Below are 72,089 nucleotides of genomic sequence, written 5' to 3'. Positions count from 1 at the left end.
ATCAAACTTTTTTGGCTTCATATGCCACTGAGCAACTTAGGAAAGATCAGGGCCCCGCCTCAAGTGCAGTATCCTGTCCTCTATGCATCCATGAATATAACATGTTTGTTTTGATCTTACGCCCTCTTGACTTTAGTTGTTTAATTGCTTTCCTCACTTCCATTTCTCTTCTCGCGCACAGAGCTGAGCTGCCAGTCAGAGTGATTTCACTTCAGTAACTGTATCCAGGAGACTCCCGTGTTTCTATGTTGAGGACCATTAAGGTAAATAATTTAAAGAAAATGCTTAAATTAAAAGTCATAGTGGGGAAAACCAGCAGCTCATCCAACTTGGCAACTCTATATTGCTCCATCAAGTAATACAAGAAAATTCCTCTGTTCATTAAAGGACCATTCTGCTGTCATTTTATTTAAAAAAAAAACCCTGTGAGAGTTCATAGTTACAAGACAAAAGCACCAATATAAAAAAACGATTCCTCAAAATAATAGATCCTCTTTTTTTTCCTAAATTACTGCATCACTCTACCATTAAATGTGGCCAAAATTAATCCAATTACATAGACGATGTAAACTCACTGCTCTCTAAATTAATAAAATCTCAGTACCCTTTTTATACCTTGCTAACAGCTAGTGTTAGCCCTTGAAAAAGAAATACATGATATCATTCTAAAACTGTATTATAGTTCCCACCTTAAATGTATGTAGAAACAAACTTTTGTGAGAGGCAGACGACTCTCACTCACTCCCCTTCCTGAGACCACGTCACCCCTGTCCTGAAAAAGTTCACTGGCTCCTGCAGTACATTCATGTCAAACTTCTTCTCATCACATCACAAACACTGACCTTCACCATCACCATACTTCTCTGCCAAAATCAACCTCCTGTCTCCTCCCTCCAGGACCAACATCCGACCACTGCCACCCCCTCCTCACATTTGAAAAACACCTTTCCTGTGTCACTGATTTCATATCCAGCTCCTTGGTCACCTGCCCGTCCCAGTCAGCCTGGTGATTATCAGGTCAGAATGTCTAGGTTAGAAAGTGGCTAAATATGGTGGGCAAGTGAACAGTGTTTGAAGTAGTTACATAAATGTTGTAACTTTGTTGAATCAAGACGTTCATCTTGATTTGAAATTTTCTTGTGAATACTTCTGGCTTGACTTACTTGAAGGTGCCCTGTGTAAATTTTCTTGTAAACAAACAAAAGTCACATTTACATTCTGTGTCACTCACCAAAACACATTTTGTGAATCCTTGAGGCCTAACAAATGTGATGAGTGCATTTCAGTGTCATGAACATCTGCAAAGCCATTTTCTATTTTAATATTAATGTCAATATTTTAAGTTCCACATTGTTTACATCCATGTTTACTATCTAGCAGTTGGGGTCATGCCATTGTTGGGACAGCTCATAATTAAGAAAACCAAATAGACCAGCCTACTCTGCCTCTAACTGGCTTACCTTGATATTCTTACCCTAACCAACCCCAACCAGTCTAACTCCTCATTCCTAAACTGAACCAATCCAGCCAACAAAAGCAACGAGTACTAGACAATCACTTTCATAGTAGTCAGATCAGATGACATCATTCTGCATAATATTTAGCCATGTGCTTCTGTTTCAATATATTCTCACTCCGATCTCGTCACATATTGACGTTTGGTCATGGACTTTCCACGTCCACATACAACATGAAAGCTACCCTGGGTGTGTTGGTTGTTGACGTTATGGTATGCTGTGTCAAGTTCTGCCTCTTACATGCATTGTCTTCTTTCAAAATACACTTCAGTTTTCACAGGAAATTTACTGTTTACATACAGTCTCTTTCAAAATTAAATGCACTACGTCGACACAACGACGTGAATTGAGGTTTTTTTTTTTTCCTCCAACAACTAATGCATGTGGTTGGGTTAAGGCAACAAATACATGTGGTTAGGTTTAGGAAAAAAGAACAGGGTTTGGCTTTAGAATTTAACGGGACATGAACGCTGCTCTCTCAGGTGAAAGTCGTTGTTTGTTGGACCCATCCATCCACCACCGTTAAACTATGAAGGCAACCACCTTTTTTCGTTGATTTCTAATGCCACAAGTCACTGCCCAAGCGATAGATTTTGACGACTTCAGAGTAAGACAGGGCTCTCCGTATTGGAAAGTGTGTGGCCCTTCAGAGCAATGCACATTTGTCTTTCAGAATACTAGGCCTTCTGTGCAATGGTACGTTTTCCAACTAATGGGGCTATAAAATTATGAGCTGTCAGAACAATGGACCGTCCCCCAGCTTCTTCCTCACCCTGTGTTGTTGCATTACTTACTGTCTTGGCACGTTAACTGCCACCAATTGTCAATCAGCAGAATAACTAGAAAGTAACGGCAGAATGTGCATCTGTGCGCTATACAACTAAAAAGGGACTCACTTGTGAAACCATTGCTTCAAATCGCTGCTAGTGGTCAAAAACAACAGTTTACTTTTCTATTCATTGTGTGATTTTAAAGTGGCAATAGTGAGAAAAACACAGTGAGCTCTCTGTGCTGTATCCAAAGTTGTGTTCCTAGATCGTCTACCTATGCCTGCCTTACAGCTTCTTCAACCAAAGACAGACATCAGCATCCAAATTCTGACAGTGTAACAAAACTTATGCTATATTCTTGCAGCATGACTGCTGCTACAACCCACATGTATAAACCAACCAATCAGAGTATGCCACTAAAGGATACAGAATGCACTAGCCAAAATTTTTAGCGCCGATAAACATATGCGTCATCGAGCAGTGAGAGTGGTGCAGGTGGATGACACAAGCTAATATTTATTTTCTGTTTATAATGTTGTGCTTAAATAGAGTGTGCCAGTAAACCCGGAACTCCGTTAGCGCTTTTAGCACTTCCGGTTCTCTCATCTAAAAGTCAATACGTTTTTGAATGGGATTTTGGTAAAATGCCTCAAATAAGGTCTGTGGTTAACAAAAGCTTAAGCGAGTTTCAGGTTTTGTTCTACGACATAAAACACGTCAGTAAATACCCTACTTGTGAATTTTGAAGCTTTTACGTGTCGTAAAAAAGGCAGTTGCTAACAAGTTGCTCAATACGACTACAAACCCTGTTGGGGACATTAAACGTCATCACCCCTGAACAGGCGAGAGTGCTGGCAGTCCGCCATTACAGCTTCTTATTTAGCTTAAACAGTCCGATTTCCCCATTATACAATGTTTTTAAAATAAAGTGGCCGAAATCAGTTGAAAGCTTAGTGGCGGTGACGTAAAGAGTCATGCAACCGTGGAGTAGTCATGTAGTCCGTTAAAGCCTAACGTTAGCTTTTTACTTCTGGCGATCGCATTTAAGCTTCAAATGCGGTATGAAAGGTGTTCATATGTGAAGATTATCTCGCTGAACAAAACCTGTAAGTATCATAAACTTGTGTTAGCCACAGAGCTTATTTTCTGACATAATCCAAAACGCAATGCAAAAATCACATTCACTTTCTCTTCCGGGAACCAGCGCGATGCTAAACTTCTGGCTTTTGATATTCACCAGGTATTTATCACACAATCTCACACAGATTGAGACCAAGATTTTATTGGACCACCTGACACAGTATGACTTGTCCTCAAGGACTTGAGATTTGACTTGGACTCATCCCAAAAGACATGGAAACAGCTCTATGTACAAGTCCTTCAACCTGCAACTGACCAAAACCACGTTAACTGGGCTGTAATATTTGCTCATTTAAGTTATATGAGAAAGAGCATCACCAGTTTCAACATAAATGCATCACTTGGTGATAATTACAGTCCATCAGACGGGTCACAGACCTGCAGTGTTGGATGCAGTCAACCGTCTGCGCTCTCCAGCTGCTCCTGTTGGACCTCCCGGGTCAATCTGCAGCCACGACTCGTCGCCCGGCAGTCACGACTTGTGACTCCTCAGTCATGCTCGCAGATGATTGCTGATCTCATAGGTGGGGAGGAGGCACCACGGTAATTGTTCTTTGGAGTGCCCCAGTTATGCCAATAAATGGCCCCTCAGTGATGAGGCTAATGGCGAGAGACCTCGTTTGCATAGCATTATCTTAATTGAGCTCGAGGCCTGGCATGAAAACAAGCCCGAGATTATGTTACTGATGGATGGTGGCGATGGTCCGGCGGCAACCATTTACCCGACAGCTATATTAATTAACAGCTATCCAGTTACATGGGCTTTAACAGGGATGAATAAGTTAACATGGTGACTGTGACGGCGGTGGTGACAGGGCTCCTGTGCTTATGTGTGGGCTTCTAATGGAGGAGACACACTAATATGGGATGTGTGTGCGTGGAGAGGGATGCTAAAGAAGGCCTGGCATCGGATCTTATTACCCATTTCCTAAAGGAGGAAACCGAGCCAGCGTTAGTACCAGCCTTTAAATAAATCACCACACAAAGCCTGTACTAATACTTTTAATCGTGAATTAATTACACACTCATCACAGGGAGAAAACCCATAAATGTTCCAATATGCTCAGGCCTGAAATCTTTAGCGTACAATATTTCAGGGACTCCAGATTGTGCTGCCGTACAGAAGCAGAGACTGGATCACCCTCAGACCAGAACCTGGACTCGCACACGCTGAGTGTCTCTGGATCGTGATGGAGTTTTAAATGAGGCAGCTGAGCCAGGTAGCTCTTTTGTTATGTAAAGATCTGCCATGTGATCCGGCAGAATAAAAGAGGAGAGAAAAAGAAACCGTTCAGATAAGCTTCCCCTCATCAGATAATTAAGGATGCCTTTGCTCCAGTTTCCCCTTCTTAGCATAAGTGTCTGATCAACTTTCAAAAAGCTCATCAGTCAGAGTTGCTCCTCAGAGCTCCACTCCAGGGGCTTAAAGCAGGTTCCTCAAGGATGTGTCTGCCCGAGTCCAGCCTTGCGCTAGGGGGTCTTGGCCTGGGGGTTGCCCTGGAGGTCCCAAATAAATTAGCTGAAAATCAATTATTCTGATAGATACAGCCAACAGCAAAGAGACAGTTACAGGATCAATAATAGTTATTGTTTTGGAACAAATTTGTGGTCTGGAGTTTATTTTATGAGTAACCTTTGCATGGCTGCAACTAATGAATATTTCCATTTATCTATCTAGTTCATAATGAATCATTTAATCTATAAACTGTCAGAAAATATTGACAGATGCCCATCACATGCTGACATCTATAGATCACTTGCTTTTTCTGAATACTTCATTTCCATCAGGACTACAATTAACAGTTATTTTAATTAATTGTTTAGTCTATGAAAGGCCAGAAAATAGTGGAAAATGTCTCTCGCAAGTTATGAGAGCACAAAATGACATCTTAAAATTGCTTGTTTTTTGGCAACCAGTATTCCCCAGCCCAAAGATATTCAATTTACAGTGATGTAAAACAGAAAACATAAACAAATGCTCACATTTGAGCAACTGAAACCAGCAATTTCTGGGCATTTTTGCAATCGATCAAGGGCGTAGGTTTTGTTTCAGTGTCAGACACTTAATTTCTTGCATTGTGTTTAATTTTTTACACCAATTTGTGTCTTTTATGCATCAATTTATAGTATAAATGTCCTTTATTTTGTCAAAACAAAATGTGTAATTTTTAAGGGGGGACAAATGCAGATGTTCTAAATATTCAGGGGCTCTATGTCCCCCCGAAATTTATGCCTATGCAGTCGATCAAATCGCTGTTTAATCAGCTAATTATTTCAGCACAAATTTTAACTGAGATGAAATGGAGAGCTTCAAATGTTCTCATGTGAGAGGCAGTAACATGCTAATGTTCTCCAGTTTTTCTGGTTAAAAGACTTCAAACAATAATTCTGCCACAATTCGTAATTCATTTTGAGTCAGCCACCTTATGTGTAGTTCAGTTTTTAGCCACAGTGCTGCAGCTGCCGGTGTGCACCAGCATTTCCCGGGAAGGATTTTTGTCCCGTGTTGTCTCCTTGGATGTCACTGCTTTGCCATGCCGCTGTGCAAATGAGGCATGCAAATGAGACAACAGAATTATGAAATTGTTTCTTAACAATATGCAGAAGAGGTCAGAGAGGCGCGTTTGGCTACAGGCTACAATAAGTGAAATTAATTACTGTTTGTGCTGCCATCTAATTGCAGCCTCTCAATGAACGGCTTCGACTTTTTTTTCCCTGTTACATTTTCCCACCTCGACACCCCTTTGCTCCTTGTCAAAACTCTTCCTCCACCTGTCACAGTGTCTGAGTTTTGTGCACGGCCGCCCCCCCGCCCCCACCCCCCGTCCTACTCCCCTCCTCGTCCTCCTCTCCGTCGCCCCCTCCCTGCCTCCCCTGCTGCCAGTTTTTAACTACACTCCACTCTGGCCTCTGCTCTACTTGTTACAGCCCCAACACGAGTGCAAACAATCAAAGTCTTTGGGAACGCTAAAATATGCATGGCTATCCGTGACAGACAGATAAAGCAGGGCAATTAGCCACGTAATCCTAGAGCATCGTACGGAATAGTCCGCCTCAGCTGTCCTCCCTCCCCTCCTTCCCTTTACTCTCTTGGTCTCCATTAGTTAAATGTACTCTGTGTGTCGGCTCCCCATCAAATCAAGTAACACTTCCCCTAATTGGCTTATAAATAATACAGCAGGGCCTACATTATAATTTCATCAGTGGTAAACATTGCGGGGGCAGTTGGTGAAGAACCTATCCCTCATTAATTTCTTAATTTGGGTAGATGGAACGAAGGGGAAGTGAGGGAATGAAAGGTGGAGAAAGAGAGCGAGAAGTGGAGATCGGATGAACGGAGGGACTCGTATCACCTCAGGCAGAGGGAAAGAGAAAGAAGGAGAGGATTGTAGAGAGGGAAAAATATTACAAAACAAACAAGGGGAGGAAGATGCTACTGCTGCTGCTTTTGTTAAGATATGTCAGATATTCAATCCAGGGGTTTTGTCAGTACTCCTGTGCAATAGGTGATGAGGGCCCCGCCGCCCCCATTTTACACACAAATAAACACACAATCTCTCTCCCCAGTCTCATTCCTTGTTCTTTTTTTATACTGACTTAATGAATATTTCATAACGAGCAACATAAATATTCATTCTAATGGTTTTGCACATAGTTATTACCGGTATTTCCTTAAAGAAAAAAAAAATACTCATTATGAATTCTGCATAACCAGGCCCTGAAATAATTTCTCTCACTCTCTCTCATGCACAGACGACTGCACAAAGATTATCTAGATCAACTGCTCAGACAGTGTTTCAACAAAAAGTCACCAGAACTATTACAAAAAACCCTCCCAAAAACATCTGCTGTTTGCTTTAAGGTGTAATTATTTGCACGTGCAAAAACATATTTATCTATGGGAGAGGCGCAAAGTTCATTTCTAATTTCAGTCATCGGCTGCAATCGCAAGACAAACTGGAGAAATTCACAAAGATTCCCCGTGTGATGAAATCCTTTTTGTAAAAAGCAATAGGTCTGTAACCAGCCTTCCTCCCCTTGGCAGATAAATGTCACCCAAACCTGCTATTATATTGCATAATGCACTTTTAAGGGAATTTTACATGGCCTGTGATTGATGCCATGAAATATGAGGTGTGAGAATATGACACCCTCTGATCTCTGAAAGACAGATATTAAAGCAAACTCTCAAATGAGCTATTTCCCCCCCTCCCTCCCTACTTTCTCTTCCTGCTGAAATGTGGAATATAAAAGGCACTGAGAGCCCTTCAGCCTTCAAAAGGAAAGTTAAGCGCTCCACATTCTTGGTGAGATTTTGAAAATGGAGCCACCTGAAGGCAATCTGTCTCTGCTGGAACCTTAGCTTGTCACCGTTACAGAGAGCTGTCACTTCACGGTGCCAGCGCTGATGGAGACAGACATCCATCATCCGCCACGTTTACGAACACTCTACCTGATGTCTTGCAGGCCTCGCTGAACAGTATGTTTCACTTAAGATCTGCCGGAAGACACGCTCAGGCACAGCCACGAGTGCTTTTTGTTCACTCATCCCTGTCGTCTTAAAGGAAAAAAAGAAAATATGGTTCTGAGGCAATGAAGAAATAACTGTCCATCAATCACACTCAGAGCTACATCACACAGATCTCATTAAACTGAGAAGTACTTAAATCTGCTACTTTATTAGCTGTAAAATGCATTTAAGTATCAAACGTTCTGTTCCTGTCACAGCTTTCAGTTATGGGTGGATGTTAAGGCATCAGGACTAAAAATCTCCAACACTGGAGATCCAATTTGGCAGTGAAATGTGCTCAATTAGACTAGTAGTTTACAACCTCTTTGGTTTGTGCCCCCTTAAAACAAACCTATATTTATATGTAACCCCTCAAACATGTTATTTGATGATCACGTTAATCATCTCGTGACACCTTAAGCCTAGCCTATATGTACAGATATTTTTGAAAACAAAAAAGCCTCCTTCATTCTTAAAAAAAAGTATCCTAACAAGCACTCTTTAAAAAAAAAAAAAAAGTTGGCATTGTATGTTTCACAGATATGTTACATTAGTACATTTCATACGTTACATATCAACATTACTAAAGTGATGTAATATATGAGGTGACTTTGTCATCAAGAGGTGGAGGGGATGGCATGACACCAAGGCAAGATGGCTGCAAAGTTGCTGACCACTGCAGACCACTGTTCGAGACCAACAAAACAGAACCAGTTATTTTTTAGTGATCAATCACTATGTTTTCAGCGTTTTTAAGTTACCAAATATGGGTGTGTTTTGTTTTTTTAAAGAATCCATTGTTGTGCTCCCAGTAGTTGCGTTTTCTGCTGGGGTAGTGCCATGAAAAGCAGTTGTTTTTTTACCGAGACATAACTGTGTTTCCAGCTGGGATTGTGCCACCAAAAGTGGGTACTGTAAGCCAAAACATGATCTTTTCCCAACCATAACCAAGTGGTTTTTGTGCTGAACCATAACCAACGTTAACCAAAGTATTGTTGAAATGTAAAGAAACGTAAAGTGTCAGCTTCTTAATAACATGCAAATGTAATGTATCCGTGGTTTGCAGAAACATTCAGTGCCAACATTTAATCTGGCCATTGGGTTGATATTTTACTTACTTGAGGCCCCTGTCATTCCAGTTTTCATTGTGCTTTATTGGCAGATACAGACAACTTTTAAATCTTAAGTGTTTCTCTATAACATCAAATATTCATGACTAAGCAACAATCAAAGGTCTGAGGCAAAAAACACATTTTGTTATTATCTATTCAAAGTTTAATACTCAGAGACTCGGCTGCTCCATCAGGACTGTGTGTCTGTGGTTTCATCAGATTTGATTGACAGTGGCCTGGAAAAATAAGCAAACAAACGTAACCAAATATTGATTTAAATGTTGCTAAACTCCATCGCTCATAGTAAGTCACTGATCAGGAAAATATCTTTTCAGGGCCTTTAGCTAACAAATGTGCAATTAATTAAATCCCCACAAACTAATTGCCACATGGTAAAACCAGAACCTTCAGGCCCCTTGAGGGTGTGGAGGCCTGGAGGGCAGCTGCTTGCGCTGCCCAGTTGGTTATCAGCCCTGGTTAGAGCTGCCCTCAATCATTTTAGGAGCATCAATTTACACATGATAAAACATTGGGATGTGCATACACTATCCATCTTTGTAACGTAACATGAAAATCCTTCAAACGGTTTTTCAGCATGCTATGTGTGATGCTTTCAGATCAATTACATCCCCCAATAAAGGCTGAGACAATTCACTAAAACTGTCAAGATGATGTCTAATGTGCATCATGCATAGACTGTATAAAAATAATGGACATAGTCACCATGATGTCACTAGTTGGCGTGTGGACTCCCATTTTGAAGCCTCTAGTTTGGCAGTTTGGCCCTCGCCAATTTGGATTTTTTTTGGCACCATAAGTGACCATATTTGGATGAGATGGTTGAACTAACGCTAGCTGCTAGCTTTGTTAGCATGGTTGGTCAATTATGTTAATGCTAATGCTTATGTTCGCTGGCAAAGAACGGGCTTAAAACCATTAAAACAAAACTTACTGGAAAGACTTTTAGGCAACCAAACTTACAATTAAACTTTCATGAACTGAAAACACACTGAAATAGCAACAGCTACGGCTGCACCCATGGTCTGTGAATCTTGGGCACCATGTTTTACCTAACCAACACTGACAACAGATGGCACTCACCTGTTACTCAAAGTGGTCACACCTTTAATCAGCACGTTAATTATACATAACTTTAAGCCTAAATAAAATTCAAACGGGTGAGTTAAAAAAATAAAAAATTACCATACATGTATGACGGTCATGAATGTTGAAATTAGCTATAGAGCTGTAAAGCTGGGCATTTTAAAATGGGTGTGATTGACATGCTCGGAGCCAGTCTCAAGTGGCCATTAGAGGAACTGCAGTTTTTGGTGCTTCTATGTTGGCTTCATTTTAAAGCCCCAGAGGTTGGCGCTTGGCATTAGGGTATGTCATTGAGCTAAAGCAAAGTTGTCAGGTTTTGTGTATTTCTGTAATGCTGATGTTTTATAGAGGCAACATTTTTTAACCCCAAGCGGTATTGCGGAGTTTATTTCATGTTAAATGTCAGCAGAGAAACTACTTGTAACTGTAGTAGAGTGAAAAGTAGTGCTCAAACAACAAATTAATTGCAAATTAATCAATTTTTCAATAATCCATGTATCATTTAAGTCATTTTCCAAGCAAAAAGACTAAAAATAATCTGGTTTCAGCTTCTCCAGTGTGAGAAGAATATCTTCGGGTTTGGTCAGAAAAACATGCAATTTGAAGACATCATTTTGGAGACTGTTCACTATTTCCACTAATTTATAGATGACAAAAATCATAATCTGTTCTAGCCCTATATATGAGTTAATTTTCTTATAAAATGTTGTAAGGAAAAGAAGAAAATCTCCAAAAGTCGAGCTACTCAGAGTACCAGTACCTCATAACTGCATCAAAGCAGAATATTTGCGTAAATGTACTTGTTTCTCACCAGTGAGGGATACAGTACTAAACATCAGAAAAGGTTAACGGTAGATGTGGCCCTCCACTTAATTACAGCAGAACACGAGGAGACAGGGAGCATGTTGAGAATGAGCTTAATTAATGTAGCAGTAAAAGTGGCCCTCCCTCTCCATGTCCATTCTGCTGTTCAGTATTAGTTCCACTCCAGTGCTCTCAAAGCCGGGAACAAATAGTGACTCTAATGATGGACATACATCCTCCCCCTTCTATCCTCCTCACACAACCCCACGGCTGGTCTCGGGTCACCGCTCTCCCTCCCTCCCTCTGCTCCCCAGGGGCGGCAGAGCGGGGGAGTCAACCAGTTAGACAACCATGTTCACCCCGTCGGTTCAGGGAGAGCAGAAGACAACCTTGCATACTGACTTCATTAGCACTGACAAGTTTGGGGGGGATGCGGCTCAGTTAAGAAGAGTTTAGAAACAGAAGTCTCACGGGGTGGAGGGAGTCAGCAGCTGCAGGAGTGCAATGATGCAACTCTGGATTGTCGCAGGGTCGCAGTGTTTGCTGTGGTGTATTTCTGGGACTTAACTTTACACACAGCCAGGACTATCTGCTTCCTGTCTGGATGCTACACAGACACAATTACCATAAAGAAACGGCAAAGTCATGCCTAATTTATACTTCTGCAGCTGTGAGCATATATGTTCTGGGCTGGCTGGTGCAGGCACCTCTCACACGTGCCAGGCATATATGGCACTGGGGCAGATTGCACGTAGCATGTAATTGCATGTTTGGATTAGAACTGTCTGGGAATCCCACCGCTCAGTCCTGATGTCGAATCAAACTTCTGCGATTTCTGTGGTGCCTGGTGTGCAGTCACATTTTTCAGCAGGTCATTAGGCTTTGTCACTAAGGGCTGAGCAATAGAGCAAATATATTTAGTTACTAATATTATACATCAAAATGGCAGAAATATGTATATTTTCTTTATTATCTTTACATTTATATTTAATAAACTAATTGTTACAATTGATTGTGATATACAGTAGATTATAGGTCCCTATGGGACCGTTTCTACCGAGCAGTACAGTTCAGTACATTTTTTTTCTGTTTCTACTGTGAAAAGTTGTGGATGGTACCAATGGAACCGTTCTGTGCCATCCCCATTTTTGGTCCCCCCTCTGTTGGGGTACCTAGCACACAGATCTGGTACTAAAAGGTGGAGCTGTGAACACTGTTGATTGGTCAGTAGAGGACGGTCACTCTGCTCAGGGCTGAGTTGTGGCTGGTTTTGAGGCTCATGTAACCACTGTTCATACCGTGGAGAGTTTTATTAGTAAACTGTACCTATAAAATGAAAGGATGTTTTGCTGCCTCTCGCAGCAGCTGGAGTCGGAGAAAAAAATAATTTAATTCACTGGGCCGACTGCCGGCAACTTTTAAGGGGGAATGACTTGTAATGTTACTCAATGCATGAGGTGACAATGTGAATCCATCAGCACTCTTTAAATTTCACTGTAACAACTTTGACCATCACTTTAGTTTTTATATGACATACACTTTTAGTAATGAGTGGATCTTCAAGCATTTATGTGTATTAATTTTGACAGGATTATGTAAACTACATATATTCTAATCATCACTCAGTGAAGGAAAAGCGTCAAAGAGCATCGTTCCTGTGAGCTTGCCTGAGAAGGACTAAATGCACAAACCTGCTATTTTTTAAATATCCCATGGAGAGAGACTCTCAATGCAGCCTGTTCTATTTTGTTCTGAAATTGTCTGCATGCAGCCTCGTTCTGTGGATGATAAACAAAGTGCAGACTTCCATCTGTGTCACCAGTAGTGAGGAAATACAGTGAGTGCTGGACGGAGCAGTGAGTGACAACAACCTCGCCCACATTTAAGAGTACTGTTTGTGGTGGAAAAGCTATGGTCTAGGTACCATGTCTGAAGGGTCACTTTTGGTTCCAAAGGTACCATACTGAAAGTGTTTGGTGGAAACAGGGCTTATGTGTGTATCCCAGTGGCTAGCTAATCGGCACTGCTCCTCACTGACCTCATACAGTGGTTACTGGCGATAATGGCCACCCACAGTGTTGACAAGGAAGCATAGCCACCAGCCAACGCTGAGAAACTGTTTTTGGCTAATCCTGCAAATTGAAAATTGCATAAATCAAATAACATATTGATTCAATAATCATATGAATATTCAGTATTGCCATAGCACTTGACTTGCCCACAATGTAGACAGAATTATCTCTGGCATTTGTATTGTCCCTTGGCGTTTATTGTCATAAACTGTTCCCCAACTTTTCTCAAAAATGTGACAAAATGTGTAAAGAATCAACAGGAGACACATAAACGCTGCCTGTCTATAAAACAATGTGGTGATCCCACCAGGTGACACAGTCACATGTCACAGTGTAAACTTGAAGTGCCACCGTGAATAGATACTCCTGAGAGAATACGGTGGGACACATCATGTTCAAAATCAAATCTAAACAAAACAAAAGGAATATCACATGAAATTAAAGGTGTGAAAAGGTGCCATGAATGTTTTATGCCATCCAGCCACTGACATAAAGGATATAAATATTGTATGCAAAGAGAAAAATCCCCCGTTTGAAGTGTTGAGAGCAAAGACAGTGGGAGAGAAAGGGAGGGGAAGCAGGTAATTACTCATGGAGCTGCTCTTTGACGGATTATTATATTAAAGCGGGAGGAGGATCAACCAAACACAGCTAACCTCTGTAACAGTGCTGGTCTCCACCTATCAGTGACAGGAACATTACAACCTGAGGAGCCACTTCCACTTGACAAACTATAACATGGAGCACCAAATCCCCAGGCTGGAAAAAAGAAACCTGGCAGCCATGGAGGTGCCAAACACTACAAACCTCCCACAGTCAGCGCTGATGAACAGCTCATTACAACGCTTTTAACTTCTCTGTTAACTCGTGCTTTTTGGAGCACTGTCTAAAACTGGTAACTAAACCTAAGCTGTTTTTAATGAAGTGCTAAACTCAGCTCTTTTTCACAGAAGCGAGGCCATGTTACAGTTCTGCTGTTTTTAGCACAATCAGGAGGATTCATGTTTTCCTTTGAACTTCTGTTCCTTTGTTTTAAAATGTGAGAGAAAGCGTTCTTATAAAAGATACTGTGGCCACCACTCGAGATAATCACTGAGCTCAAAGTTCAGTTCACCCGGTTTAAAACAAACTAGTTCACATTTATAGTTCACAATTTGAATTTTGAACTAAGTTTGAACTAACACTCTCAATTTTGGGTTTTATTGACAGTGCAGCTTAAGAGGAGGGGTGGAAGACAGAGGGGGATGGCATGCAGCAAAGGTTGGAATCAGGCCTCAGCCTATATGGGCTGCACACTCTACCAGGTAAACTAGAGGTCACCCTTGTCTTCATATTTATTTAGATTAAGATAAAATCTTGTGATCATCATTTCTTGCAGCTATTTCCTAAGACTAGTTGGATGTTTCAGCATAATGCGTCGTTTCAAATTCATTGCTGACATTCAGGCTTGTTTTTTCAGACCCAGACCCAGAAGGCACAGTTTGTATAAAAATGTGCAATTTTTTTTTCCATTGGAATCTGGATTGATTTGTTCTTAAAAGTCCATCAAATATTCATATGAACTGGCTTTAGCAGTACTGGTAGTTGTGTTGTCTCAATTGTCATTAGCACTAGCCAACAGGAGGGAAACGTAATTTGATGGTAGAACCAGCAATGGCCTAAATGTGTATTTTAACAACTTTGTATCATGCCTACAAATCTAACCATATTATTTTGTTAAAGCAAGCTGATGTAGCTATGAGACATTGAAAGGGGTATGAGTCTGTAAATCTATCACTCTGACAATTTTTGCAATCGGCTACTATTACAAAATTAAATCAAGAGACAATATGACTGAAAGCCTGCTCATATTCTGCATGAGAACAGTTAAGGCCATTCGCTCCCCTTAATAAATAAAATGAATAAATAACTGGGCTTACTGGTGCATTTAAAACAGCTTGAACACAGCATACCTTAGTGAGAAGGTACAAACTTATGAGTCAGGTTCATCATAGCCTACACCGAGCACGATTGGCGGGACACAGGATTCAAATTTAGCTCTCCTGATCATGTTGGGAAATGAATTAAAATGAGAAAACACAGATAAAACCAACTTCTAATTGTAACAAAATGGTTAAATAATTTTACATTATGGTACTCTTTGGCATTATTGATCTTTCATCATACAGAGAGCAAAATTATCGTACATCTGGCAACACTGGGAAGAACAGACTTCGATGCAACATAGGTTTTGCATCAGTATGCCAAGTGATGGAAAAATAACATTGCAAGATTGAACGGTGCTCACGTCGAAGTTCATAAGTTGGAAACTGAACGGTCTAGTTCACCAAAATATGTGCCCGCTCATGCAGAATGCTGATCACTTAGACCACATTTTTACAGTCATTTCCACTTTGTGCACCTTTACAGGCCAACAGTTTCATATCTTCCTCTATTGACATGGGAGTTTCTCCACTGCATTATTTTTTTCACTAAGCTAAGCCTTTTACACCACTAAGATAAAAAAAACAGGAAATCATGAAGGCTATTGCAAAAAGAGTGAAAGGACATCATAAAAACTGAACTCAAGGTCCACTATCTAGCTTTCTGTTAGCTCAGAAACTGAGCATACTTCACCAAATTCATGAGATGTGATTATAAGACTGTTAGAAATATATAAGGCTTTGCAAGTTTTTGTTGTATGTACTGTAAAAAAAATCCATGTTTAAGTCCACACAACTATTTTTTGCACATCTAGGATTAAATCTTGAAAAGGGCTGCAGTGTTCCAGATCGTTTGGTAGTTTCATAAATTATCACTGTATTTTAACAAGTAGTAAATTTACTTAATAGGATATTTTTACTGGTATTGTTTTTACCTCTGCCTCTGTTCACTTATGGATGATTTTTGCAGCTGTACTCTAAAAACTGATCTTTGCAGTAGTCCAAAACATTCCAGTCTCCTCCTGCACATGATAATGTGATAAATGATTCACTTTCTAGTAAAGTGGGAGACATTCCTTTCTTCCCCAAAAGGACTGAATCTTCACTGAGTCTCGGGCCAATAAATGCCACCACTGGGTAAAGAAATGTGGGATTTAAAAAAATAAATAAACTAAAAAAAAGTTCCCCTTTCATGAAGTCCTGTGTGTTTGGAGCCGAGCTGCCTCCTCTCTCCTCGCCCCGGGGCAGGCTATCATCTCCAGTGACACCAGAGGGAGGGCAGACCCTACCCCACCTCTGCCGGGCCTGCTGATGTAAGGGATGAGAGGCAGTGGTGGATGGAGGAGGCTCTGCTGCTGGCCCAGTCTCACAGGTCCAGCTTCGTCTTTGATCACCGGCCGCCGACCTCCATGTCTCCCAAACAAGGAACCGGGGCCGAGAACATGCCGCTGAGCCTGTATCCTCTCCCTTCAGCCCTTGTTCCCTCCAAATATGAAAAAAAGGGTTAATTGTATTTAACAATATGCTCTCTAACCCCCCCATCACCACCACCCTCCCCTCCTTGATTAGAATTAGAATCACATCTGGCGCCATGTTCTGTCCCTCATTACTGCTGAATCTCATTACAACGCGCTCCCGCGGGAGAGACCGCGCCGGGTTTTTAAGCACACTTTTCGCTTTCTTCCTGCCTCTTGCTCATCTCATCTGCCTTGCCGCTCCTTCTCTTCTGCGTTTACATTAGCGGAAGTCCTCATCTGAGAGAATGACTGAGCACCACCACCCACCACCCTCCTCCTCCCAGAGCTTGGAAATTGTTTTACAGTGCCAATTAAAGTAGGTATGTTGAGTTTTTTCCAGAGTATGTATTATTCAGAGTGTATTATTTGTTGCGCTCAAAAAAGAAGAAAAAAAATCCCTCACTAAAATAGGACTAGCAGAGTAAGTTCCACTTACTTGCAATAAAAACTACACCAAAGGTTTGGAAATATAGTCAACATAAGGAAAATGAGGGAGCTTATTTATGGTGCCCTGAAGTCCTACTGAATAATAGAAGCCTCCACATATAACCACATTTTAAACTTTGTTTCTTTGCACCCTTGTGCAAACACTGTGTCTGACTGGGAATTTATTTTAGAAGGCAGAAAATAAAGAAATCTGTAAAGTTTGAGTCCAAAATGTTTTACCTCAGTAAAATATTAATTTAAAACCACAGCGGGGGGAAGCAGTTTGTCTGTAGGTTACACTAGTGAGGAAAGAAAAGCTGGAACATATAACCAAAGGCTTTTATTTGCAATTTTAAGAAACCCATATAAAGTAATAAAAATATGAACAAAATACACAAAATAAAAAAATCGCAGCAGGGATGTCTGACAAAAGTGGACCCTGCGTCAGAGCGGGAAGCTCTGAAGGTCGCAGGGAAACCCTGAGGTTCCTCTGATCGTTCAGCTCTAGATCATTGGCGAGTCACAGAGCGTGCAGGGCGCCTGCAGTATCTTCTTTATCCACTCTGGATCTGTGGGGAGAGAAAACAAGTTGTGTTTGTACTGAAGGTTTCTAAATATGAAATGATTCTAAAGTATATAGCCACAACAAAACATTTATGTAACAAACACCTGTGCTCCAGAGCCCGAGAGCCATTATTTTTACTCATAGATGAAGCCAGCAATGTTACTTCTGAAAACGTTTTAATACTGTCAAAGCCAACGCAATTTAAAAACCAAATATAAAAGAAGGTAAAATCTGTCAGATGTTTTGAGACAGGTGCTGGGATGATGTTGATTCTGACAGATGCCAGAGCTGCACAGACCTGTCAGTCTGCAGCCCAGATAGGCTGGAATGACCAGACGAGTCGTGCCCCAGGTGCTCAACACTGATAAAGACCTGAGATGCATGTTGCAGCCAGATGAAGCCCATTCTCAAACACGGGGAAGAGGACAATGTTTTTCTCTCCCAACTTTTCACTCCCACTGCAGGAGCCACTATGCTGATTACTGACACTAGACCCGTTGTTAAAGTGCCACATAAAATCATGATAAATGGCTTTTCAGTATGTAATCATAATGAATGTATGCTATTGGCATAAGGATGGATCTGATTGTACTGATGTTGCACTGATATGATGATGCATTCACTGAATACAGCACAAAAACTCTGGTTCTGGCCTTATTCTAAAAAAGACAGTACCGCTGCTGGGCTGTTTATATACCTAATGAAAATTAATATTTCACTAATATACCTGCTTATATGCAGCCTTAAATACTGATACTGATGTGCTGCAATCAAATACAGAGTAAATGTGTCAGAAAACATGTCAAAAATACGTGTTTTAACCCCCCCCCAAATCAGATCAAATCAGTCAGGTTGGATCCACAGAGTTAAATGGCCTAACACATGTGATCGGACGGTGCATTTGCATGCACTTTAGTAACCTGGTTGGTGTAGTGCAGACTGTGGATGGCATTATGTCAAACACAAGGATGTACGTATCATTATGTGTAATGTATTGTTCTTTCCCATCTTCCTGCCAGATACATTCCTTGTCTGAAGTCTTTCTCATGCACATGCTCAGATGTAAAAAGCCAATTTGAATCCTGCTTACGCAATCTTTCCTTTGTGCATTTGCCCAAATGGCATGACTGAAATTGGGCTACACCAGTGGTTCTCAAATGGTGTGCCACAGCACACTGGTGTGCCAAGATGCCAATCCAAGTGTGCCGTGGGATTTTCTGATAACCACACATCATTATTCAATATTCAACTAGACCTATACAAAAAGTTATGAATTAATTTTTTAATGACTGTATCAGTGTGTTGTGTGCACCAATTTCCTACTAAAGAGGCAAACTCTAGCTAAAAAATGTAATTTAATTTAATTTAAAAAAAACCTTCACACGGGACCTATTTGTCGCCTTTCGTGCTTGGGAATTACCAGTGTGTGACACATCTAAAGCCCTGATTGGCAGCCAGTGTGAGGGATGATAACATTTAAAAGGAGAAAGCTGTGAGCACGACAATGGATTGATTTATTCTACAGAGCAAATTACAACAAAGCACCAGCAAAGACGACCTACCACCGAAAGAAAAGAGGAAAAAAACCTGTCAGTAGACAGTATCACGAAAGCTACCGGTCTTATTTTTTCTTATTTTTATTGTCTTATGTCGTGATAAGAATGATTACACACATTATAGAAGCAACTGTGCACAGATATAAATACAGGTGTGACTGTGGGCACAAAAAGTTTGAAAACCACTGGGCTACACACTTGTTTTAAGTACATGTTTGGTTTTGTCAAATACAATTAAAATTCTCATAAATTTCTAAAGTTGCATTTTACTTTCAACTGCCTTTAAGAGTGCAACCGAACTTAAAACGTTGAGACATTCAGAGCAAGACTACAATTGTAAAACATGGGAATAAACACCTCAACCAAAAAACGGACCAATGATTCAACTCTTAGCTTTTTTTTAATAAATTTTTTTTTAATGTTCAAAAAACCTTCTTTTTCAACACTGTTTGTGCTGAAACACCTGTATTGACCCCGCTTTGTTTTCGGGCCTGTCTCTCTAAGTGCCGCTCCTGAAAAATCCCAGTCTGCTCTGATTGGTCGTTTATGGGTTTTCCTTTCTTAATGTCTCTGCACTGTCACTGCAGCCAGGGAATGACTGTAATGGAGTACTTTTCACTTTTCTCCCATAAAAAAATCCACCATGAAAAGCTTCTAAACCAAAATCTTCACAACCAGACATGCATCCATCAGGATTAAGATCTGAAATCGGGGCGAAATTAACATTGGCAACCAAGTTTACATGTTTCCCTGACGTTAGCACGTACCTAAATGTAGCAGTGTAGGCTACATAATGTAAACTCTTGTAAGTAGCAGGCCTTCAGGAAATGACCATATAAAAAAATATGTCACGAGCTGATGTCACTTTGTCTCAAAAGTAGAAATAAAAGTTGAAAACAGAATATTTAGAATGGTCTGACGTGGTTTTTGCTCACAGGAATTACTTCTACATGTTTACCTCATTATCTGAAACTTTGGCCATGTTTAATATGAACATCTGACACTGCATCACTTAACATTAGATACATGACAGAAAATAAGGAAAAGCATAATAGATCCCATTTAAGGAGACAGCCATGATTGTAAATCAGCCCCAAAAAAGACACAATAATTCTAAATTCATCAGCTAAATTCTACAATCATTCATGTGTTTCAGATATGAAGTTTTTGACCAACTCCAAATCCGAAATGTCAAGCGACGATCTGAGCAGCAGAGCGGGATGAAGGCCGACGTTGTAGGTGACAGGAGGAGATGGCTGATCGAGAGAGTGACTGTGAAATGGAGGTGGAGAGAGATGGAAAGTGGCGCTTACCCTCAGGCTCTGGCAGTCTGGCGATGGTATCCAGCAGGAGGCAACGTCTGAACGTCAGCGTCTGGCAGGCCTGGTATGACAACACACACCTGGAGGAGAGCGAGAGAAAGGCATTAGAGAGCTGGCTGGCAGGGACAGAGACATGCACATATACACACACACACACACACACACACACACACACACACGCACAAAAGTAGAGCAGGAACAGCACTGAGGTACAACTGACGGGCACAGATTTCCCTCTCAGTGCCCACCAGAGGCACCACGATCCAGCTAGTGAGAAGGCAGGAGAGATGTTTGACAGACGATATTTATGAGAAGACGAGAGTGGTGCATGGGTAAATATCACAAGGTGGGAGGCTTGATTACGGCTCTGTGAAGATAAATAAACCGTCAAAAGAAGGCATTTGGCATTAAGATTCAATTCATGTCCCGTCAGGCGCGTTGACGCTAAAGCTAATAAAAAACATCTTTAGTGGATTTGATTTGAACTCGAGAATGATCTTCATACCTGAGCCACATGTGACCGTTTTTACAGATTGCTTGTTTGTGGTCCGAGAAGGGCAACACCTCCTGACACAGGCTGCAGCGCTCCAAGAACGTCTGCTTGTTCATCTTGTTCTTGATGTGGCCAATCAGGACCTGAGAAGGATGATACACACACACACACACACACAGAACCAGAGGGTGTCAGTGAAAGCAATTTAACTTGTGTTAATGGAAGCAGAGAGGACAGTGTGAATGAGAGTTAGTGCTAATCTCAAGAAGGCTAAAACACTTAATATCAGAGAGGACCAGCAGCATTAACTTCACAAAGTCTTGTCATAATCAGTCATGCACGTACACCTGATACATATAATACTATGTCATGAACAGACAGCAATACAAAACTAAAATAGCTGTAATATGAAGCCATTTAAAAATTAAAAATGCAATTGCTTCCTTGATAGAAAAAAAGACATGTTCAGTCTTTATTAATAAAAGTGAGAACCATGTAAGATATTTCATTAATTTTGTTAAAAACAAAAAAGCAATTAAACCAATAAAGTGGGTGAATTTTGCTGAACAGCAGCCACTGTTAAAACATATGCTAAATGGTTATCTATGAATTATTATCTAGCGTGCTAAATATCTGGACCTGTCGGGGACTTTGTCGGCAAGCTACAGTCAATGAGAGTGCAAGACAAGGGTTAGGGACAAATTTTTGCAGTGCTGCAGCGCTCTCCAAGGTGTGTGTGTGTGTTTGAGAGGGTACAAGAGAAAAAGTGACAGAGGAAGGAAAAAGATGGTGGACTATTGCACACGTTTCTGTAAGTTAAAAGTCTAATATCTTCCTCAGAACGCTGCTGTGATATTTTCCAGTAAGCAAACTGCCTTTCCCTCTATATACAGTGATTTGACCCTCGCTGATCTGCTTCAACAACAAATGCAGCACATTGAGGAACTAATGAGACTATTTCATGGGACCTATGAAGGGTAACTAATATATTTTCTGTTTTCCATGTTTTGTGTCTAAATGGCTAATGGATTAACATTTAAATTGGTCCAGTATTGAGAGAGAGCACTGCAGTCAGCAGTGGCAGCAATGTAACCTCTCTTGGCTGTTAATTTCCATCTACTAGAAGTGCTTGTTTTTGCCACCGACAGGCTCAGATTTTTATAACAAGTGTCTGACAACATTATGGTAAAATCCCGACAAAAGTAGATCTTTTTGTTATGAGAAATGCCCTTTTGTTTAACTCCAAAACAGCCTCAAAATTGCTATGGCAAAACCCACCAGACTCCATTTAAATAAACAGTAATTTTATCATTGTAAAACACACTTCATTCAAAGTTGACTGAAACAAAATAAAACCCACAAAAACAGTCTTGCTCTTTTCACTGCATCGACAGTCACCAACTCTGGTTTGGTTGAAATAAACCAAAGTATTCACAAAGAATACGCCAGTTAGATGCAATTATATGCTGGCTCCATACATGCTAATAACTAATAACTTAATTTAAACAAAGTCTGGTGGCAGTAGTTATTTGAGGGTGATTTGTGGTTAAACAAAAAGATCACAACATTGTTGTTTAAGAAGCTGCAGTGAATAGCGATGAGGTTAGACACTGAGTTTTACCTCTGAAGCTCTGTCATTAGTGTCTTTGGAGAGGTACTCCACCAGGCCACAGGTGGGTATGCTGGTGTTCTGAGCGATCCAGGTGTTGAGGTACACCACCCCCAGCACCTTCTTCATGTTTTCTCTCATCATGTGAGTCTCTACAGCATTGATCCAAGCCTGCACCTCCGCCATCTGCTCCTCCCGATTCTCCTCCTTCTCCTGTTTTACTCCACCGGGATCGCTTTCCACAGCATCTTCTCCGTCCTTTTCGTCCTCCTCATCCTCATCTCTCACATACACCTTGTTCTCGTCGTATGTGGGTTTCCAGCGGTGGTCTGTGGGAGGCATTTGTAGTGACTGGTAAAGTATACGCACCAAGAAGAGCTTGAATCGCCACAAGTATGGCGAGTCTACTTCCTGGATCTTTTGATCAAGCTCTTCCAGCAGCGCTGCAGGGATGGATTTGTTTTTCAGAATTTGCCACCTGACGAGATCGAGCAGGTCGGACATTTTGTACAAGTTCTGTGTGGGGGACTTGAGCAGCAGTGCTGCTGCTGTTTCTGGCGTTTTCAGGGTCACAAAGTGAACCTGGTAAGTCCTGTTAATCGGATGATAGCCGCCAACTATACCTTGTGTGCTAGCAAGCGCAATGTACGCTCCATTGCGGCTAACAGCGATCCCGTGTATCCTCCTCCCCGTTAGGTTTTCAGGTCGCAACATGTCCTCTTGTTTGAAAATCAAAGTGTTCTCTGTAAATGTTGGAGTCAGCTTTTTTATCCACCCGTCTACAGAACATGTGTACACTGCAACGCCATGTTGACTGACCGCTACTGAGACCACAGGGAGCGAGTGCAGCCCAGCCACATGAGAGTTGTGTACGTTCAGTCCAGCTGGTGAAATCATGAGCAGGCACCAAAAGACGTAGCAGCCACGTGAGGCCACGATGAGGCTGCAGCTGGACTTCTGGATCGGATGGATCATTGGGACACATTTGAGGTTTTCGACTGCGATCTCGTCACACTCCTTCCAGAGGATGACGGGGTGTCGGAGGGTGAAGTAGCCCTTCACTCCAGACAGGCTGACCGGCATTATTTTGACAGGTCCCACCTCACTGCCAACAATCAGGCCACTCATCCGCCGATCTGAGCTTTCATACTCCCACCACGCCAAGTCACTGGGTCGAGTCACACCCGACTCAACGATGTCATAAAACGAAACATCTGCTGCATTTAAAAAGGGCAACACAAACTTCCACAAAACAAGGTCACCGTTTTCCATTAAGACAGCAAGAAGCACCATCTCCATGTCTTTGCATGTGTTGTTTGGCTGAACCTGTTTGATCGTGTAAACGCTCGACCACTCCATTCTCAGAGGAGTCTGCATACGGAAGCGCCGCTGCAGCTCGTCAAAGTCCAGCAGGTTTGCCTGCGGAGGCTTGTTGTCTTTTTTGGAGTAGCCTCGCTCCTTTAGCCTCTCGCTGTACTTTTTGGTGAGACTGACCAGCATGTTCCACTCGAGACGCTTGTGGCTGTTATGAATGGTGAGTCTGTGGTCAAGTGTTAGGCATGCGAGCAGACAGCGCCCGCTTGAGTCACAGCCTAACGGCGACCAGCTGGCATATTTTATTCCTTTGTGCAGTCCTAGCGACGGGTTCATCACTCTGTCGGCTAGAAAAAGTTGCCTCACTGTGGGGTCTGGATGTGTTGAGAACTTCTCTGTGGCTTGAGCGAGCTCTGCTGCTGGTCCCACCTTAAAAGTGAAAAAACACAAATGAAAACAATATTTAAGATTAAAGGTCAGGTCACCTCAGCAAACATCCACACTACATATGAAACAATGGCCGTCATGCAGGAAGCGACATACAAATAAATTTCCTTTTTACTTTTTATATAGTTTGTTCTTGTTTTGTTAGTACCCACTGATTTACAGGATTAACCATTATGTTTTCTTATTTTTGCCATTTTCTTAGATTAAGAGAAAATTTTACAAGTGGCTGAGAGAAAAAAATGACTATAAGGATAAAAATGCATGAATGTCACACAATAAAATTTTGATTATTATCTGTTTTAATTGTATTGATTGGACTATAAAAGCCCAGTATTTTTTTTTGTTTAGATTTTCATGTCAAACCATTTTCTTTAGATTTTACTGTTGTTGTCACTGTTACCCCTTTTCTAAAAACATGGAACAGGTTTCATTCTGGTTCCTCCACCAAATTTTGAACTATTCAAAAGTATTTTGACCCAAAATAAATTGGTTCAAAACCCAAAATGTTTGTTCCAAGCTGGAACCAAAAGACAGCAGGCTGTCCTTGACCTGAAGTACGAACTGTGACGACATCGGTGGGTGTGTCATATTCTATGGGTTGGAAAGAGGATGGAGAAGGCAACAATGGAGTCAAGTGAGAAATTGTTGACAAAAAAGAGCGGTAGTAGTCTCACTAACTGGTGGACCTTGCTTGTTTTTGGATAAAAACAAATATCAGTAAAACCAGATCAACAGCTCACATGTAATCAATGCATTCCAACATCTTGCTACTATTGTTTACTTCTGTTGTGCATTGTGCAAGGTCCTCTATTGATGACACATCCTTGAATGTTTCCGCTCAAAACTGGTGGAAATGCAGGCGGATTCCTGAACAGAACCGTCAGAGCTAATTTGCTGGAAAAGGGTTGTGTGTGTGTCCCTCAGCTGACATGGCATATACAATATAACAAATATTTTGCCATTGCTGTTTTTCTTAAATTTATCTGTAACACCAGTACTGATGCTCTAGAAAATCTGTTTTCCTTTAGTTTATTTAACAGTACATCGATTTCACTACTGCTGAAGTTCTTCTTACAGACATGTGGTTCAGCAGGACGCACAGGGTGACATTCACGTAATATAGTAGACAAGCCAGGTTAGCTCAATGTGCTAATGCAGGCTAACTATGCTAACGACAGATCGGAAATGTGCAACAATGGTTTGTGCCAACATTAGACATCAAACAAAAGACAGACTGTATCGTATCAAGTTACTGTAAGCTGTCACCACCTCTCAGAGTTATCTCTGAGTCTGAGAAGGCAAATGCTCTCTTCTTCTGGGAAGCTGCCTCACTCTCGCTCGATTTGGGTCTGCAGCTGCCTGTACCAGAGACATTCGCAGACTGAAAGGTCCCTTAAAGTACATTGTACACTGACTGGCCTAAAAAAAGCTTGACGTGAAGAATCTCAGTCGACTGAAGGGTCTTAAACTTGTGGTTCATATCTTCGACTTTCAGGGGGCAGCTCTAAAGAGAATGTTACTACATCCGGCCCAATATGTGCCATTTAAAATACTCTGAATCATACAGTATTTAAGAGCACCTTTTTAAAATACTGAGAAATGGCAAGCAATCTGAAAATGTCATACATGCAGTAGTTCAGATTTTACGACACCTGTCATGGAAAGACAGCCCACATATGGATGGGTGCTGCAGCAGTATCATCAGACAGATAGAACCTGGCCTCTCTGACTGCCATCATCCACTGCTCCCTGCTCAGGAGCCCTCCTATTTACAAGCAGTTAATCATATCTCCAAATGACAGCAGGAAAGCTACTTTGCTTGTCTGCCACTGCGCCTAGTGGATTATAAAATTCAGCTCCATCCAGTATTTTATCTGCCAAGTGGATTTTTGGAGTGGAGACGAACCTATAAACAATCATGTTTATACACCAGAGCAGCTGCGCAGAGACAGATTTACCACGGCAAAAATTGTTTCTCAGTTTCTCTTTTCATCAACATTTGTATTCCATCGCTTTAATTATCTTTCTTTCAGTTTAGTAAATAATGAAAATACAGAAACATCCACCGCTGCCAAACTAATAGCACACAAGTGAATAGTAGCTTGGCTGTGTTTCTGAGGCATGTTTACACAGGTTGCTTAACAAGTAGACAAATAGTAGTAACACTACTCCAATACACTCACAGATGTCATTTTGTAATCACCTATTTATTCTTTGAACACACTTTTGTTATTTAATAGCAGTGGTACAGTATTACCTTAAAGGGACAGTTCACCTCAAAATCAAAAACACATATTTTTCCTCATAGCTGTAGTGTTATTTATCAGGCTAGATTGTTTTAGTGTGGGTTGCCATGTGTTGGAGATATTGGCCCTAGAAAAAAATACATTTAAAGAACTCAACAGTAATGTCTCTTTTTAGAAATTTTGACCCGGTTACTCAAGATAATCACAGACCTTGTTGTGAGCAGTTTCATGACAGAACTGCTTTCTTTCTCATGAACTAAATCTGCCAGCAGTATCACCACGCAGAAGGAGAATTGCATCTACTGCTAGCTCACCAAGCACCACTGAGCTAGCTAAAGATACAGGTCAGCCAAGGAGGATGCCATCAATGTTTACATCTCCCACTGTCAACAGCACAAGCCTCTCATCCATGAGTAGATGCACACGATACGGTTGGCTGGTGTGTTCAGTACAAAGAAAATAGTTCCTACATGAAACTGCTCACAACAAGGTCTGTGGAGTAACCGGGTCAGTCCAAGGCACCCCACAAATAACACAGCTGCAATAAATAACACATGCATGCAGTTAATTAGTTAAAAAAAATTACAGACATAACAGCTGACATTTGAGACAGAAATGAACTTCTGTAGACAGCATTTTTTAAACCGTACTCATTATTGGGAGTTTGGTGCAAATAGTATGAAAAAAAAAAAAAATCTTCCATTTGATATTTTTACGTCTGGACATGCCAGCCATTAAAAAATGCAAATGTTTTGGGTTCTGGAGATGGTCAACTCAATACTTGTCCATAATAGCTGAAGATTAAAGTCCTCCCCTAGAAAATTATTTGCAAATTGTCACACGATGTTTGATCATAACTGTGCAGAATCACATATGTGCGCAGTTTGACGCTAAAAGGTTGTTTTCATATTTCAAATTTCTGGCTTTGGCACGTGTATTTACAAGGATGACGGCATAGTGGTGCAGTGGTTAGCATTGACACCTCGCAGCAAGAGGGTTCCTGGTTCAAACCCAGAGTGGGGAGTTTGAACCCTGGTGTGGGGGAGCCCTTCAGTGCAGTGTATACATGTTTTCCCTGTGTCAGCGTGGGTTTTCTCTGGGTACTCCAGTTTCCTCCCACAGTCCAAAGACATGCAGGTTAACTGGTGACTCTAAATTGACCGTAGGTGTGAATGGTTGTCTGTCTCTATGTGTCAGCCCTGTGATAATCTGGTGACCTGTCCAGAGTGTACCCCGCCTCTCACCCAATCAGCTGGGATAGGCTCCAGCCACCCCGCGACCCCCAACAGGGTAAGCGGTTACATTAAATGAATGAATGAATTGACAAGCATGACTTTGTGACGTCTCAACTACTGGAAGCCAAACGCGGTCCAGTGTGCAACTTACACAACTGTCATGTGGAAAGTTGAAGCCTCCACTACAATGATAATTAATTTTGAACTAGGTATGTTTTCAGCTTTTTGATTCTGCCTCATACTTGTTTTAGAAGCTTCAGTAATATATTTTAGGTTTTTGATTGTGTCAACATGACAGCTGACATCTCAGCAATACCTGTGCCCCTTGCAGCAATCAAAGATTTTACATCCCGGTAACATCATACTGACGACACAATTATATATACATTAAGGAAGAAACAATCATAATGTGAGTATGGTTTCCCGTATTCAGGAAGCATTCGTTGTATGTTTCTGTCATCTCTAACAGTCTAATACAGTCTTACTTTTACTACCTGCAAGACAACTGTGATTTTTTTCAAGGACTGGAGGTTCTTCTATTCATTCAGATGAACAGAGGACAGGTGTGGAAATTGAAAATTGGTGGCATTACCCTTTAACTGATCCTGCTCTGCAGCCTAGACAGAGAGGTAGTCCTGTGCTCAAAGCTCAGCAGCCGGCTGCAGCGGTTACTTCCTTATTGAAACATGTGGGCTACTCAGTAGTTATTATGGAAATCCAGTACACTGTCAGCTCCAGGCTGAACTACCAGACTCAGTGTTTACTTGTTTACTAGTTGTTGCGTTACAGTGCTCTCTGGCTCTATCTGTTTCCTTATTAAGGAGTAAACAGGTGACATAGGTGGATATTTACCCGTAGTTTTAGCGCTTCAGTCGGGACGGGGATGGAGGTCCTGTGTAGCGTCAGGTCCTGTTTGTTGCTGTGTACATCGCACACCAGCTCCATCACCGACATGGAGCTGGTGGTGCACACAGCCAGGCGGTGATCCTGCGACCAGGCGAGCGGCTGCAGCCCGCTGACCGGAGCCACGAGCGGGACGACGGGGTCCCGTTTAACCGGCACATCCTCCGGGCCGAAGAGCAGCCCATCCTCAGCTTCGGGCTCGGTCTTGATGACGACATTTCTGGGCAGTGGATGCGCTGGATCTGACGGACTGGCGGCCGCCATGTTTTCTATGTGGTGGAAGTGACGTCAGCGAGCGCGGGATGAGAGCAAGGAGGGACTTCCTCCGCGGAGTTAAATAGTGCACAGAGTATGATGTCAACAGCAATAAAGTTTATTTTTACACAGGCTACGTCCTCCTAAATGACCAAATAGTGGAATCAACACAGCTCTCAAACCCTTTAAACAAAATTTAGTTTTTATATTTATTTAATTTATCTTTATTGCAGGACTGTTGCATTAGACTACATTACTTTTAGCTAGCTTTTTGTCTAACTGGCAACTGATCTGTTGCCATACATGGATGGGATACTGAATGGGCACAGGGGCCCAAAGTGTCAGGGGGCCCCCTGGCCTACACTTGCAAAATGTTATTCAAACAAACCCTTACTGACCAACAGGAGAATCAAAATGACCACAAAACGATGACAGAGAGACTCAAAGTGACCAAAAAGACACAAATACACCTCACAACTTGACCTTTAAAGAAACACAAAATGACAACAAAGACATGCAAAGAAACTACTAAAGGGCACAAAACAACTACATAGAGACACAAAACGACACAAATATGTCCCTAAAAGATGCAAAAGCAGGCTACCTTGAAGAGATGCAAAACAACTACAAAGAGACATCAAATGACCAGGAAAAAGCATAGTTACACCTTAAAGAGCTACAAATTGACCTTTAAAGAAACACATAACGAACACAAAGACATGCAAAGGAACTACAAAGAGACACAAAATGATGACAGAGAGACTCAAAGTGACCAAAAAGACACAATTAAACCTCAAAGAAACACCACTTGACCTATAAAGAAACACAAAATGAAAACAAAGGAGCTACAAAGAGACACAAAACAGCCAAAAAAGACACAAATATACCTCGGAAGACACAACATTACTTCAAAGAGACAACAGGAACCTACAAAGAAATGCAAAGGACCTACAAATAGACACAAAAATAACTGCTGAAAGACACAAAATTATCTCAAAGAGGCAAAACTTCCCATCTTCCATCATATTTTGTGACATCATATTTTATTCTAAACAAGTCAGCTCACTGGCCTGATTCATAATGAGATTTTCCATTTAACTTAGAGCTTTAATTTACATTTTGCTGCTGGAAAGAGGTCTTAAAGGGACTTAAGTTAGAAACCATGACATGTCAATTTCATACCAGATCAATACATTTCATTAAACACACACACACATGGAGCTTTCAGTCACTGAGATCCACAGAATCTCTGCCAAGACTGTAAGAGCCCTGGGCTGAAACCATTAAGAAAATTGAAGACTAATCCTATCCTGTTCAACTGGAACTGGTTTAAACATCTTAAATGTTTAGCGCATGGGTCTATATCAAGACAACAAACATCATAGGCTCAGCCTCTATATTGAGCAATAAACAAGAAACATGCTGCCTGAGGGCAGACGTTCAGCTCATTTCCATGTGAGGAGCAGATAAACGTGTGCTGGACGGCTGCTTCTTCTGTTTCATGAGTAAAGAGATGTGTAGGTATGATACTGTGAAAATATAAAAGAGATTTATCATTTCTGTTTACAAGGTGATTGTTGCAGTTTTGTCATTTAACCCTCTGTAGCTATCAGGAAAAACTAGCATTGGATCAAATGTGAAAGATATTATCTCTGATCTCTGAAATGTCCTTTGAACTCTCCACTTCACTTGAGTGCCAATCAGTCTGACATTACCCCCCGACAGACTGTCAGCATGCATCTGAAGTAATCACAATCAATAGCCTTGCTCAGATATGTTAATGAGCGTTGTCATTGCCCATATGCACTGTGCATATTAGCAATTTATACATTTTCTATACTGGTTTTTAATGATGGTTTTGTCTCTTTGTTATTTCATTTGCATCACCTTTTTGTGAGCCACCAACAGGGATATAAAAACATGGACATAAGGGTAGACACACCCCCTTCAATATTAAGAACATTTCCTCCAATATAAAAACAAAAAAGTAGCAGAAGACTTTTATTTTGACAGAATCAAATACGTTTCCACCATAAATTGATGCAGAAAAAGTATAAATTTGTGCAAAAAATTCACCAGAAGGCAGGAAATTAGAATTCTGTTTCCACCAAGCTGTAGGGTTCAGCTATGAAAATCCAACAATCATATATTCGTGCCAATAAACCTTCAATGTGTTTGCATCCTGCAATATTTGCAGTGGAATATTTATCTCCATAGATTTCTTTGTTACAATGACAGCACATTCCCTTTAATATTTTAGTTCATATACTCACCAATAGGTTCATCTAAACAACAGTGACATCCCTTGTTGGCATATTTTTCTTTTTAAAACAGATTTATTAAATTTCTAATGAAAACTAAACATGTTTTAATATTTGTTTTAGGTAGAATACAGATTGTGTTTTGGCAAAGCCACAATGTCTCAGAACAAAACACATGCAGCCTTGGGCAGTGTGTCAGGACTTGCACATCCTCGTTTTAATTAAATTAGATTAGATGAAACTTTAATGTGCTCCATGGGGAAATTTTGCAATCCATGTGACACATTCACTCAGAGTGATCAGGTCTGTGTTGAAGCAGCACTGGCAGTCAACAATGACATATTCAGCACTTTGAGAGGAAAGAAGAATGATCCCAATCCTTGACAGGCACTACATCAGTCATTTCATCCATCCGAGTGCAGTCACTCGTCACTGAGAGAGATCATTAGTAGTCATATTTCATCGTTAATTAATAAAAATATGAAAACTGTCCCGTCCGCAGTTGATGGCTCAGATGCATATCAGCATGCTTTCTGCGACGAGTCAACGGACGCTCCTGGACTGGTCAAAGGTCAAACTACTGCAGTCGGATGCAGAGCTGGGGATTCCCAGGCAGACAGTGATTTGTTACAGCCCCCTCACATGAAAGCTCCTCTCGCAGTAGCTGCCTGACTCTCAGCAAGATGACAGCGGGATTTCAACAGGCAGAGTTATTTGTCACAAAACAAATTGTTACAAATCTGCGAGACAAATATAGAATAGCGCGCCCACCATGTTTTAATCTCTCATTTTTCTGTCTTTTGTTTCGATAATCGAAATGAATAAATGAACGGGGACCATGGTATGTTTCATTCTTAATGAAGCGTGTAGTGAATGAATATTTCACACACCTGCTGTGTGTCTTTGGTGGGTTTTGACTGGGGACCCAATCCCAGCCCAGGATGTATGAATGTTGGATTAAACATTCATCAAATGCTGTCACAAAAACTTTATCCTCTCTCCTGTCAAGCGCACAGAAAGACGGAAAACAGGCCCCTGCGCAGGCCAGAGTAGCCCAGCCATAATGTGAACCTGAGCCTTTGGTTTACTTATTGTGTAGTGGAATTATTTAGTCTGCTCAGGAGTCATGTCTGAAGGTATACAGGTTATGTCGTGTGGGTTTATGGATATGGATGGGGTCAGCTCAGGTCAATCCCCCACATCTCTAATATCCACCTGCTGTCTTGTTATTGCCTGCAGGTTCCTCCTCAGCCTTTCAACCCTCAGTAGACCTCATCCTCTGCTGTTTGCTTGCTCCAAGTGTCACTGGAGCTGCTTACATGTATCTTGTGAGGAAGCCCGCAGGGACGTTTTGATGCATGGTTCATCGTACATGTTTTAATCATTCAGTCTCTCAGACACCTCCCAAGAGGGGGCTGCTGCAGCACATTACCGAGTACACACAATTAGTGATATAATCATGATGATGATAATGAAATGTATTTAGAGCATATCAGCGTGGTTCATTCTGTTCAGGGAGACATTAGCAGGACTGCAGCCCTGGAAAAGCCTCTGCGCTCGGGCTCCTGGCGCTCCCCCTCTGGAGACTCGCAGAGCCCGGCAGGTTGCCACGTCAGAGATTAGCAGTCATAGCAGTCGACTTGGCGCTCCTTCTGCGCCGTCAACTGCGAAAAGCCTCACCTGACAGGTGTTGCTCTCAATCAGTGCTCCCCTGAACCTCCCATGCTGTCCTTGGAGTGGGAAGGGACAAGGAAGCCTCCCTTCCCCCCTTTGTTCATCCTGACAGCCTCTAACTGGCCTCCATACACCACAAAAGAAACAGTAAATCCCCTCTCTCGATGAGGAAGTATTGATATCACATCAGTGACATCAGCAGGAAACACAGTGCTGGTGTTTTATTTAGCTCCCCTCAGGGATGTGCAGTCACCTGTTAAAGGTCAAGGTGATGGCGTGTCAGATCAGAGGGAGGGCTTCAGTGCAGGAATAACTGTACATGCTGGGAACTGTTAACAGACTGTAGGTCAGAGGGACATCAGTGATCACTGGTTTAATAAAACACCAGAGGGCCAAGGGTGTATTTGTGTCTGAATACAATGTGATTTAAAGGGACAGTTCACCCCAAAATGAAAAGTACATGTTTTTCCTCTTTGTGCTGTTTATTTATCTAGATTGTTTTGGGGTGAGATGGTGGTGTTGGAGTCTTCAAGCTTGGACATGTCTGCCTTCTCTCCATTATAATGGAACTAGATGGCACTCGGCTTGTGGTGCTCAAAAAAACACATCTGAAAAACGTAGCAGGGTCCAGAAATCATGACCCAGTTTCTCAAGATAATCCACAGACCTTATTGTGAGCAGTTTCATGGAGGAATTATTTTCTCTCCACTTGCTAACCATATTACCACGCAGAAGGAAGTGTGCATCTACTGCTAGCTCACCTAGCGTCACTGAGCTAGCTCACGCTACAGCTCAGCCGAGAACAACGGCATTCATGTTCAGGCCTACAGTACATCTCATCTTGCCACAAGCTCAATGCTCTTGTTCATGAGTAGACGCATGCTTCCTTCCGGGCAGTGATACAGCTGGCAGGTGTAGTTCAATAGAAAGAAAATAGTTCCTTCATGACTCTGCTCACAGCAAGGTTGTGATGGGCTGGAGCCTATCCCAGCTGACACTGGATGAGAGGTGAGGTAAAACCTGGACAGTTCGCCAGACTTTCACAGGGCTACTACTCTCACATTCACACCTAACCTAACTTGCATGTCTTTGTCTAACCCTAACCCTATCTCCAACAACGTGCAACTCACACCTGCACAGTCTAGACTGATAAATAGCACTACAGGTAAGGGGAAAAATATGTAACCTATTTTAGAGGTGAACTGTCCCTTTATGTTTATGGCAATGTTCTATTTATTATTTGAAACCTCTGACATCTACCTTACGTAGCGAGAATTAGCATATTTATTTTAAGATAATATTTAGAAAATGCATAAAAAGAAAACCTAACTGGTCTTTGATTGATAGAGGTGAATAGCCACCTCACATTATCTCTGGTTACTCAGCTTACAGTGCCAATAGACAAAATACGCACAGATGACATACATTGTTTTGGACCAGAAGAAAAAAGTCATGTGAATTAGGTATAAAGCACCTTACAGTGAAACCCATTTGTACTGAAGACAGCAGAGTGGTGACAGCAGCTGTTTGTGGAAAGACACATTGCTTTTGAATTTTTGAATATAAAAATTCAGTGCTATTCACCTCCATTGTTTTGTGGAGGCAGGAATCTCAGAAACAGATATTTCAAACTCTGAGCTAATTTAAGTGTAACCCTCTTTTCTTAATTGTTGGTGTTCCCCAGTTCTTCCGGGCTGTGGGTAATAAGTGGGCTACAACATTTGTTTCTTTCTCTTTGTTTATTCATTACCAAAACAGCAAGACAGTACTAACACATCCCAACTTGGGGGTACAGCATCTTCTCTTCACTGTTAATCATGAGGCACTCACTCTATCTTGTGTATCACTCATACCTGTCCCTGTAAAACAAGGGCAGGTAGGAACCAATTAGCTTCTAACCAAGGGGAACACAAAGACTCCACTTTAACACCATACATGAAAATACAAATGAAACAATAAACAAAGTACTATAAATGACAATGAAATAATATTTTACTTGTAACCAGTAATAATGCTAAATCTATTACCATTTAAATGTTAATAATGTACCCATTAATAAATTACTCAGCAACTTAAGTAATAAAAATAACCCAAAAATACAATGTGTGCAGTAGTTATAGTTACATAACCAACACTATTTTCATGTGTTCTTTGTTTTTAATTAATTCATTTTTCATTTATCTTAAATTGCAGGTGGGGTGAATGTGTGGCTTAAAACACTGCTGTGACTTTTGTTTAAAGATAGATAGATAGATAGATAGATAGATAGATAGATAGATGACACTGTCAGTCAGCAGGAGCATAAATCAAACGCACCTTGGCAGTAAGGCGGACTATTTAAACGACATGCCCCGCCCACTTTTTTTAACATCCACTCTGCGTATTAAGAAACTTCAAGTCATGAAAGTCATGGAAAAAAAACGTCTGCGTAACTGTAACTTCTTGTCTACTGCTGCTGTTTCTGTAGCTTTCCTCTTATAAAGTCACTTCAAACCGGAAGCTGGAGTTTCCTGTTCTGTGTGGGAAAACATGGGATTTTTAAGTCTCCCAAAAAACGGGATTCATCAACAAAGTAAGTAGCTATCTTAATTGCCGCTCGTGCTAACATGCATATTGAGCGGATGTTAGCTTTTTTCAGTCGCTGTTAATGTCTTGGTGTTTCCTGGTGCAAGTTATTGCTCTTATTAGGCTTTTATATGAAAGACATGTTGGGCTGACACAGTGGGACAAGCACAGGTGTAAATAATACAAACTAATAATGGGCTTAATTCCATTTAGCTGCTGCTGTATGTTACATGCTAAAACACGTGTGCTCCTCTTGATTTGATAAGTTAAAATGTCTGCTGTAAAAACAAAGGCCCATATTCTGCTTCAACCTGTGTGCTGTGTATGTTTTGGCATTAATTATGAATTGTTTTCTGGTGGCAGCTGAGCTGTTTTCTTGTGGTTGTTGTTGGCATTATGGATTATGATGCTTCCATGCTGTTGATTTGCATGAATGTGAATACCAGTTTCAGCCTTTATGTTATGAGCTAAATTAGTTTTAGCTGTTTTGTGGGACTGTTTGTTATCTCACTATACTAGTTTACAGTTCAGAGTCATTGATTACCTGATGTATTGGCTCAGTGGAAAACTCAGCACTACATAACATTTCATAAGAGGAGCCTGTTTTGCACTGTGCAATGTTTGGAGGTGCTTTGTTGGAAAAAGGCCACAAAGTGGTTGGTGCTGCAGGGCGACTCCGTGGTAGATTTCACGTAATAACTTGTGTCAAATGCAGTTTAGGAGAGAATATTGCTGTCACCCTCTCCAAACACTGCTGCAAACACTTGCTTTGTCCTTTGTTGGTACTGCTCACATACCATTTCACAGGCTTCTACCCAGCATACAGCTGTGGACAGGCTTTTTATTGGACTCCAGGGGGAAGCTGACTAAAGTGCAGTAACATGGCATACATTTCCTGTTGGAGCTATGTTACATTTTTCATATAAATATTAATCAAATGGCTATTAGTTGTAGGGCTGTGTATTGACAGGAGTCTTGTCTCGAGATGATACATATCACAATACAGGGGTCACAGTTTCATATATTGCCATATGACACTGTGGAAATGTCAAATTGTAAAACATTACAATACTGCTATCAAGCAATCACAGGTTTCGCAAAAAATAATATCGAGAAACTCAAGTGGTCGATATTTTCTAACCCCTAACCCTTAATTAGTTGCCTATATGATGTTAAAATTATTTATTTATATATATATATATATATATATATATATATATATATATATATACACACATACATATTTATTGTTGTCATACAGGTGTTTCTGTATAACTAAGTTTAAAACTGCTGTTTCCCCATAAAAATACCCAATGGAAAATGATGAGCACTGGCCAAGCAGTATATCACCTGTGGTCATTTTGCATGATAATATTTATCCACGGGACTCTCATATATAAAAAGTAACTTTCTCGAACTGCTGAATCAAGGGACTATTTGTTAAGTTTACAAAATCCTGCCACTACCTATTAGCTAGAGGGTATGTTTACCTGAGGCCAGGCCCTAATCTGTAGGTTATTAAGTGAAACATGCAAACTGATTGGGTGGAACTCAGGAGGAAAACCAGCCTTTCTATTTATTCCCAGCGATAATGGCTGAATTATTCATCCTGTGTGATGATTAATTAAAAAAGGCCCCAGGTCCTGTGGCAGGTACAGGCTGCCGAGGCACACGCTGACATTCCCATGTGATGTGCTGGATGTCTCTGCCTCCACCCGCCCTCCTCCTGCTTCCCTCTGCACGTCTTTAGGGAAGGTGGCCTCACACATGTTACATGCCTGTGCACCCAACGCTTTAACCTAATTCACAAATACATGAGGTGAAAGACTGGGGCCTGGTAATCGTATGTAAAAGCAGACGAGGGCGGGGGGTTCAAATGGTTTTAATGGCTTGCCTTTGCCAATCTGGGATCTATAATATTTTAACTGGTTCTAACTGATACAGATGTAATGAATGCATGATTCTCACATAGGACTTATGTTCCATGTGTTGCTTATAATATATATATTGACTCCCTTTCCACTTTCAGCATAACAGTGTTGGTACTCCAGTAGATTCTACATAGACACAGCAGTCTGACTGTGATTTTACACTATTCATAAATACATTTTGCCTCGTTGACTTTTAGTTTTACATGGGACATGAACACTGGTCTAGAGTGTCAAAGTCCTGTGGTTGTTGGAACCACCAGCCCCACATGGACCTTCTTGCTCTTTGAGCTACCTTCATTGATGTGAACATCTAAAAATGACATGGATGGGTTTACATTGAAGTAAGCCTGGTGTGTCTCGTACAGACGCTAAAAGGTGCATTGTGTGTCTGTATCTGACGCCAAGGGCCCTGATCAAGTGGTGGTTTTTGACGCCCTGTGGGTGAGACCAGGCTGTTGTTTAATGTAATTATTAAACAAAAAGCAACACTAATGCAGCAATAAAATTGTTATCTGAGGGGACATGAGGTTGTTTGGAGGCATAGAAGTAGAATATGGTGACTGCAACAGTGGTTACAGGTTGATGCAGGATCTGCTTATGTTTGCTGTGAGTGAATGCAAAACAAGGATCTTAAACCACAGCTGTTTAAAGCTGATGGTGTGAGATGGCTCTGCAACACCCTCCTTTTTGTTGGTTCTGTCTTGGTAATAGATTTTTTTGGATCCTCTGCACTGATGCATCTTGTTTCAGTGCAACCAGCGGCTGGCTGGTTGCTGCCAGACTCAGGTAGGCAGCGGCTGTTGTGTCCTCTGACCCAGTGTGGGCAGCTGGCAGTGGGCAGGACATGCCCTGTGGCAGTGCCAGGGGAAGGCCAGGAGGGCTGGGGTCCAGGCCTGCTCTTGCCTCTGCTCGGGCCCCGCTAATGGAATGGGGCTGGGCCGCCCATATGGCACTTGTGAGAAGAACTGGGGGCTCTGGAGGTTGGCATGCGGAGTCACCAGGCAGTCTCCCGTTAGAAATTAAACAGGACAGGGCCAGACCTACGTGATCACCTCACGACCACCAAGCGTTGTAGATGTGCTTGCTGATGGGGACAGAGACACATCTGCACCAGAGGCTTCCATCTGCCCCTGAAGGACCATAACATTGTTTTGGGGTATTTCATTCCATTAACTATACATTTTTAAATATTTCTCATTATTGCCAACCATTTACCAAATCACCTAAAGGTTTTAAATTGTTTCCTCACCTTCCTGGCAGCATTTGGTTTCTTTTTTGCAACACAGTATGGAAAACAACTTGCAGACATGTTGTGGTTGCACAGTTTGGCACCTGAGTGCAGAGACTGCTTTAAAATCTGCCTCTGCATGTCGACATACCAAAAACACCATGTTCAAAAATAGGGCTGCAGCTATTGATTATTTTAGTAATCAAGTATTCCACCAATAATTCCACCGATTTATCGAGTAATCAGCTTTATTAAAGAGCAGTAGTAAATTTACAAAAGATAAAACAAGACAGGTTTTCTGTATACACATGTCATAATTCAGTCGCCCATCTCAATACTAGACACTCCTGTTCAGCTTCACTGGCTTCCTGTTAAATATCGCATCGATTTCAAGATTCTCCTTCTCACCTCTAAGGTCCGTCATAATCAAGCCCCTTCCTACCTGTCTGAACTCCTTCATGTCTACACACCCTCCCGTACTCTTAGATCTTCTTCTGCAATCCAGCTCACATCTACCGGCTTGACTACCATGGCTTCTAGAGTCTTCAGCTGTTCTGCCCCGGCCTCTGGAACTCTCTCCACCATGACATTAGCAATATTGACTCCCTTTCCACTTTCAAATCCTGTCTGAAAACACACCTTTTCAATCTTCCGTTTATTAACTTTCATTGTGTACTACAGCAGTGTTTGATTTTAAGATCTATGGATACATTGCAGCTTTGTTTTTTTAAAACTGTGTCTTGTAAGGTGTCCTTGATTGCTTTGAAAGGCGCCTAAAAATAAAATGCATTATTATTTTTATTATTCAGTTAGCAGCTGTAGCAACTCGAATTCAGCCAGCGCGAACCCCGGCACCAGGGGCCTTCACCTCAACCAGCAATCATATTGATTCACATTAGATGCTGACGTTAAGGTTACCTTGCATTAGGTCGACTCCATGGACAGGATGTGCAAACTGGATGCTTTCTGCTGCGATGCTGGAGCATTGATGTTGTGATAATGTGGTAGGCTAGTCTGGTTTCACAAACACATTGTACAGAGTTTTTGTTTTGTTTCAGCTTGAAATATACCCAAACTTTGTACACTTCTATTGTTTTCTTTGCTTGTGTCATCTCTCTGCCCCTCGCTATTTTCTCTCTCTTTCTCCATTTTGTAAATCTGCGCCATCAAATAACGTCACCTGTCCACAGCAGTAGCGCATTGTTTGTCAGTAATACTCATCTATGCGAAACAGTGCACCCTATATAGTTACATAGGCTAAATGAGGCCGAGTTTTTCAATCAATTGTTTCAGCCCTAGTTCAAAAGCATATTGTGAATAAAAACAAAATTGTGAGAGAAAAGACTGAAAATATCCATGAGCATTATGAGTAGAATAATGTGATTTTACCTATTTCTTCAGTCATCAAATGCGTCAACGAGTTTTACAATAGTTTGCCATTAAAGAATGTTGATAGTGAACATCAAGCATATTGATGAAAGGCTACATAATCCCCTCCTTTGTAGTAAAATTAAACATACAGTATTTTGTGTATGCCATTTCCACAGCACACCTTCTGCTCACTACAATCCTCCCTCTCTATGACAAAGAGAAAGAAAGAATGTAAACACGATTACTTTGGCGAGTGCTGATTGAACAGAAGTAGTCTCTCCGTCAGTAGCTACACAAGGCCAACCTTTTCATTGTTGTTCACTGAAAGAATGTAAACACAGTTACATGGTATGGAGTGCCAAATTTATCTGGACACAGCACAACTTTATTTAGCAGCACTCCTGTTTTCAGTCAGACTTCCTGCTTCATTTGCAGTAACTGCCTCACTGTTGTTTCTGCGGAGCTGGTCGACAAAAACAGTTCAGGTTAATGAGCCAACAACTTGGAGAACGTCCTCTAGTTGGAGGTCAAGGAAAAATCAGTTTGCCAGGATGTACGTGGTGTTAGCCCCGTGTACAGGAGCTGGCCAGATAGGCTGTGTGTAGGCAATGAGGTGGACGGGGGGAGAGCAGTGTAGCCCACCAGCCCTCTCTGGCACCGGACCGACCTGGCTCCTTTCTGAGCTGCGTGGGACCAGGAGAAGGAGAGCCACATGGGATGGGAGGGAGAGGAAAGTGCGTTGGAGCGGTCTGCAGTGCTGCAGTGTTAACAAATGTGTTCACATACTGTATGTACTGAGATAATGCTTACCCTCTAGAATAACTCTGTGCTCCTTGCTGGCTGTACCACACAGGCTGATGCAAACGGAACTAAAATTACCACTTCAGGGTGACACTGGCAATTTGTACTGCAGACCCAAAAAGGGAGAAATAGCGAGGGTAATTACAGTCAGCGGAAAAATAGTTTGACGTTGCCCTGCCCTGGTTTTCCTCCTAATACTCCATTAAAAAGTGAGGCCAGACTTTTAAAACAGGTCACTCTTACTAACCCTCCCTCCCACCTCCATTTCTTCCACCTCCACCTCCTCCTCCTCCACCCTGTCTTCATCCTCCTTCTCCTTCCACCACCCACCTCTCTGGATCTGGAACAAAAGCCACCTCCGCTGCCGCCACCTCCCCTCCCCATCTCCTGCTTTTCCATTTTATTGGTGACAGCTGCCGCGAAACAAACTCGCGGAGCGAGAGAAATGATGTGTCAGTGGAAGGTCCTTTAGCCCGCACTGCTAATCTGTCACACGCCGTTTGTTGTTTACTGTTTCCTCCTGCTCGCCGACTGGCCGGCAGTGTGCGCCGCGCAGTAATGGCGACAGATGCTGACCCGCAGAAGTGTGAATCTTGCCGATTTCTCCCTGCTGTCAACCTGTAAATTACAGCTATCGGGAGTAATTAGACCCGATAAAGCCCTTCCAAGCCTCACCCCCCTTGACACACACGCAGACGCGCACACACACAGCTCTGGCCTGTCAGTGACCTGAGTGTGTGCCATTTTGAGAAAGAAGGCTGCAGGCCTGGAGTGTTCTGTTTAAACCTCTTTTTTTAAAATTGTAGATGTTTGTCTGCACAGTTATTTCATTTAAAATGAAATTAGGGGTGTATATCCTTTTTAATATAGTGCCCTCTGCAACATACCGAGCACAGTTGTCTGGTTTAAGGACTTTGTCTCTCTTTTGGGTCAGAGTCTGACATCTTTTCCAAAACACTGAATGACTTTGAGGACTAAGATTGATGCTGGCAGTGGCTCAGAAGTTGCAGAGGTGAGTCCGTCCACAGCGAACTATCTCGGATGAATCTGTAGACGTTGCCAGTCGTCATCTACTTATCCTCACTGAGGTTTTGCATAGACAGCGGGGTCCTGGGCACAACCAGAGAAGTCAGTATCGAGGCCACCTCTTCTTGCCCTGGCATCCGTGTTCGGCCTGCAACCACCACGGCGGCCACCACTGCCAAGCATGCCCTTAAAAGCAGGGCCTGTGGCCCTTTAAGTAACTCACGCGATACCAAAGGTCACGCAGCCAGGTCTTGTCATCCTCTCCCTGACTCTCTGCCCTCCTCCTCCTCCTCTTACAGCCCTCGGTGCCCACTTCCTGACCATCGGAGCCAATCACTTTCCACCCCTCACCTCCTCCGCCGCCAATGCCGAGCGGCAATCTGTCACCCGGGCACTAGGAGATGCCACCCTGCCGGCCGCCTTCCGTACACTGCGGTAATGGCTTCTGGCAGCCCTAGAAAGATAAGTAACAGGCAAAAAGGCAGGAGAGCGGGATGAAGAGGGAGGGAGGGCTGAGGGCCAGAGAGCAGAGGACCCTCTCTCACATCCAAGCTGCCCCCATCTCGCCGCTGTTCGACCCTCCTCTCCCCCTTTCGCCTCACCCCGCTTTGGCCCGGTCGCTTTGCACGATACTTCAGTGAATAAATGAGTCGTTTTAATCCGACTGACAAGCTGGCATTGCCCAGCCCTGCCCTCCATCTGTACTGGCGGCCAGCGCAGCAGCAGGCCCCAGGCAGCCCGATGTGCCAATCCAACACACAGCTTATCCTGGCTGTAGCTTCAGGGACAGAAGGGTTAGAGCTCTATGCGGCAGCTACCCTCTCCACCAAAAGAGCTATTTATATAAGAAAGGGATTAGCCGGTGGAGGCTTTGATGAACTGGAAAAAAATTATGAATTTGCTCCCATCTTGCTCTAGTGCACGTTTGAAGTCCTTGTCTTTTTAAACGAAAACTACAGTTTATTTCCTGCTTTTCCGCATGATCAAATAATCGAGTGTGAGTGTTAAATTTCGCTTTACACCCTTTCTCAAAGTGCAGATTTGTTTCTCAGGGATGAGATTTTTTTACGAGGTGATGTGTTTTTTCCACAATTGCACTCTGCAACAGATGAATGTGTTCACTCGGCAACAAACTAAAAGTGAAACTAGCGTCGTTTCCATCTGTCCCCATCACTGAGGGGTTAATTTTGCTCTGTCATCCTTGGCACAGCGAGAGGCCAAATGCACTATCACTCACACGGTCCGCCGTCCTGACCGAAAAACCCAGAGGGAGAGAAAAAACTTGGCCGCAGGAGGTGCTAAACCCTCTGCTCCATTTCCTCTCTCCACAAGCTCCTCTCCACTCCCTCGCTTGTCCATGTGTCACCTCCAAGTCGTTTGGGAAGGGACCTGGTAACATTTGAGTGCCCAATTAAGCGCAGGGGCTCAGTCCGGGCCCCCCTCTGGGTTCCGTTCAGGCACGTCACTGATGAGCGGGCTGCCATCTTCCCCTATGAACCACACACACGCTCGCATATATACACACACACATGCCTCCCACCCTCACATTCTTTTTCATGCTTACTTCCCCCGTCTGTTCTGCCTCTTTTTCACACAAACACACTCTCCTCCCTGGTTAAAGATCCCCCACAGATCTGATTGCAGCTTATCTTTGGAACAGGAGGTTATGACTGTTTGATCCATGGCTGCCGAACCCGTTGCCAGTTATACACCGGGGCCTGGATGCTGCTTATTAACCGGAGGGGTCCTCCCACTGCGCCGCTGAGAATCCGAGGGCCCGGTGTTTTGCTGCTTTTGGTGAAAGATTAAGCACTGTTTTCTTAAATTAGCCTGGAAAACATGAAGCATAAACATAAAAGAAAATATTCTTTATCCGCAAGGTCAACTCTGCGCTCATTATCACCCAGATTGAATAATTACTGAACTTAAGAAGTGTGGAAAAAATAAAACAACAACTCAAGAGTTAGCGTAGTCAGGCCTTTTGAAGTGTTAAAGGAGTGCTTATTCCCTTAACTGGAGTGAAAGAGCATCGCTGGATAATTTAGGTTACAGGCTCGGCGGTGACAGCTGGGCAGCATTGAAAGCCAACCAAATCGACATAAATCACTGACTTTTTTTCAATAAGTAGGTTAATATCTCAGAATGGTGTTTAATGTTTTATTCAGCACCGAGGCAGGGACAGTGTTAAGGGACGGCAAGTGTTTTTGAATGCAGATGGGAGGTGGAGGGCTGGGCAGGGTTTGGCATCTCCCCGCGGTCGCCTCAGAGCACGCCGGCCCTGTTAAAGGAGCGCGGGAACGATCCTCGCCCCTCTCGAGCCCTCTCCATATTAAACAAGTGCTTTGTAAGTGTGCCGTCATTACTATTCATCACAAATAAATACTTAAGCACTGAGAGCTTAGCACCCCGCTGCTTTACAGTTATCCATTATTTCTGTCACCTGGTTGTCCTTTTTCTGTCTCCTCCCCTCACTGCCTCGCTTTGCCTTTTGCGACTGAATGTTCCGGTGCCCTTCAACTCAGTAGTGTGCTGGGAGGGAGCTGGTGGCTAGTGCCCATGTGCCAAGCCTCCCTGCGTCGTGTCCCATATTCTCTGCCCTCACCTGAGGCCTTGCCCCAACAGGACAGCAGGGCCAGAGGCGTTATTGTGCACTATGAGCTTCCCAAGATGATGCCCTTCCACTGTTTTCAACTCTTTTCCCCTCCATGCTATTTTTTTTTTCTTCTCTTTTTGCACAAACGCAACAAACACACCCACACAAACACCCCCTCAAGTTCAAGTCCACTCCTGCCCCAGACGTGGGGGCAAAAGTCCACTGCACCCTGTCCTCTACGGCGGGTTTTTGGAAGGTGATCCGATCCTTTTTCCTCTGCCACTGCGCTTGGCGGGCTGGCTGGCTCCAGTGCAACGCGGCGTGCGCTGGCGTGGACTGAGGCTGGGCCAGTGTGCTGAGAAGCTGATGAATTGCAGGCGAGATACGGGGCGGCAGCCGGCGAGGAGCTCCGGCGAGCGGCCGTCATGCGCTATCACCGTCTGCGTGTGTGATGGGGGAAATCGGAGAGACAGTGCTGACAACTTAATTTAACACCAGATCTGGAGGAAGCCAGAGTGCCACTGCGCTCTGGATAATTGATAACTCTGCCACTCCACCGCACCTCGCCTCACCTCGTGCCCACAACGCCTCGGCTCATCATCTACCCAAATCAGTGGTGGACACATTACTGTACAGATTTTAAAGCTTGTCAGGTTGTTTTGCGCTGTAGAAATGCTTTTTCACACCAGACGCAAGGGTGGAAACGTGAAACGCATGCATGAACTTAATGATGTGTTTAGTTTCTGTCTCTTTTCTGTGTTTCTGGATATGTTTTAACACTGGTGCCAATGCAGAACTTTATTTCCATTGACTTAACAACAATACTTTTTTCTCCGATGAAGAATATGACTACCTTTTTCTTCAACCCTCCTCTTTGCTTTAACAAAATAACACTAGCACCTGTACAAAAACTTTAAAATGGCTGACCAAAGAACAGGCAATTAAGACATAAAACCTATGCCTGGTCGTTTTTGGTACCCAGTGGTAAAGACACCGGTCCTAAATAAGTACTGAGGGTCACACCCAGCCCAAACTGTCAGGCTTTAAAGCCTTCACACCGCATTATCCCCTTAAAAAAAACAGTGTTTGCAGTCAGATAGGACACACAGTCTCTCCATCGTCCTGACTTAAGAGTGACTGCGCTGCGGCGCTGCGGGGGGAGCGCACTGCCTGGATCTCCTTCACAGGCTGTTGGAGGCTGCCGAGCAGGAGCCCGGTTGACTGGTAATGCCTATTAATTACTAATACAAACTGCTAATTAGCAGACCAAACACTGGCATCTGTACAGTTTGTTTTCCCTGCAGCGATGATATTGAGTTCTAACACAACGAGGCAGTAAACCTGAGCTGCCTGACGCGCATCACAATCAAAGGGGACTCGCTGCTAAGCATACTTAATGCCAGGATCATGCACCATAGAGGTCACATAAAGGGCAAATCCAAATTTAACAAGGATGAGGTGGTAAATGACCTGTTGTAAGATCAGAGGTGGGACGTGACTTTTACTTAAGTACAACTTGAGTACTTTATACTTTTATACCTCACTATATGTCAATTGAAAACACTGTAGTGAATTTATCTGACAGCTGCAGGTAGGTTATAGTTGCGCAATCATATTTACAATGAAAAATTTTTGTTTTTCAGGAAAGCGGTTTTAGTTTGATCACAGTGCATATTTGACACGGTCTAAACGGGGTGTGAAACAGAAAGTACTAGTACTAATTCAGTACTTCCACTTGCAGCAGCAGCAGCACTTTGGTGTCCCTTTGAATTTTTCTCCCCTCACTGCAGGGGTTCCCTTGGGTCCTTGAAATCTTTAGAAAATTGTGAATTTGAGGGAAAAAAAAAATAAAAAAAAATAATGTACACTGCAACTGTACTTTTTTTTTGGTGTCTTATAAACCCATGAGGGTTGAGCACTTTGTGCATGACATGTAAATAAAAAATAATCAATCAATATCAAGGCCAGGAAAGTTTTTGAAAACAGACATAAATAGACATGGGTCATTGAAAGTGCTTGGATTTATATATTTGCGCAAGAATAAAAAAAAAAAAATTCTAACATTATATTTTTTTTTACTGTAATGTTAGTAAATACGTAGGCTATGTTTGGCTGTCTGCAAATGTGTCTCCAGCATTGTTTCACGCACCGCCTACCTTGAGAAAGGGCAAGGGTCACATGCACGCATGAGTTATTGAAGTTGATTAGTGCAGAAGTGAGAAAGCTAGTCTTAAGCAAATCTGTGCCTCACCTTTTGCCATGTTGGTTCTTTGAATTTGAGGTAATTGGGCCTGGAAAGTCCTTGAAAAGTCCATGAATTGGATGTTTAAGAAGGTGTCGGAACCCCGCTACTCTTGAAGAATAGTGCCGGGTATCTAACCTGTATAGTTCTCTTCACAAATGTTCCAATGCCATTGTTTTTCCATTTTACTGACCGCTAACATTTCACTATTTAACGGAAATCAATTATTTTTCCTTGCTCTAAAATAATAGTGGCTGGTTTGCTGTACAGCACAACTTGCTGTAGTTTTAAAGCAACAAAGAAGAATTGATTTCCAGGTAAACTGCCCTTTTAACTGGGTGTGAAACTACTGTAGGGTTTATTGATAAGTTCTGTGGTATTGGATCGGTGCATTGTGTCGCATACTCAGTAATACACAATCCAGCGTTTAAATTTGAGGTAATTGGGTCCTGGAAAGTCCTTGAAAAGTCCTTGAATTGGATATTTAAGAAGGTGTGGGAACCCTGTCACTCTTGAAAAATAGGGCTCTATCCAACCACTATACTTCTTTTTAGAGATGTTCCAATACCTTTTTTTCCCATTTTACTGATGACTAACATTTCACGATTTAAAGGAAATCATTTATTTTTCCGTGCTCTAAAATGGTAGAGGCCGGTGGCTGCACAGTGCAGCTTGCTGTAATTTTAGGGTGGCAAAGAAGAATTGATTTCCAGTTAAACTACCATTTTAACTGTGTGCGAAACTACTTTAAAGTTTATTAATAAAATCTGTAGTATTCGAGCAGTGCATAATGTTGCGTACTCGCTAATGTAACCCGCTTCTCTTGTTTGTTGGTGTTCTGAGTTCTTGGGGGCGGTGGCTAATAAGTGGGCTACAACATCTGTTTCTTCCTCTTCATTTAATTTTTACCAACACGGCAAGACATTACTAACACATTCCAACTTAGGGTTACAGCAACTTCTCTACAATGGTAAGCACGAGGCACTCACTCTCTGTGTATCAGTCATACCCGTCCCCACAAAACAAGGGCAGGTAGGAACCAATTAGCTCATAACCAAGGGAACACAATGACTCCACATGAAAATACAAATGAAACAATATACAAGTACTATAAATGACAATGAAATAATAATTTACCTGTAACTCAATAATGCTAAATCTATTACTACGTGAATATAAATAATGCACCCATTAATAAATAACACAGTGACTTTAGTAATGAAAATAACCCAAAAATATAATGTGTGCAGTAATTATGGTCACAGCGAAAACCGAATCCAGCATTTTCGGCAGTATCAGAGGCATATTCGATACTGGTATTGGTATCAGAACAACTCTTCTTCTTTCAGTATTAAAAACTGACACAGTCGTTGAACGTCTGTCCCGATTTGTGATCTTGTTTATACATTCTTTAGATTTTGCCAGTAGAATTCAGAGAAAGTTTGGCTGCTTGTCTTTAAACAACATGTAACGTTTCTTTTGTTAAATTTAAAAAAGGTTCTAGTTAAACGTTTTATATTTCTCAAATTGAAAAATTGATACCAAAACACAGGTATGGTACAGGGGAAACATTTCAAGCACATGTGCGTTCCTACCTCAGTAAGGATGCTAAAGTCACTGTGAGATGAGTTTATAAATTATGACACTTCTGCTCGTATCCGGCTCCAGGCCCCACCCAGCTCTTCCCAGCCAAGACAAGATGCCACCCCACTCTGCCACCCTACGCTTCTCACACACAAAAAATAAATGAGTAATCGGCCACAAAGTGTCAGCCAGCCTTAATCCCCTTTTAATTTCCTTGTGGGGCCTGCGCCAGGGCTCTGGCTACAGCATGAAGCTGGCCGCTGATGGCAGCAGGATGGCCGCGGTGACAGGCAGGCAGGCAGCGCAGGCCTGGGGGTGTTTACTGGGATCCAAGCAAAGAAAATACAATAACCACACACTGCCACCACTGTTTGCCTTACACTTGAGCGGGATTTAGGTTTCCCCAGCACTCTGTCACAAGTATGTGTGTGCTCACGTGCCCCCACACACACTATTGTCATGCCACCAGATTGTACTATGGACATATGCATGCTCTTTTTCTCTCTGCTTCCCTCATGAGTGTGCACGCTCACAAATACACACCTACATGCATATATTAAACATGTGCCGGAGCACTCAAGCACACCCCTGGTAATACTACTCTAGATGAGGCTATTTATATCTTAATTTATACAGGTTGGTCTCAGCGTAGGGGTCGTCGCCACACAGCTGCCCAATCCCCAGCAATCCCACAATGCCAAGAGTATTATCTCCTTTTGAACAGCAATTTATTTTCCTCCCTCCTCACTGTTGTTCAAAAGTAAAGGTCCCGTCATTAAAATGTATGCTTCTCAATGCACCAGCACCGGAAAAGGTCAGCTGGCGAACTGCATTCGCTCCCCGTTCACATAATGAAAGGCGTAAAGCAGGAACGAGGTGCAAGCTGAGGAGACTGTGCACGTCTTTGTAACACATTTGCCCGAGAGGTGGGTTCAGTGGAACAAAATAGAGAAGGTTAACGTTATTCTGGCAGATGAAGGAATTTTTCATGACATTTACACACAGCAGGGATTTTCTCCCTGGGAGCACCCTCATAACACTCGGCTACGCAGCATATGAGCAGTGGCATATGCATTAGGCATACAAAATATTAAAAGTGCCTCCTTGTTCCAGGAAGTACATACTCAGAAGAAACGATACACATTTTTATTGATGTAATTTGCCCAATTTGCACCAATTGAGCCAGAGATGTGTGTGGGAAATGGTTAACGAAAAAGATTTTAAGTTTTTAAGATACAGCTTGCTGTCTGACGAATCAGTTGTTTTTGGAATATCACAGATAGTTTGGTATCTGTGTACATATTGGCCAGTGAGTAATGAGAAACTGTAGCGCAGACGCAGTTTGTCCACCAGAGAGCACTGACAAGTTCATTTTTCAACTGTTAAATGTGCCGCTCAGCACATATTTTGGTCACAATAACCAAACACAACCAAATAACAGACCTGAAGAAATCCTTACTGTTTGTGTCATGCATCTATATTTACAACCAAACTGCATATATATTAGTGATATAGAGAAATAGGTGTTTTTATCAGTTGGATTTGTTGGAGTAGATTGCGGAAGGATTTTAACTGTGACAAACAGAATCTAACAGCACTAAAATAATTATTTGATTAGTCAGTGAGAAAATTAATCAGCAACTATTATCGGTTATTTGTCAATTTCATACAGAAATACCAAAAATTCACTTGTTCCAGGTAGATGTTGCATTAGATATTCACGTTGACCATCATTTTTACGGATAAGGGTTATAAAAATTCCATCTACTTGTCATTTTGATTCCTTTTTTTTTTTTTTTTTTTTTAATTGTAAGACATATGAAATAGCATTAATTGTCATTTACTAATTTTCAGCTTATTAATAATTAATATACAGACCAAGCTTATAGATAGCGCAATTATAAAGTCATGGAGATGTAAGATGAATAGAGACACCGACTTGTAACATCAGCTGCCACTGGCTGATAAATATTATCAGTATCATTTGCTTGTCCTTCGTAGTCTCCCGCATCAGTACCTTTTTTTTTTAAACTTGGTTTATCAACACCATCACCATCATTAGGCTTTTTAAAGAATCTTCGGACACTCAGCTGCCCTGACATTTTTGCAATGCTGTTTTGTGATACGTGCACTAATGTATGCTCATAAGTGCATGAAGCCAAAAAACCCTTGATTTGCGGCTTGTAAAATTACCTAGATCTTCTGCTCTGTGGGGCCCATAGAGCAAGCGCACTAGAGACTCACAGCGGCCGAGTGTGGCCGAGTGCAACTGAGCATAGCTGAGCGGCTAACTTCCACTTCAGCTCTACGCTAACTTGAATGGGGATAAAGTGATTTATTCTAGGCTTTCGAAATGTTATCAGACCAACTGGATTAAATTCTGATCGTGAAACGAGTCACAGGGGTTGTGACGCTCATAAAAATGTATCCACTGGTTCACAGACGTCTCTCTCACAATGTAAGTCTACGGAAAAAGTCCTTTTGTTCTAATGGCATCATGTGACAGACACAGAAGTTGTAGTTCCACATTTAGCCACTATGTCAAATTGTTGGTGCTGTTCCTGCGAGCTTGGGTTTCACCCAGATGGGAGTGGGTTTGAGTGTGCAAGCTTAAACCAGCTAGACAACAAGGTCATGAAAGTGAGATCAAAGACGAGACAAGACAATAGTTAATAATATGCACATGCCATCAACTTAACATGTGTATTAATGACTTTAAATCAGTGCAGATCATCTTCACTGTTCCAATCTGTCAAAATGACTGACGGCCCTCAGATTTTCTGTTGTTATTGAAAATAATTAAGTCAATGAAGGACCGTATTCCGTCAACGCGACTTCTGCCTCCAGGTTCTCAGTTGTGGGAATTTGCGGCTTCTGTTTGTCTTGTGTGATAGTGATCATGGATATTTTTGTTTCTGGACTGTTTGTCTGACAAGATAAGCCATTTTAAAATGTCGCCTTGCTTCAGGAAAATATGAGTGTTATTCAGTATTTCACCAACCAGATGATCTGTTAATTAATTCAGAAAATAATCAACAGATGAATCTATGATTGAAGTAATTGTTAGATGCAGGTCTGAAGTCATCTATGAAGCAAAATCTGATCCAGCCTGTTACATGTGAGGATTTACCGCTTTTCTTTTGTGTTATATTATCTGTGTTTTGGCTAGCTGGACAAAAGATTTAAAGACGCTGGGCTTGGGGAACATGTGAAAGACATTTTTTCCCTTTTTTTCTGACATTTTATATATTAAGTAATTGAAGGTAAACTATCCAGGAATTGTTGGTTATTGTTGGTAAGCGGCATCACCAGTGTAAGTGAAAGCCAACCTCAGATTAACTCTTGGTTTGGATCGAGTTTTGTCCACTTGGCGTTTCCCCCCACTATATTTGCGTTTTTTTCTGTGCTGGTTCCATGATTTTTGTAGCTTCCTCTTGGATTTCTGCTGCGAAAGGTCTGGCACCTTGTCACTATTTTTTCAGATCTATAAAAAGTCCCGTACCTCACCTGTGCGCTGTGCCCAGGAACATCCCAAACATGGCAAAATAAGAGGAAAATACAGGCGGAGGGCAGAGACTCTGCAGATACATACACTGCCACACACTTCTAGCAGGTCATAAATGACGATTGAGCAGGATTACTTATGTATGAGTCGATACACTGTCTTTAAGGGAAATCCTGCATAATTCACCTTTTAACTGATGAATAAAAAGAAAACTGGCAAATCTATCAATAATGAAAACAATCATTGAATTCAGCTCTATGTGAATGTTTCTCCTCTTCCACCCTCTTAAATTTACATAAAAGCATCTGCCATGTTGTTTGATAATAAATTATATATAAATAAATTATAAATAAAAACCCTCTAAGTGGAAAAGAGAATATTCAAAGTGTCTCTACTTTCTGTCTGTAAGGGTTTTTCTAAGCGCCAATCCTCCCAGCAAAGGTCTTTATGGCAACATAAGGGGTTAGCCTAGATTTTCAGTCCAGTCTCATTTAAGGCTAATTCCTGTGTGGGTCTGGATGTTTGATCCCATTGCCCATCTGAAGTAATTAAAGGGTTATTAGTAAACAGATATTCACGCTCGCTCACTCTTGCCAACTGTTTCATGCCATCTGCTGCCGGCGCACGTGCTTTGACATTGGAAATATGCTGCTGAACCGACACGGGTGTTTCAACGCATAGGGAATGAACCGAGCTTTCATCAAGTCTAAACACAGTCAAACAGTGTCATCTTTGTGTATGTGTGTGTCAGCGTGACTGCATGTGTGTGTCAGGGAATATAATAGAAGCAAGAGCAGGAAATTATAAGCCTGTTTGTGCTATTTTAAACCCGCTTGTTAATTTCAATCCCTTTTAACTGGCTCTACTTTTGATACCAGCCGACCACTATTCTTATATTTCATCTCCGCAGCCCCCTCTCCTTCCTCTTCTTCTTCCCTCCCTGTCTCTCTCTCTCCTCCGGCTCCGGCTCTGCCCTCCTGTCTGTTTTTATCCTTTTTTTATTTTCAGTAATATAGAAGGGATTAACCCTGCTGGCCCCTCGGTGGTTACTGTTTCATTTTATTCTTATTAAAATCTTAAGAACCTGCTTTATTATTCCTGTTTGATACTACCTCAATAATCCTCTGCCTGCCTGTGTGTGTGTGTGTGTGTGTGTGTGTGTGTGTGTGTGTGTGTGTGTGTGTGTGTGTGTGTGTGTGTGTGTGGCATGCAGCCACAGACCCATAGGTGTGCTGTGTGATGGATGTGTGTGCTTGTGTTTGGGCTGGCAGGAAGTCCAGGACACATTACACAAATTTCTCTATCACGCGTGTGCAACATATAGATGCACAAACACAATCTTCCGCTGGCTCTGAAATCCAGGATTTTGTCTCTTTTTGCACAGATAAGACCTTAATACATTGATAGAAGTGTCATAAAATGACACGTTGTACATTTCAACTCATTGTCTCGTGTGTTTTCATGTAATTCGCTACTTCTGACAAACACGTTTTTTTTTTCTTTCTTTCCCCGTCCGTGTCGAGATGGCTATTACTGCTGATGGGTCTCTAGTGTTTGCTGTGATCTTTCTTACAGCGAGCTGCATTGATTTTGCGAAACCTCTGATAAATCTCAGACAGGAACTAGACAGGAGTGTTGTCACAGCAAAGCTTCCCTGGATCACGCCGTGATTTCTCCTGCAGTTCCGCTGACCTGTGGAGGTTTATTTAGAGAAGCAGTGCAGAGTGGCACTGTAAGGTGACGTCTGTTAGTGTTTTAATTACATCTGCTGCTAAATATTTAAATTTAACCTCCACTGAACGCGAGCTGAAAGATTGGAGAGGGTAGTGATCAATCCAATTAGAATTTTTACTGATTTCTTGAATTGAAAGTGCAGGAAAAAGAGAAAGACCCTTGCAGTAGCTCTTGATCGCCATGTATGAGCAGGCAAGTACAGAAGAAAAAAAGAATGAGTTAAGGCTTGATTTCATCCTACGAGGGGGATGTGACGTTAACCTATCATTTAGTATGCTTTTGGAGAGCATCTGTCCAAGTCCAGCTGTAAGCTCTTCAACCTGGAGACCAATCATCTCTTCATTAAAAGTGTGATACTGTTCAAGTGTCTCCACAGGCAGCCAGGGGCACAGAGGATTACACTATCGACTTAGAGAAAGGTCAACATTATTTGATTTTCTCAAAGGTTACTATTTATACGTATTTATCGACTGCCGTTTTCTCATAACATACTTAAGGGCACGGGAACGGCGCATACATTCATTTTCTTTTCTTTGTCTTGTTTGAGAGCCGTCTGCAGGAAATGTGTGCATTCTAATTTCTCATTTACGATGCATTAAATTCAGATGAGAGGGGGATAGTTGGGGACAAAGCTGATCACGCTGTGTGAGATGAATGAGAAATTGAACCAAAGTGTTTCATTAAGAGCTGTTGGCTGGCTGCTAAGACAACATGGGGGTGTAATCCCCCCCTCATACTGTCACTTTTAATTTTTTTTTATTCATTTTCATCTCTCTTTCACTCACGCCCTCTTGCATTTTGTCCTTTCAGCCCCTCACCCCTGGAAGAAAAATCCTCCTCACTTCTTGCTTCGCTTTCCCTTTATCTTTTCCTCCTCTTTCTCCAAAGCCTGTGAGAGCACCTCCTCCCTGCAAACAGAGACATAACCAAATCCCCCCCCTCTCCCGCCTGTGCACCGGGGTCACGCCGTCAAAATGACTCTTTTTATTACAGTTCATAAACAGCGACTTCCCCCGGCGGCCCTGGGAAATTTCACATAAACTTTGATCAAACAGACGTTAGCCTCCCTGGTCCTCAACCACCTCTCTCCACGCGTGAAAATAGCTCCGCTCAATCACAGGCAGAGAAAACATGCCGAAAACAGTGCAAATAGCAAGGCAGTCACTGATATATCAAGTCATTATTGACCAGAACACCGGGGGAATAGATCTCATATAAAAACAATAAGTTACTCTTTGCCTTTTTTTTTCTCTTCCCTCCTCTCCTCAACCCTCCCCTCTTTTAGCGGAGGCGGAAATGTAAGGCGATGCACTGGCAGTAAACTTTGTGGCTTAAAATTAATAGCTTCGAGGGGAGCTCAGGTGAGCGATCCAAAGTGATAAAAGCATCCAAAATAAAAACCAGCAGTTGATTTAACTGTGTGTGCGTAGATGCTGGAAGCCGCGCAATAGTTCTTTGCAGCTTTCTCTCGCTTCGTCATCCCCTCCGTCTCGTTTAGTAGAGCTGTCAGACCAGTTTTTCTCAGCGTGGAGGGCTCGCAGTGCTCCCTTGTTGGTAATCGTGGTCGAGGCTCGCTGTAATGGAGATGAGCAGCAGGAAAGCAGCACAGTGTGTTGTTGTTTAGTTGGGTTTGCAGGGTGGAGGTGCCCCTTTTCTCGATCGTGGCTCGAAATCTGAATAAAGGGCAAAGGTCAGGTCGAGCTCAAATAGTGCATCATGGCTTTCATTATAAAATATTAAAAATATCACCTGATGCATGCTTGAAACCTCACACTTGTTTGTGAACGAAATTCTCAAACATCCAACAAATAGCCTTTTTTTTGTTTGTCAAATCTTTCAAGTGGTGATTAAATCTCATTTGACTTTCAGATATTGGGCACAGGGTAATTAAAAGGGAAATTGCTAATGAAAAAGAAAAATTACTCCTAGAACTGAGTGAAATCAAATCACTAATTTGCTTTGACACCAAATCTGGAAACATCAACAAGGTTTTGGGGGGTGAAAAAATGATTCTTTTATATCTTTATTTACACCATGTGTGAAAAAAACCCCAATAAACTAATAAAAAATTCAGTTTGAAGATACAGCGGGATCCTTTTTTGATGAAATAACAGCAGTTTTATTGACCGTGTCCTCTGCACTTTAGATCCTGCTTGATGAAATGGAGAAAAAACGCATACACAGATGCGTAGTGGCGTCCAAAATAGATGTATGTTCTGTCTTATAAAATAAAATGTATGATTTATCAGCATTATAGGAATTTACACGATGTATCATTTAACATTTGGGCAGGTATGGATCAAATATCTCTTGCCTGTACGCTACTTTTCCACCGCAGGACTTCCCTATTCAAAAGTGTCTGTTTTTATGCATTTTGAAAAAGTCTTCTTTCTAAACTGTCTAATTTTGGAAGCGAAGCATCAGAGGGACAGACTCCTCCGCTGCACATCCAGCCTGTCCCTCTGCAGTCACACACTGATGATTGTGTGTCACTTTCCTATAGGAGCCTCGGCAGAACATGATGCAGCTGAGCTATAGTTACTCCTCGGTATTGTTTGTGTGCGTGTGCGCCTCCGCACCGCGCTCCGCCTGGGTCCTCATATCAACCGGTCTATCTTCCCCACCTCCCGCTGACTCCTCACCTTTCCCTCCGCTGCATCTTATGACTCAACCTCCCCTTTCTTTAATACTCAGTTAGCTGCACCAGTTACTCTATCTCTGCGAGCCATCTCCCCCCGCTCCTTCACCTGTCCCCCTGCCTCCCCTCGCTGCTAATCCTCTCCCAGGCCTAATTGAAGGGGACAGCCGCTCCGCAGGGTCACACTCCGACGTGGCGTTAAAATGGAGAGCCCGGGTACCGAGTGACACATCGCTCCATCCTGATCAGCTTGCCATATATACATGAACATATATACCCAGCTGCTGTTATTGTCTGAGCCTCTTTTCTATTTCTCCCTCTGCTCCTCTTTCTCCTCCTGGGGGTCAGAATGCAACCTGGAGCCAGGAGCAGTCTACAAATTGTCAGAGAGAAGCCCAGAAGAAGAAATGTAGGCTCAGTGGCTCTAGTTCATTATGACTTAGGATGTGAGTTAGGCAGCAGTATGTGTTGACATTGTCATAGTTATCACGGGAACATCTGTGTACGGCCTGTCAGAGGTGTGTGTGTATGCGTGCGTGTGTGTGCAAAGCGAAGGAGGACATGTTTGTGTGCCTGCATGCATATACATACTGCAAACGCCTGTGCGCTCTGTGCATTTTTTTTTTCTGTTTTCATGTGTCCATGTGGAGGCTGATGGTTCCAGGTTTGGATGGCGGTGTCTTGGCACCCGCAGGTCTGCTGAGACCTGCCTCTGCGTAGGATCAAGGGGTGCAGGGGCTGCTGCCGCGCCCAGCCAGCCTGACTGCACGCCAGCTGCAATCCCTAATGCCTCCGCCACATCCTTGGCAGGCGGCGCCCCTGCCCTTTTCGCTCCCAGCTCTTCGTCTTGGCAAAAACCGGAGGCTTCCACTTCTGAATTTATTTTATTCCTGCTTCTTCCTCTTCACGCCTCAGGATATGCGACATACATTAATGCCATCAGATGATGGTGTTTGACCAGTGGGCACGCGATTAGACGTGATTTCCGCTCAGCCTTTAAATCTGCTAAAACCGTGTGTTTATGGGTAATTACACTGGAAGTAATTGCATAATGTATAAAAGCCGACAAGCAAGATGGAGATGCAGATTGTAAATCATGCTGCAGTGCTGTGTAGAAAAATGTTTGATGTGGTGGATTTTTATAGGGAGCCTGTTTATCTTTGTACTCGTGTCAATGTTTACAAATATGTTAGAATTATTTTGTATGGCTCATGGTGTTTGTCCTTTACTGTGTGTAAGAGGATGTTGATATTCTTAGGAAAAAGTGTTATGAGAGCAGTCAGGAAAAGTTGATTCCCATAAACAGGCTAACTTGAGACATCTGTTGTGAGAAGCACTTGAATCACTATTTACTGTTTTGCAAATTTCCACTGCACATCACAACCTGTGTTTTCCCTTTTTTTATTATTATTATTCTCTGGCAAGTGGGAGAATTTGTTGTGTTTTCTTGGGGTGTTATTATGGTTGAGTTTGGGGACTGTCAAAGGGACGAGGCGCTGCACAGTTAAACTGGGACTCTCAGTACCCATCAGGCCCCTGTGAGTCTTTGTGAAGACGACACCACAGAAGGCGCCTTCCAGAGAAAGCGTCACATCCAGTTAGCAGACATCCGGCGCGCTAAAGAGGTTAAACTGCTGCGCCTGGCACAGCCAATTGTATTGATAACCGTTTGAAGCTGGTTTTCTCTCCTACCTGGCATCACGCTTCACACGCTTTATTCGGCTTGCCACTCCAGACAAACTTCAAACCTGGGAGAGTGTGTTTTCCTCCACTCAGGTGTATATAAGGTGTGGGTGTCTGTGGGCGTCTGTGTTTATAAGTGTGTGTGTGTGTGTGTGTGTGTGTGCAGAGCCAGGGGCCTTTACTGTTGTTTGTTTGTGCTGCCTCCATTCTATAAACCAGGCCTCTGATCTCCCAGGCAACATGCCTCCAAATTCCTCTGCCGTTCCTGCTCCATGTAAATATATCGGTGTCAGTTTGTCTGATGATGAAATGAGCATTAGGATCCGGAGCAAGGCAGGGAAACCACACCGCTTCTTTTGCGATTAAAGCCATCCTCTCGGCAGCGTGAGATCTCCAGCTTCTGTGCGTGTTAGAGAATAAAGTTTCTGCAAGCAGAAAAGTGTCGTAGCACATCTGTGTTTCCTCTTGACTTCTCGGTCTATTCCTACTTTTGCTCTACCGCTCTCTGCTGTCTCTCCCTCTCACACTCCACCAGTCTTTCGTTATCGGCTTGTTAGCCCGAGGTCCTCGCCTTGGCCTGGAGTTATGGCTCTGTCGGGCAGCTGCTCGGCCAGCCCTGGGGGTCCTCGGAGGCAAATGGCATGTCAAGGAGTGGTCACTGAGGTAGATTGTCTTCCCCACAGTCAGCCTCACCGCCACCAGTCTCACTTGTCCAATTAGGGGCTTTTTGGCCCCCCTTTAAGTCCCCAACTCGTCCACTCTTGACTGATACTCCAACATCTCTGGCCCCCAGATGAACACACCTGACACCCTGCGAGAGCACAGGTACACATAAATATTGTGTGTGGGCAAACAAGCTCAAACACACACACAAAATAGCAGTGTTCTTGTCAGTGTATGCATGAGGGTACTCATGCACATGAATTAGTAGTTTATGGACATAGCTGTGTTTGTGTTTATGTAATAATAATTATGTAAACCCCAAAATTAAACCATGTAAAATTACATGTGGGTTATACCTTGTGCTGAAATCTAGATAATTGGTTGGTCATTTAGGTTATTTAACACGCAAAATGTCCAAACATTCACTACTTTTAGCTTCTCAATGTGAAGATTTACTGCTTTTCTGTTTCATATAAATGGAATATCTTCAGGTTTTTCATTTAAAGATGTCACCTTAGACTTGTACTAACTATTGTCTGACACTTTATAGACTCAACAATGAGTTATTTAATGATAAAAACAATTAACAGAGAAATCTCTAATGACAGTAATCAGCCCTAGCTGAACCGTTGTTTGAAGTAATACCTCACTCTGCTGCATCCGAGTCGTCGGGTTCAAAGTCTGGTGCATTGCTCAGTATGCAGAGCCTGCAGCTGCAGAGGCTAATTAGCAATACCACAATAAGTTTTGATTTTTCTGACCATTATTTGCAGTTGACCAGACTTGATTAGCGAGTTGCTTGTCCAATCACGATTCTCAAATCCTCCAATAGCTGTGAATTGATATAAAAACGGACATTGTGTTAATTTGTTTGCACTCCCAGGTGTTAATATGGTAGCATGTGCTGGTAGAGTCTACTGTATATTAGTAGTCTAAAGCCTGCCCGTACTTTGATAATGACAATAACTCTGTGAAATCTCGTACATGTAAATCAAACCAAGGCTGTGTTGTTATTCCTGCCTGCCATGGCTGATTGAATCGATTGTCGTGTGCTTGCCTTGCTCCCCCGTAGGCTACAAGCAACATCAATCATTTCCTTCCTGCCAGAAACCACAGCGCTGCTCCCTTGGCATTTCTGCAACTTTCCCATAATTTATCCGGTGCTGAGACTCAAACACTCAATACAACCAAATTGTAAAAAGAAAATCAACAGTTTATTTTATTTTTGGCAGCTTGTAAAAACTACACGTGTTGACATGTTGAATGCTATAATACAGGACTCGGATATCAATGTGTTATTTGTGTAATACTCGACCTCCATGAATGAAAGCATCACACGTCCTCTCTAACATGTGGAGCTGGGTGATAATAGCTTTCATTTGCATTGAATATAGGGCTGCAGCTAACAATTATTGTCATGATCAATTAACGACTGCTGTCATGATTAATCCATTAATTGTTTTGTCTATAAAATGTCAAAAAATTGTGACACAATTTCCCTGTGCCCAAAGTGACATCTTCAGATTGCTTCTTTTGTCCAAGCAACAATCCAAAACCCAAAGACTCCTCACTTACTGTCATAAGTGACAAAGAAAAGCAGCAAATTTCTCATATTTAAGAAGCTGAAAGCAGCAAATGTTTGACAGTTTTGCTTGGAAAGTCACTGAAATGATTTTGTCTCTTTCAATTAACTTGTCAATCAATCGACTGATTGTTGGAGCTCTGATTGAATCGTGATATTTATGATCACGTTCTCTTACAATTTAACTAAACCTTTTTTGTCCTACCATCTAGTTGGAGTAATTAGATTCCAAACAAATAATTTCAAAAAGTTATTTGTTTCTTAGTGCTACAACAATAAGTCAATAAAGTGATTAATTGATTAGTAATCATGTAGGTTATTGATCCAATAGAAATGGCCGATATTCTCTGGTTCTAACTGTTCAATTGTGAGTTTTTGCTGCTTTTATTTTCTATTTTTTGACAATCCATATTGAAAATTATTATTAGCTGCAGCCCTAAGGTTTCTGTTACACGGGAAGGGGGTTTTCTGATGTGTGTCACATATTTGCCACAATATGATGTATATGGATGTCAGGAGAATACTGATACAATGATCTTGATTTCAGTCATAACACCAGGGCTGCAACGATTAATCGATCAGTTGTGAACTATTAAATAATTGCCAACTAAATTGTTAACTGATTAATCGTTTTAATAGATTAATTGTGATTTTTAAGTAAAAAAGTCAAAATACTCTGATTACAGTTTCTAAAATGTGAATATTTTCTACTTTATTTACTCCTCTATGGCGATAAACTGAATATTTTTGGGTTGTGGATTAAACAAGACATTTGAGGGCGTCGTCTTGGGCTTCTCGAGCCAATGATCAACATTTTTCACCATTTTCTGACATTTTATAGACAAGTAACTAATCAATTAATCGAGAAAATAATCATCAGATTAATCAACAATGACAGCAATTGGTACATGCAGCCCTATGTGTCACCCAGCCCGTCTAACATTCATCTTGGTCAAGTGTTTGCATGATGCCCATAATTAATGGCTTTATGATTGAACCCCATTTTTACTTCATGTTACGCTGACGTGCACACTGACAAACAATGACTCTGCTGGCTGGAACCTGTTAGCCATCAATACCTTTTTAATTTTTTTTTGTATTCCCATTTTTGTTACAAAGACCACCTGGCCCCCCACACTCAGCCCCCTCCTCTTCCTCACCCCAACCAACACCCAGAGAGGGAGGGAGGAAGGCCTAATTCAAAAAATGCGTGGTCCTTCTCTGCTCTCTGCCCTCCACCAGGAGACCGAGTGTGAGAGAGCTGCCAGACATCACACAGAAGCACCGTTAAAAATACATGTATACCACTCCTCATCATTTATTGATGGCCTCTCCTCCCTTTATGTTTATGAGGTGAGAGGCCTCCCTGTGGCCCTGGTCAGTGACCCCCAGGGTCCGCCGGGGTGTCCAAGAAACTGCCTGTTCCCTTTAATTTAGCCGGCTTTCAAATGAGACCAGATCACGGACGCTCTTCCACATTTATAAGCTGTATGCAGGGATCACTTATAAATAGTAAATTGCTGTTGTGTTGAAAACTGTGTAGTTTCAAGAGGAGTCTGCTTTTTCAGTGTTTGGAGAGTCAGAATTGTTATGAGGTTGTTGACCTTGGATGTATAATGGGATTAAAATGTGTTTTTAAATAGTCCAACCACTTATTTCCATCCATTAAAGGCCGTGTCACCTTTCAGTTTATAGAAATGTGAAAATCACAAAAACGTCAATTAATATGCAATCGTGCAATGCCTCTCATCGTCCATCAGATGCATTTATCATCAGTGTGAATCACAAGATAGCAGCTCATATCTGTACATCAAACAGTCTGTGTCTTCACACAGAAGGGTTATTTTTCAGTCTGTGCAGTCCGTCTCTTGTTTTGCTCTCGCTGAATTTATCACGTTGTGTCTACCACAGATGAATAACTTTGCATTTTCATTCTGAAATAAATGGCCTGTTTGTGGTGGGATATTGCAGCTATGGCCATCTCTTCAAATGTCTTTGTCTGGAAGTCATTTACAGATCAGTGTGAGATGTACTCATTGCTCAACGTTGTCGTTTGGTCCCAGAGGCATTTCCAGGCATGATTGGCCGGTGGGGGTCAGGGCCTCGGGGTGTTTTTTTTTTTCCTTTTTTGCTATGTCATGTGGCCAAAGTGGCTGCTTAGAGAGCGCAGTGAGGCAGGAGGCGACGCCTGCTATAACACAACAAGGTATTGATTGAATAATCTCTGTGTCATCTGATAGTAATGTGGCTTACACAGACCCCCTGCTGCGAGCCACACAGCTTTCATCTCTCCCTGGGAAAAGACGAGGCGAGTTGTATCAATAGGGAATTAGCAGTTTGTTTGTCAATAAATGAGTTGCTGTTTTGCTTAATTATTTCTGAGTGTAATTCATAGCACTTATAGAAAAAAATAAATATATATAGTATAATTTCCCCTCGGGATTATATTCATTGTATACCACATAATACTCCCCTTCACCAGCCGGCCACCTCCCGATAGATGCAACTCTCCTAGTAACGGCAGTCGACTGATTTATATTTCTTATATTTAAATGTGCTCTAAATGTACTATTTGGCAGTTCTACTGAACGATCAGCCCTATAAACAATCATGGCTTTAAATAATGAATTAATAAATTACTTGTGGTGCTAATATTTACAACAATGCCTCTAGAGAATGGGCAAAAAATAGAAACAATATGGTATTGCGATATTTTCTGTGTCAGTATGTATCGATATACAGATGCCAAGTATTTATTTTTTATTGTTCTATAAATTCTGAATATTGCAAATACAAATCAAACTTTTTGTTGCCGACTAGAATAATAAAATCAATTGCTTTTTCAGTCCACTATGAACATTTTGCTGCAGTAAAAATGACTGAGAGATGAACAGACTGAAATTATCTTGTTAGATAAAACAGATGTTGACATAGTTTTCCTTTGGGGACATTATTTGCAGTTGAACAAAGGGAATAAATTGCAATATATTGCTTATCGCAATACTCTGCATATCGTAATAGTATTGTGACTTAAGTATCGTGATAATATTGTATCATGGGGCCTCTGGTGATTCCCACACACTTGCCTCCCTTCTCCCTGCACAGTGTGAGGTTGCAGAAGCCAAGCTCTCGAGAGTGGAGCCAAAATTTATCGGGGATCATGGATTTCTTGTTGCTGTGATTTATCATGGCATTTTCAGAACAGGGTATTGAATGTCAGTATTTTATGGACATCAGCTGACGTGTGCCTTTAGTACCAAATAGGCCTGTCAAAATTTAGTACCAAAAGTTAGCACCAAATGCTTGGTCAAATTCTTTTTCACCTCTTCTTTGATTCAGTATTGGCTAATTATAGACTGTCAGAAATATTAAACTGTGCTGCTATGTCCTTTTTACTGGTAAACAATTCAAAGTTTTTTTAAAAAAGTAGCATTCATGTTATAGTTACGACAATGTTTACGAGCCGCAGGTGTTGAAAACTGTCCACTGCAGCTTCCTTGTTACAATCCAGAGTGGGATATACTATATATTTCTATCAGCTACGATGTTTAAAATGTCAAAAAAATGGTGCAAGCCATCATCACTGGCAGTTACATGTAAATAAAACCTAGTATAAACACTAGTGCGCTCAATGTGGCTAATTTAAAAGCAGTTAAAGCTACACTTTTTACTGTTTTTGTTAACTTGCCATTACAAATGCTTCTAATTTAGCCTGTATGGTGATATTTTTTTTTGCTAATACAGGGGTAACTGGAAATGTGTGTTCACTATGTTTAAAATTTAAAATTGAATTCAGCATTAGTTAGCCCGCTAATGTTAGCATTGTTAGCTTAACTAGCTCAGCTATGCCATCTGAATAAATGAAATAAAATAGTGTGTAGTGATTTTTATTTTATTTTTAATTAATTTGACCTTAGGCCTCAAAAGACAGTTTTGTTGTTTCTGGAAAACTTTACTCAAAGTTCCGTTGCTTATTTATTTTATGCTAGTTTTTTGGCTGTTTTAAGGGTGCCTGTGTGGGTCATCTGAAAGCTGTCACATGCTAACATCAGTCAGTCAATCAGGATGTTCACCGTCCTCTGCAGTCCAGCAGAAATGAAAGCATGAGAGGTTTCAAGTGCAGGCTCTGTGTGTGGTTGTGAAGCAGCAGCCCCACCTCTCTCTTCCCTGCCTCTATCCCCCCTTCTCCTCTCCTCTCCTCTCCTCTCCTTTCCTGTCTTCCTCCCTAACCCTCCTTCTGATCCGAGAGGAAAGCTTTCATTATTTGCTGAGATTGGGATGTCAATCCCTGCGCCCCTGACCCAAGTTTGTAGTTCTCCCCCGTCATATTGGGGAAATGATTAGTGGGGTTATCTCCCCTCCACTCCACGAGGCTTTCATTCCTCCTCGCGGCCCCCCGTACCTCCAGGCAAGGAGCGGATCTCTAACCGGGAGGCTGCTTGCTCCTTTACACTCTCCCCCCCTTTTACACTTGCTGATACTTCATCATGTACTTCATCTCTCTAAATGTCTCTGTTCATTGCTGAGTCAGATTCATTTTAACACCAGCCTCTCTCTTCTCCTCTTCTCCTCCTCATTTCCAAAACCATAGAAATGTTGGTTATGAGCATGAATCTGTTTGACTTTTTAATTTTAGATTTTAATATGAAAAATAAATTTGGGAAAATGATGACTCTGCCAGGGTCAGTACACACAATTTGTCCTACTTTCCCCCCCGCCTGCTGCACTGACTCTAAATACAGCAAACTGAACATAAGTGCATCCAACTGCAGCCTATATTTACCGTATATGCTGAAGCATCATGATCCTATTTAAAACAGACAGCCATATTTCAAAGAGTCAAAGTCAAACACTTTGTTTGGAGCATTACACATGAGGGTATGTGTGTAATAAAATAGTTTTGCTCCGTTTTGAAACACTTGTGTGTGCTATGATGGCTTCAAAGGTTATTCCAAAATGCCCTAAATACATGTAGGATATAGAGGCTATAGGCATGTGGGAATAAATTGCTGTAATTCCTTCTCTGACTAACAGCAGATATAATAGCCCATATAAAGGCGCATTTCGCTTATGCGCATGAAACTGTAAAATTAGTTCTTTTCGTTTATGGCCATTGTTGAGGAAAAAATAGGCCATGAGTTTCTTGAACATTTTAATTGATCTATTTTTCATCTTCCCCCGCGGATTTATTTTTTTTTTATAAGCAAAACGCTGCAAGTGTATTGAAACAATCTTAATGCAGGCTGCAGATTTGCCTCATTGGTCCACTGGAAGGAATGAAAGGAAATATAAAAGCTTTCACACCACGAGCACAATGCAAATGACGCTTTGATTCACTCTTAATTTCATCAAAAGGTTGTTTTTTTGTTTAGTTTTTCCCCCTTTTGAATTATTATTATTATTAGGAGTCCATGGGATTAAGCAGAGTCACTGATCCTCTGGGTCTAAGCCTTTTTTTTTTTTTTTTTTTGTCTGTCGGGAGCTCAACGAGACTCCATCCGCACTTCATTAACCCTGAGCCGGGGACAATCCACGGTAAGAGCCGGGGGATTTACCACCAGCCTTTCACATGCAAAGACAGAAAAAAAAGCTCTCCGAGTCACCCAACAAGACACACGGGGCTTGTCCTTATATAATCAGCTGTGCACTTTGCAAGAATAACCCCCTTCTCATAAAGAGGGTCGTCGTTATCTGAATCAGTCACGGATCCTCATGATGGGACTATAATGATCTTTTGGCAACTTATAGGAGGTGTTTGATTTTTTTCTTCCTCCTCTTCACTTTCCCAAAACTCGACCCACTGTATTTTTAATGCAATTTTACGCATCATAAACGCGCCAGTTATCAGGCCGTCAGTCTGATATTTCACGGCGTGGTCAGCCACTAAGTGGAGGCCCCAGATAACAGGTGCCATGCGTGGATGACAGCAGGGGGAGCTGGCTATCAAACCCATTATCGACTTTCAATTAAAACCTATTAAAGTCTTTTGTCTAATCGTTAACATCCTACACGCCAAGTCGTGTCCGTCAGCCTGAACTCCTTTAACCCCCAACGCGCCACGGCCGGATAACTTGGGATCCTCGCAGACCTTGGAGGAGGGGAGACTGAGGGTTGGTGCATGGGTGAAATTTGTATGGAGGAAGGAGGGGGGTGGTGGTGGTGGTGGTGGTTGGTGGAGCCGCTGACCAGCTGTCCCCACGCTGATCCCCGGTCTGCAGTCAGCTCCAGCCCGGTCACCAGCTGTTGGAGCCGTTTGGCAGAGGAGCGCACATCCAGCACCCTCAAGGAAAAGAAGGATGGAAACAATCAATTTCCAAATGGGATCATTTAGGGCACTTAAACAATTGCGCACATAACATTAATATTTCATCTCCTGCATTGTTTATGGAAAACGAATTGGAGTTGCTGCTGTTAATTTAGGAAAGTGGGAATGGGGAAGAAAGGGAAGGAGGAGGGGTGAGCAGGACAGGGGCTCCATTTTGGACAGAACACCCTTCTGCTTTGTTGGCCCTTCTCTAAAGACATTAGCTGGAATTGATCTTTGATTGCACTTTTGAGTGTGTGTGTGTGTGTGTGTGTGTGTGTGTGTGTGTGAGTGAGAGAGAGAGAGAGAGAGAGATGATGGTTAATCGTGCGTGTGCGCGCTTAATTTCCAATCCAACTTTTCCCACTTTTCCTTATTTTCCAATCAAACCTGTGCTCGCGCATGTATATCTTTTTGAAAAAGGACAAAAGTAAACAGTAATTATCACAGCATATCATTAACATTTGTCTAAATTGAACTTAGTTGTGAAAATCTTTATGCAAATCTCCGCTCTTCTTTTTGAAAAGGTTAAGAAAACGGGATGTTAAAGTACCTGCTCCACTGGTGACACTCTTATTAACTTCTTTTTTTTTTTTATCACGCCCTCATCTCAGCATTAAACAAATTAAATCAACGACACCAAACCAAACAGAGGAGGGGAGAGTCGTTTGACAGACATGTTAAATTCACTCAAACACGTTTTCCTCTAATAGAAACCCCGCGAGCCTTTAAAATTGTGTTTATTTTCCAGCTGCTTCCGGGAAAGTGGGGATGTTTTAATTAAAGCGACACCAGCCATGTCCTCAACCTTTGCTCATTGACACTGACATGTGTTCATATCACGTCATGATAAAACACGGTGGGCAGTTGAGCCCTCTGACTCAAAATCAGGCCTCTATGTATACTTTAAATTTACTTTCTGTATTTGATATGAACACTTTTGATTTCCATGTATTTCGGCACTAAACCACAATTAAAATATAAAATTTTCTGCATTTTTTTGTGCTTTTTTGGTCAAAATTGTGCCATTACATTTTATTTTTGTTGCTTTAAGACTAAATCTGTGTAATAATGTGATGCAACACGACATATTGCAGCTTCAGAAACTACTATAAGATACATCTACATTTCTAAAATATCGCATTTGTTGCAGAGATATCGTTTGCACCACACTCCCAGGTGTTGCAGCTGTTTTGTCCACCTATCACACTTTAAACCCACGTGTTGATTCCACCTGACAAGCCCCCCGTGGCATTTCCACACACACTCAAGCAGCCACGTGATTAAATGAAAGACTTTTATTTCCACATTTATAAAAGTAATTCTCTTTTACATCAAATCCCCCCCTTTTTCTGTCCAACTGTTGCTGTGAATTTCACAAAAAAAAAAACAAAAAAAAAAAACTTCACGAAGAGAGTTTGGGGGAAGCTAGAAGAACGAAAAAAAAATAAAAAATAAAAATTGAAAAATAAAAAAACGATCCAGGAAATATACGAGAACCACTCCACAAGTTTGATATCTGCAATATACATTTTTCACCAAAAAGGAGAGTATAACAATTAAGGGTTTATCACGGCTTCATATGAAGGAACATAAGTATAATGCACAACGTCTGTTTCAAATACATCAATAGCAAATCAACAGGCAGTTACACCTGCACGTGGACCCGAGTCCGATCGCTTTGTTTGTCGGAAAATAAAATCAAATAAAATTAAAATTAAAATGAAAACATTACTGAGGTGATTGCGTCCCCCATTTCCCCCTCTGCGGGGATAAAACTGCTTTTTTTTTTTATAAATTACTTGACATTTTTTTACTCCGCTAAAACTTCAACTAAGAACAAGAAAAAGACTTTATATAGATTTCTTTCTTTCCGTAGCTCTCGTGTTTGTGCCTATATGTGGGTCCAGGCATTCTTTCCTCACACATTTTTTTTATGGTTTATTTTTCATTTTTGACTCGTCGCCTGTATAAGTTTCTGATGGCTAATCTAGCCTATTATGTTAAACTGGATCACCGTGGTCTGAAAAAGACGCACTCGTAGATCAAACCAACCAACCAACAAAACAAAAGAAAATCTTTAAAACAGTCTCTTTCGAATAAAATGCAAAATATTCTTATTTACAGGTTTATGACTGCTGATCATCTTGTTGTTCACGTGTAAACAAAAATCAATGACAGGTTTAGGAAAGAAAATTGTTCCTTTGGATCCTCTAAGTACATTATGTTCATATTACATGGAAGGATGTCCACATAATAATAATAATAATAATAATAATGATAATAATAATAATGATAATAATAATAATGATGCCAACAGGGGGTGTAATTGGCATTGAACTGTAGGTCAAAGTGCCACCAACACTTGCGTCTTTTGTTGTGGAGAACACTGAAAATACTGAAGCTTGGATCAAATAAATACATAACTTAGATGCTTTGATTCATATTGAAAAATAAATAAGTTATAAATAAAGCTCATGTCCCAAAAGAACAGAAAAAAGTCCCTCCACACAGACAGGTTCAGTCACAAAGCTGCGTCCACAGAGTTCAGCCCACACCGGCCATTACGCACCATATAAAGGCCTCGAGCAGTTTTTATTTTATTATTCTTGTTCGTCACCGTTTTTATTTTGTCTGTCTTTCTTTCTCCTCGTGAGTCCCGAGTTGCCAGGGTCGGCGTACAAAAAAAAACAACTTAAAAAAAAAAATCTGCAGGGGCCGGCTCACCGCTGCTGAGCTGGCCGGGGAAGCACGCCGGACATGGGGGGCAGAGGCGGCGGAGGCGGCGGCTCGCTGCCCCCCTGCAGGCCGTGCAGCAGGATCCGCGGGACCAGGGGTCTCTGCAGGGCCGGCGGCGGCGCCGAGGGGCCTCTGTACAGGTAGAGGGCCGCTCCGGGGTCCAGGTTGGACACCAGGCTCTGCGGGTAGAAGTACGGGGACGGGAACATCCTCTGCAGGGCGGAGTAGTTTCCAGCTTCCGCCAGCAGCTCCAGTCCCACCGCCGTCTGCCTCTTCCACTTTGTCCTGGAGGACAGAAAAGACGCTGTTTTAGCTTTCAGCACGCGTCTATCGATAAATACATGACACCAAAATAACTCCCATATGTTTACCTGGGGTCCAATTAGAAGTCAGGAGTACATCTGCTTTTTTTTTTTTTTTTTTTAAATCACCCAAATCTCCAACCTGCCACTTGTATTCACACCCAACGATGCCTGCTAGATTGCCAGTGTGCACTCCACGCAGGTGAATAATTCATAATAAAGATAATTGAGTAGATATAGTGGTTTGTTTGAATTATTGATATGCACACATGCAACAATGCATTATTCATACTCCAAAGTGTTGTTTTTATATTTATTTATGTCATTTAGCTGCCTGAGAGTCAAAGCTGCAGACAAATAAATGCTCAAGTTAATTCAGCCGAGGACTGCAGAAATCTGGTTTTTAACACTGACGGTTCCTCTTACCAGTGCGTGGAGCTTTATTTATTTACAAAACATCGACGCCTCGGGTTTCAAGCTATTTGCAGGGTCGTTGTTTGCGACTTAAATCGGATGCTAGTCTTTAAAAAAAGTAATGTTGTTGCATGAGGATGCTGCAAAGTGAGGAAATAAAGTCAGGGCTGACAAGCGTCTCAGATTTGTGGTGATGGATGGAAAATATGATCTTGTAGTGTTGGTTTTTCTCAAAAATCGAAATAAATAACAGTGCATAAAATAATAGAATACAGATTGAAACATGGAGGACTTCCTAGACAAGTTGGTGTCGCTTAAAATAATATAAATGTTCAATTAATCAGCTGTCAATCAATAATTGCTCCGAGATTTAACGCATTTTTGAGTAACAGATTCACCTGGAACTCACTGAAGGTTAATCGACTAGTTGACTGACAATTCTATAAGAAATTACTATGATAATTAATCTAATATTAAAAGATAAAATGCCAAAATATTCCACGTCATCACTGTCAGTATTTACTGTTGCCTAAATTTCTTTGGGTCAGTCAAACTGTGCTGGAGGTTTGTCCCCCATAATATTGCAATTTGTGGACCAAACAATGAATCAATTAATCGAGAGAGATTCGGCACATTAATCAATAATTAAACCAGCGTTTGGTTTCAGTCCTAGTGGCAGTGACTCATGTGCAGCTAAGTGAAGTGAACTCATGCCACCTTTAGGGTGAAAGGAAAACATGGCGTCCCTGGGTCCATGCAGACATTAGCCAGCCGTGAGAAACCAGATTATCCCCCCTCCCCTCGCCTCCCTCTTAAGTAGCACCACCAGCAGCAGCAGCAGAGTCTTTACCTCCGGTTCTGGTACCAGGTCTTGACCTGTGTGTCGGTGAGGTTGAGGGAGGCCGCCAGCTCCATGCGGTCCTGGACGCTCAGGTACTTCTGCCGCTCGAAGCTGCGCTCCAGCTGCGCCAGCTGGTGGTCCGTGAAGGCCGTCCGGGCCTTCCTGGGCTTTTTCAGCCGGACCTGAGGGCTGTCTCTACTGCTGGAGATCTCCCTGTCCCCCTCCTCTTTCACTGAGGAAGACAAAAAGATGAGAGGAAGGTGAAAACAGAGAAGGCCTCAGACATCCATCTGTGTGTGGACGCTCGGTACACGGAGGCGCAAAGAAATCAGTGCAGCAGCATCATGAGAGGAAAACTAATATCAGTGTCAAGTAAAATGTAAAATAGATCACAAATGGTTACTTTTATGGCCTTGCAGCTTTTCATTAGTGTGAGGCTGCTTATTTAAACCAGATCCCATTCATGCGAAAATAAAAAATAAATTAGCTGGCTCAAGGCAAAACATCAATAAGGGAAACAATTTTAATAACATTAAATGTCATTTTTTAAAATTTGATTTTAATGGAAAACACTTAGCAGCATATTCTGTGCTAAATGTGCAATAAAAATATTTTATTATAGTAATAATAATTTAATAAATATTGCCGTCCCTCTCTAAAGCCCAGTTTTGGAGCTATACAGCATTTAATTTGCTTTTTAAATCTAATTTGATGAAGTTTTACATCAGTGTTGCCACAGAAAATAAAACCGGAAATTTTATTTTGAATATTTTCAAAACACCAGGTTAATAAAACGCACATTATTTGTTTAAGGCGATTTTTTAAAGCTTAAAACAAAGTGTTTGTTTTTTCAACACGTCAGATTTTTGCTGTTTTATAACTATTTATGTGCATCTGAGAGGCAGTGAGTGTTGTGTGCGCTGGAAACAGTGCCTATAGGCGATACGGATCTATTTGATTTGGTCTTAAATTGTTATGAAAAGCTCCTCCAATATATCCGCACATCCAATCTGATATTTCTCCCGTCAGCAGACCCGCTGTCTTTGTTCTTCTTTCTGCGTGGTGTCATGTCAGGGCGAGCATTGATATACAGTCCTTATAGTCAATTCTCTGCACACAAAAAAAAGAAAGGAAAGAAAAGAGGCAAAGGGGGGAGAAGCGCGCGAGGCGAGAGATCTTTGGTAGTTGAATAGTTGAATCGTCTCAAGAAGCACAATAATCCGCCTAATTGAGCCACAAGGGAAGGACGAGCCTTTCAACCGCGACCGGAGAAACTTCACAGGACCGTGGAAATGAGTGGAAATCAAGAGCCGGGCGGCCTTGCGTGGTTACAAATCTGATTAGCGCCGGGGACAAATTGCATCAAATCCCTGAAATATTATAGGAGGCGGCTTCGTGGAAATCAAAGCCGCCGTGCAGGCGCTCTGTGGGCCCCGCGGCTCCCTCAATCAATCAGCGCGTCGATGAGCATCTCCATCCACACTGTGACACGTGAGCGGACACACGCACGCACGGATTGATGACGTGACGCTGTATCAATAGCCTGCAAGAAAAGTGAATGTGGAGGGT

At 42.0% G+C, this 72,089-nt stretch overlaps 2 protein-coding genes across 2 annotated transcripts in view; both read right to left on the bottom strand.

Annotated features, from left to right (window-relative positions):
- Positions 1–17,222: 17,222 nt before the first annotated feature.
- On the bottom strand, positions 17,223–28,886 carry gtf3c4 (general transcription factor IIIC, polypeptide 4). Its single transcript, XM_050053082.1, has 5 exons — positions 28,534–28,886; positions 22,452–24,182; positions 20,843–20,973; positions 20,329–20,417; positions 17,223–17,463 (listed from the first exon to the last, which is right to left on the bottom strand). The coding sequence occupies exons 1-5, from the start codon at positions 28,846–28,848 to the stop codon at positions 17,399–17,401; spliced, it is 2,331 nt and encodes a 776-aa protein (XP_049909039.1). The 5' UTR covers positions 28,849–28,886; the 3' UTR covers positions 17,223–17,398.
- Positions 28,887–67,535: 38,649 nt separating this feature from the next.
- Positions 67,536–72,089, bottom strand: part of barhl1b (BarH-like homeobox 1b) — a 6,899-nt gene continuing 2,345 nt past the window's right edge. Inside the window, exons 2-3 of the mRNA XM_050053091.1 lie at positions 70,530–70,752; positions 67,536–69,248 (exon numbers count right to left, since the gene is read on the bottom strand). Of these exons, the coding sequence (XP_049909048.1) occupies positions 68,948–69,248; positions 70,530–70,752 (524 nt within the window). The 3' untranslated portion in view covers positions 67,536–68,947. The remainder of the gene's footprint in view (positions 69,249–70,529; positions 70,753–72,089) is intronic.

The sequence above is a fragment of the Epinephelus moara genome, chromosome 9 (assembly GCF_006386435.1).
Source record: "Epinephelus moara isolate mb chromosome 9, YSFRI_EMoa_1.0, whole genome shotgun sequence".
Lineage (NCBI taxonomy): Eukaryota > Metazoa > Chordata > Actinopteri > Perciformes > Serranidae > Epinephelus > Epinephelus moara.
This window is presented reverse-complemented; position numbering and strand designations above follow the sequence as displayed.

Excerpts from the sequence above, each read along its gene's own strand:
- gtf3c4 (XM_050053082.1), bottom strand. The coding sequence starts at position 28,848 with ATGGCGGCCGCCAGTCCGTCAGATCCAGCGCATCCACTGCCCAGAAAT. Across the intron at positions 24,183-28,533 it reads CTGAAGCGCTAAAACTACGG|GTGGGACCAGCAGCAGAGCT; the intron begins GTAAATATCCAC and ends TTCACTTTTAAG. Across the intron at positions 20,974-22,451 it reads CTAATGACAGAGCTTCAGAG|GTCCTGATTGGCCACATCAA; the intron begins GTAAAACTCAGT and ends CATCCTTCTCAG.